We start from the raw sequence: 72,089 nt of genomic DNA on the forward strand, positions 1-72,089 counted from the left end.
ATTTCCAGGCCCAATGGCACATCTACGTCTACATTCCTATCTTCCGTTGTTGGTGAAAAGCTGTCAACAGAATCAGTAACCAAGCTTCATTTCATCTTAAAATAACTCTTGGGGATAGATATTATTTTTTCCATTTATAGGAGAAAACTGCTGCTGCTGCTGCTAAGTCGCTTCAGTCGTGTCCGACTCTGTGCGACCCCACAGACGGCAGTCCACCAGGCTCCCCCCTCCCTGGGATTCTCCAGGCAAGAACACTGGAGTGGGTTGCCATTTCCTTCTCCAACAGGAGAAAACTAAGACTCAGTAAAGTGTCCTCATTGAGTTCAGCTAGCTGGTAAGGTGGGCTTCCATCTATGGGGTCGCACAGCGTCGGACAAGACTGAAGCGACTTAGCAGCAGCAGCAGCTGGTAAGGAGCAAGCCTGGTAGCAGGACTCAGGCCTCCAGAATTCACCCACCTACCTTGGGCGAATTCATGGATGTCCAGGACTAAAAACCAGGATGTGCATGAGTGCATAGTTACTTCAGTCGTGTCCGACTTTATGCAACCCTATGAACCATTGCCCACCAGGCTCCTCTGTCCATGGGAATTTCCAGCGGAAATTATAAAGAATACTGGAGTGGGCTGCCATTTCGTCCTCCAAGGGATCTTCCCCCGACCCAGGGATGGAACCCACATCTCCTGCATTGGCAGGTGGATTCTTTACCACTAGCACCACTGGGAAGCCCCCAAACCAGGACAGTGTCGGGCAAACAGAGACGAATGCTGACCCTGGCAGAGACGGTGTTACCTTGTTCACTGTTGTATACCTGTGGTGCATTGTGGCTGCTCAACAAAGATTTGCTGAATGAATGAAGTGAAGTTAGAATGGATGATTTTATGACGGCTCCAGGACACCTTTAGGTGCTCCACTTCCTTTCTGAAAGGCCATTCAAGAAGTCTCTTAGCCCCCTTCCCCGCCTCATCAAATAGTAAGTGAGGATCATTGAGTCACCATGCAGAAGAATTTCAATGTGAAAAAGGAAGACGGCAGATATACCCCAACAAGCAACCGAAATTGTGTACTGCTTGTCTTTGTCGCCTTAGAGGAGGAAAAGAAATGAACAGCCAAGTTGATTCTTATTTTCAAATAAATTAAACATTCATCAATGTGTGTTTGTTGCCTACATTTAATAGCATGTTTCTTTCTTAAGCCAGACTCCAAGCCAGCCTCCTGTCCAAGTTTTCTGTCATGCCTTATTGTTGAGTCTGTTCAGCTATTTTAAAAGATGTTGAATATCCATAATGGCTTTCAGGCGAGCATTGTCAACTTTTGTATGAAGCAATCTTGGTTGAAAGAGAAGATCCCAGAGCTTATAGTCGCCATCTACTGTGCTGCCCGGGGCTGGGCTTGAATGTGTGTGACTGATAACAGGACACATTTCTACCCTCGTTATTAAATTCCTGCTCCATAATTCATTGGCCACTCTCTTTTTAGGAAAGATCTTTATGGCAAAGTGGGCAGGACAGCAGGTAAGTGCTCTTAGGAGGAAAGTGTGAAGTCCAGCTGCCAGGTTGGATGCTCATCTCCCGGGACCCCTGACTGGCCCTGGAGTGGCTCTCCAGGAGGGCTTTCCAACACCAAGCAGTGAAAGCCCATCCATCTACCTGCCTGCTGCGCTAAGAGTTCAGGCTCTATAATAAGGGCATATTTACAAGAGACTTGCCCCACCTTGGTTTGTTTTTCCTTTGGCTAGGCTAGAATGAAAAATGAATATGATGATTTGGAATGGCCTTTCTTCCCCATTGCTGGCTGGTGCTCCTCTGGAGGGTTCTCTAGGAGGTGCAGCATATAATTTCCTGCCTTTGCAGAGGGCTCCTAAGCTTCGAAAGAGCCTTTATTTTTTTTCTGTCCTCAGGTAAACAAGGGTCCCAGGAGGGGCCAGGCCACTGATCCCAGATAACTTTAAGATTTCTGTTTCTTCCAACAAAAGAAATGTATTGAGTTTGACAAACTGCTCTGTGTTCCCTATCAAGATAAATCACACTTTGAGATTGCATATCTTAGCACTGAAACCCTCAAAGGATAATTCCTGGGGAAAGCTTTGGGAGCCGTCATGGCTAACTCAGCCTGTGTGACAGGCTTGCTTCCTGGGTGACTGGCTTAGAAAAGATGACACCAAGTCTTTCCTGAATCTGAATGCACTGCATAAAGGCAAAGACACAGGCCCCAAGTCATTCTGGGCAAAAAACCAAAAAACACGTCGATAAGTAACTTGAGAAAAACAGAAAGGCAACAAGGGCCCCAGTAAGATGAGGTGGGTGGAAGAAGAAGAATGAGGGCGGGAAGACATGAGGGAAGACCTCTTCATACAAACTACTTATCTGTGAATAAAGCCACATCCTGAAATCTAGGGAATTCTAGCTGGGAAGGGGGAAAGGAGAGAGATATCCCATAGTGTGTTAACTTGGTGATGGAGCCATCCAGACTCCTGAGTCCATTCATGTATCTGCTGTGGTCCCCTCATGTCAAACCCAGAACCTTTGTCAAGGCCTCGCCGTGCACATGCTTCACGATGGACACAGGAAAAAGATGTGCAAAGCGCTTTACAATCACTTCCAGTTTCTGAGGAGCAGCACTCCAAAATGGTATTTTGGTTGGCATGTATTTGGCTTTCCAACAAATATATGAGATACATTAGACTTTGCAAACACACAAATTAGTGGATGACAGCCTGGCTGGCTTTCCCTTTTTTTTTTTTTTTTTTGCTTTCGCAGGTTTAGGTTTACCATCTTCCTGAGGTTTTCTTAGGTTTGCAGGTTTCATGGTGAGAAGTTCTTGGATTTTGCATTTAAGTATGCTACTAGTGAGAGTCAGAAAAGGCAAATATGCTAGAAACTTCCTTTTTTCCAAAAAGAATGCTATTTAAAAAAATACACGTGTGAAAGATTAGCTGGGGAATTAGTAGAAAGCCACACAAGTTAACATTGGCCAATAAATTGGCCAACGTTGGTCTTGAAAAATGGGAAAATAAAGATTGCATGCCTGCGTGCTCAGTTGTGTCCGACTCTTTGCGACCCCATGGACTGTAGCTGGCCAGGCTTCTCTGTCCATGGGATTTCCCAGGTAAGAATACTGGAGTGGGCTGCCATGCCCTCCTCCAGAGGAGCTTCCTAACCCAGGGATCAAACCCGAATGTCTTGCATCTCCTGCATTGGCCGGCATATTCTTTACCACTAGTGCCACCTAGGAAAGGCCAAAATAAAGATTGCTACTGGCTTCTCTGGTGGCTCAGATGCTAAAGAATCTGCCTGCAATGTGGGAGACCTGGGTTCGGTCCCTGGGCTGGGAAGATCCCCTGGAGGAGGGCAGGGCAACCCACTCCAGTATTCTTGCCTGGAGAATCCCATGGACAGAGGATCCTGGCCAGCTACAGTCCATGGGGTCACAAAGAGTCAGACATGACTGAACGTCTAAGCACAGCACTGTTCTGTTAGTAAATAATAGTCATATGTATAGTGAATTTAAAAGAATGCAGGCATTCACATTATTTTTCTAGTACATCAATGATTTTTTTTCTGGTTCAGCCTTATTTACTTTTATTTTTAATTAATATTTACTGGAGTGTGGTTGCTTTACAATGTGTATTAATTTCTACTGTACAGCAAAGTGAATCAGCTATACCTCTACATATATCCCCTCAAATGATACAGACGAACTTATTTGCAAAGCAGAAATAGAGATGTGGATGATTTTTAAACTTGACATCCTGGGTCAGGAAGATCCCCTGGAGGAGGGCAGGGCAACCCACTCCAGTATTCTTGCCTGGAGAATCCCACGGACAGAGCCTAGTGGGCCACAGTCCATAGGGTCACAGAGTCAGACATGACTGAAGCGACTTAGCATGCATGTGTATGAGGCAACAGATTTAGGAAGATATATTTCATCTGTTGATGAAAAGAAAAATATGTGAGGATTTTAGTCTTGCTCTGCCACCAACTATGTGCTGTGTGACCTTAGGCAAACAGCTTGCCTTTTCTGCGCTTCAGTTTCTGCCCTTATTTTGAGATAGTCATATCAGATGAGTTCCTTCTAGTGTTTACAGTCCACGATTCTCTTTTATTCAGTCTGGGAATAGGGAGCATGGTCAATGGGAAGGCCTGTAAGGGGACAAAAAACAGAATCAACTGAGAGATGTTTGGAGTAGGTGGGGATAGAGAGCCCGAAGAATAAAATAGCAGCAAAAAGTGAAATTTAACTCTTTTGAACTCACGCCAGCCATTCAGCTTAAAATAACAGGACTTATGGAGTAAAAGAAGGTTGCAACAGTGAGTCACCCCACACACAGCAAACCAAAGTAGGAGGATGAGTGGTAGGATGATAATCAGAGAAGTTCACTCTCTAAAGAGGAAGGACAGTAGTGCTTGGGTCCAGCCAAGAATACAACATTCATTGAACTATGAGCGACTGCTGAGTACCAGTGACCGTACTCAATGAGGATATGTCATAAATATTATGAATTATGAATATGTACTCATTATTGGGCTTCCCTGGGGCTCAGACGGTAAAGAATCTGCCTGCAATACGGGAGACCCAGGTTCGATCCCTGAGTCAGGAAGATCCCCTGGAGGAGGGCATGACTACCCACTCCAGTATTCTTGCCTGGAGAATTCCATGGACAGAGGAACCTGGAGGGCTACAGTCCATGGGATCGCAGAGTCAGACACAAATGAGCCACTAACACTTTGACTTTTTTCACTCATTATTAACAGGACATTATGCAAAACACAAATGAAATAAGGCATAGTCCTTTTGCTTAGCATCTAAATAAATCCAATAGATTAGATTCACAAAGGAGGGAGCTGGCCATCTTGTGGAAGGGGAAGACCCCCTATAAAAGCAGACTCCTGAGGCTTGACCCCGAGTTGTGTGCAAATGGACTAGACGACTGTACCTGAGCTGAGCAAAAGAAAATGGAGAAAGCTCCTGGCAGGGAAGAAAGTCAAGGGCCAGGAAAGAGGAATCAGAGGAGAGGCCAAAACAGGAGGCTGGAGAGCCGGGAGGTAGGACTACAAGTCTACAGCAGATATGAGAACCCAAGGTGATGGGAAAACAGGGTCTTTGCGAGACACACAGTGTGGAAGTGTATGTTGGCTCAGTCGTGTCTGGCTCCGCAACCCCATGGACTGTAGCCTCCCGGGTTCCTCTGTCCATGGGATTCTCCAGGCAAGAATACTAGAGTAGGTTGCCATTCTCTTCTCCAGGGGATCTTCCTGACCCAGGGATCGAACCAGGGTCTCTTGCATTTCCTGCATTGGCAGGTGGATTCTGTGCCACCTGGGAAGCCCCTGACATGGAAGTGGGACTCGCAAGTACAGAGACAGGAGGAAAGGGAACACGTGAGCCCAGATGGAGCAGTGTGGGTGGGCCTCAGCAAGGCACTCCTGGAGGCCAGCGACTAAATCCTGGGCTTCTCTGTCCCCACCACTGCCCCACCCCTCTCCAGGCATAGAAATGGAATAGACAGCAAAGGCAGTAAGCAGAAGCCATCACCATGGAGGAGGGAAAAGACCTAGGGCGCTTTAAAGGTGAATTGCTGAAAGTTCACAGGCTCTGAACACTGAAAAGAAGTGAAATTCCTTAGGATACAAATGACAAGTAGCCATAGCGCAGGCACCTACAAGGAGCGAGCAGGTGGAGGGGCGTGGAGCCGGTGTGAAGCACAGCCCTTACTATGCAAAGAGTGCTCCGAGGACCCGCCCGTGGGTATCACCTGGGAGCTGGTTAGACGCAGACTTTCAGGTCAGGCCCCAGACCCGGAGAATCAGAATCTGCATTTGAAAAAGCTCCCCAGGGGATTCATATGCACATTAAAGTTGAAGAAGCCCTGCACTAAACCGGGGTCAGCAAACTTTGTTAAGGGCCTGATATGCTAGGCTTTTCAGCCGCCTTCATTTTTGGCCCCTGCTTCCTCCTCCCCCCCTCTTCCTCTTCCTCCTCCTCCTCCTCCTCCTTTACAAGCCTTCAAGTTGAGCCCACAGGCCTGGGTCTCCACCCCGCCACAGGGCTGAGCTCTGGTAGGGTGGTGTCAGGGACCGAAACCAAAGTAAATAAGAGTTGAAATTCCCAGGGCGAAGTGTGAGCTTCCCATGTGTCTTAACCTCTCTGTGACCCAGTGTGCTCGTTTGTAACACGGGGCTGCTGGGGCTACTAGGAGTACAACATCTCACAGAGCCCTTGAGGGTAAACAGTAATGGGTGTTAATGGACTTTACAAACTATAAGACTATCATCTTGATCATTTTTGGTTCATTCAAAGTGAAAGAAGAGCTGGCTTTCCTGGCATGCGGTGGGTTGGACGACAGCTGTTCTCCTCGACCCAGATCACCGATAGGGGGAGCTGGCTTGTCAGCTTGAGATTCAAAAAGCTGAAGCAAAACCAAACAAATAAAACAATCAGACCTGAAGCTCACTTCAGCTACATTTTTTGCTTTGGCATTATCCTCTTTGTTCCCTTCTGGCACATTCTAAATTTCTTTTAAATTGGCATTTCCCTTGGATTCACCTACAACTAACTAATTCAACTTGGGCCTCAAATCCCCAACCTCCGGGATCTAACGCCTGATGATCTGAGATGAAGCTGATGTAATCATAACAGAAATAAAGTGCACAATAAATGTAATGTGCTTGAATCATCCTGAAACCATCCCCCACCCTGTCCGTGGGAAAACTGTCTTCCATGAAACCGGTCCCCAGTGCCAAAAACTTTGGGGACCCCTGCTGTAGACCACAGAATATCCTGCATCATGTTTAGGCTTCACCATATACTTTTCACTTGAGCTAAATTCTTTATATACATTAAAGTATTATCTTTATAACAACTCTGTTAAGTAGCTATTATCACACATAATATTTTACAGATGAGAAGATAAAGTCAAAGAACTAACTAGTCCAAGATGAGATTCAAACTCTGCTGTCTAAGTCCAAAGCCCATGATCTTAAGAGCAAAGACTTACAACTAAAGAAGAAAATGAATGTTAGGGTATAAAGATACTAAATAAACATGAGAACAGACTTTAGGGAAGTCTTTTTCAATACAACGATACCATCTGTGCAGATTGTGAGTGGTCATAAAGGTGTCTAGCATTTCTAACATACATGTGCAGAGGTGACAAAAGGCAGGAGTTTTTGGTTCTTTGGTTTTGGTTTTTTGTTGTTGTTGTTTGTTTTTTTGTTTTTTGCCATGCCATGAAGCTTGAGGGATCTTAGTTTCCCTGACCAGGGATTGAACCCAGCTGCCAAGCAGTGGAAGTACAGAGTCCTAACCACTAGATTGCCAGGGAATTCCCCACAATTTGTAAAAAGGAAAAGGCACATGTATAATGCATCTCACCTTCCTGCCTATGCGGCCTAAACTTTTCAAGCTCTAGGTGATACATTTGTTCTGTCTTGTATCCATCTCCCCTAGTCTAAGGCACTTAGGTTTTCTTGCCCAGAAGCTCAGAGGTGGCCAAGGCCCACACATCATGAGGTGTTCACGGCAGCAGGGCCACGATGGAGAACCAGCAATGCATACCAGGCCCAGAAAGCCACAGCACCCTCTCCCCGTAGTTGGTCAAGGTTACTATTTTGCCTTTTTGACATACTATCAATTATGCTGCTGATAGAGATACTGGACCTTTAGTTTTCTTATAAAATAGGAAACTGAGTTTAATTAAACCATCAGTAACTTGGACCTAATTATTTCAGACAGTATTTAATTAATGTTTCATGGGTACCTAATGTAATTAAGGTTCCTTTAATAAGACCTTCTGTGACATTAAAATATATGACCTTTATCTTCCTTATCTACCCCATTCTGACAACTGAGATTTGTCATTTTCACTAAAAGGTATAGTTTGATTAAATAGAACAGACCATAAAATTAATCTGGCAAATTATACTTGTTTGTTTCTTTTTTTCCTCCCCCCTCAAGGCCTAATAAGTTAAGTCTTTTAATTAGCTGTGCAGATACAAGTGTTCATGCTACCATTCTACTTTTAATTTGCCAAAGTGTTTCTTTTGTACCTGAATTTTTGTGACCAAAGCAGATAACAACTATCCTTTATTAATCATGGTGAAGGGTTCAATCTTTTAAGATATGAAAAATAATGAGCTGTTCTTTACTTTAACAATGACTGGTGATTGTTTTAAGATGTCCAGCTGTTAATAAAAGGGTTTAATTCCCGATACTAATAAGATACTCTAAATACGAAAACCCCTGCTGGCATTGCAAACAAACTGCATCCTAAAATCTAAGGTGATTCAAAAGGTGCTCATGACCTCAAAAGTCAAAAGATCTTCATGACCCTACGACCAAAATTAGAAAGGTCTCCATGGCCTTCGCCCCAAAAGATGCAAATATTCAAGACCCAATTGGGAAAGGGGAACAAGTTAGTCTCATATTGGCTAAGTATATAATTTGCTAAGAAATTATATTGTTGGACAAAAGCAGGGAAAGGTAGGCTAAGAGAATTATAATTCAGGCAGGGATCCTAATATTGCTTTCCCACTTTCAAGACCCCCAAAGACTAGACTCTCTTCTATTTTAGCAACAAAGAGAACAAATTTCTTTTGAAAGACAAGACCTGCCCCCACCTTCAAGGAGAAGAGCCAAAGTTAGGAAAGGAAAAAGAAACAATGAGGCACTAGCTGCTGCTGCTGCTAAGTTGCTTCAGTTGTGTCCGACTCTGTGCGACCCCATAGACGGCAGCCCATCAGGCTTCTCCTTCCCTGGGATTCTCCAGGCAACAACACTGGAGTGGATTGCCATTTCCTTCTCCAATGCAGGAAAGTGAAAAATGAAAGTGAAGTCACTCAGTTGTGTCTGACTCTTAGCGACTCCATGGACTGCAGCCCACCAGGCTCCTCTGTCCATGGGATTTTCCAGGCAAGAGTACTGGAGTGGGGTGCCATTGCCTTCTCCGGAGGCACTGGCTACAGGCTTGCAAAGTAGTAGACATAAGGAAGGAAGTGGGAGCCAAGCAGTAGCATCCTCAGAGGTCTGCAGAGTCTGGGGTGCACCTCAGTCTGCTGAGTGAGATTCTCAGCACATAGCATGTGCTGTCTAGACCAGCAGGATCCAGTAGAACTTTCTGCAATGACAGAAATGTTCTATATCTGCTTTGATCAATATGGTAGCCATGGGCTATTGAACACTTAATCTGGGGTTCCTGCAACTGAGCAGCTGATTTTTCAGTGTGACTTAATTTGAAGTAATTCACACTATAGTCACATGTGACTAGTGGCTACCTTATTGGACAGGGTGGCTCCAGATAACCTCCTTCCTGGCCCCGCCCACTCACAGAAGGGCAGCCTCCTTTGCTGAGCACTACAATATCTGCAAGTTCAGTTTATTTGCTCAGTTGTGTCCAACTCTTTGCAACCCCATGGACTATAGCACACGAGGCTTCCCGGTCCGTCACCAACTCCCGGAACTTGTTCAAACTCGTGTCCATCGAGTTGGGGATGCCATCCAACCATTTCATCCTCTGTCATCCCCTTCTCCTCCTGCCTTCAATCTTTCCCAGCATCAGGGTCTTTTTCAATGAGTCCGTTCTTCACATCAGGTGGCCAAAGTATTGGATCTTCAGCTTCAGCATCAGTCCTTCCAAAGAATATTCAGGACTGATTTCCTCTAGAATGGACTGATTGGTTCTCCTTGCTATCCAAGGGACTCTCAAGAGTCTTCTGCAACACCATGGTTCAAGAGCATCAATTCTTCAGCGCTCAACTTTCTTTATGGTCCATCTCTCACATCCATACACGACTACTGGAAAAACCATAGCTTTGACTAGACAGACCTTTGTAGGCAAAGTAATGGCTCTGCTTTTTAATATGTTGTCTAGGTTGGTCATAGTTTTTCTTGCAAGGAGCAAGCGTCTTTTAATTTCATGGCTGCAGTCACCATCTGCAGTGAGTTTGGAGCCCAAGAAAATAAAGCCTTTCCCTGTTTCCACTGTTTCCCCATCTATTTGGTATGAAATGCCAGGACCAGATGCCATGATCTTCATTTTTTGAATGTTGAGTTTTAAGCCAGCTTTTTCACTTACTTCTTTCACTTTCATCAAGAGGCTCTTTAGTTCCTGTTTGCTTTCTGCCATATGGGTGGTGTCATCTGGATATCTGAGGTTATTGATATTTCTCCCAGCAATATCTATGAATCAGCTCACAAATCCCCAGCTAGTCTTCTGAGCCTGACTATATTGCCTCACTTTGACACTGCTTCCAGTCCATAGTGGCTTCCACAGTGGCTCTGGGATAATGTCCCTATGGAAGGACTTGCCCTCATGCTGCCACTGCCATGTCTCACTGGTTCAACAGATGATCAAACTACTACGCCTTGTGAGGTAGAAAGGGGATGCAGAGAAATAGCAATGCCTAGAGGCCACTATCCTGCAGAAAACAAAATATAAAGGGAGAAAGGATAGCATTTTGGAACACGGGGACAAGATTCTGTAGGTTTTCCTGCTCTATTAAGTAGCTTGGAGGTCAGACGGATCTAAAGTAAAATTCAAATACCTCTACTTTCTGGCTGTGTGATCCTAAGCAAGTCATTTCACTCTCTGAGTTTTCGTACCCTCCTCAGTAAAAAAGGAGAATACCCCAGGCCTTTCAGAGTGACTATGAAGACTCAAGAAAGTAATGAGGGAGAAAATGCTCTAGAAAATGCTAAAGCATTAAATCAAAGCTACATATGGTTATACCTGCTTCCCTGGTGGCTCAGATGGTAAAGAATCTGGCTGCAATGCAAGAGACCCAGGTTTGATCCCTGGGTCAGGAAGATTCCCTGGAAAAGGAAATGGCAACCCACTCCAATATTTTGCCTGGGAAATCCCATGGATAGAGGCTACAGTCCGTGGGATGGCAAAGAGTCGGACATGACTGAGCGACTGACACTTTCATTTTGTTAACCAGTTTAACACTGTGCCCAGGATCAGGGGTGAAAGTGATTCTTTTTGCTCTTTTCCCAGATCCTGGATTGAAACCTAGAAGGCTGGGCTGAGACCTGGGAATCCTGGCCCTCAGGCTATTGCTCTGCTTACCAGCAGGTCCTCTGGACTTGGACTCTACAATAGAGAGAGTCAGAGAACAATAGGCTATTTAGGAGCTCCACTTGCTTAAGAAAAGAGACTGCAGAAAAGTCACAGTAAATCCCAAATATATATATATATATATATTTGTCCCCCATCCCCATCTGGGTGGTGGCTGCATGTCATTGTTCAGTGGCTCAGTTGTGTCTGATTCTGTGCAACCCCATGGACTATAGCCCACCAGGTTTTTCTGTCTATGGGATTCTCCAGCCAAGAATACTGGAGTGGGTTGCCACTTCCTCCTCCAAGGGAATCTTCCCAACTCAGGGATCAAACTGTAGCTCCTGCATTGGCCAGTGAGTCCTTTACCACTGAGCCCATCTTCAGGTGGCAGCTGTGCGGGGAGAGATTTGGGGTTTCCTGGGCATCAGATTATTGGAATCCCTGAGGCTTATGGCAAGAGAGTGGAGATGTTAAAGATGTGAAAGAGGAAAAGCTAGAACTTTAAGAAATAAATGGTAAAATTTCTTGCAACTCAGCTCCTGGCTCAAAAAAATAGCTGAAGCCAAAATGTTTTGAACTCCCTGTAGATTATCCTCGGAAAGTTGAATTACATACTTAGAAAAGGAACAAGAAATGTAAAATCATAACAGGAATTCTGGTAACGACTGATGACTTTTTTTTTAATTATAGCTGATTGAATTTCCATGAGAAATTGTGTTGATCAGAATGATTAATTTAACAAAATAGTTATGAGATGAAGCTTACATGTAATAAAGTAGTTCTAAGACTCTGATATTAAATACAGAGAAAATATTTCCAACATAGAGAACAACTACACTTGGACTTACAAAGTGATCCTTTTCCCATGAATTCCTGAAATCAGAGAATATGTGCCATCTCAGTGGATTGCCTCAAGAAACAAATAGCTATTTTTGCTTATAACTTCTTTCTTTAAAAGCTTCTTCATTTTAAGAATGTGGGAGCAGGGCCATGATGGAAAACTGATCGATCATCTTAAAAAATAAGGTAGGGATAGGAAACATAGACTCCCGTGTATGAATTTAAAAAAAAGTCTAATAGCTACAATGGAATATTTCATCACCAACACAAATCAGGCATCGTTTTAATCAAATTGAATTTAGATTATAGACTTTCATGTAAAACCTAATTTACTTTGAATTCCCCGGTCACGACTTGTGCGCGCCTTACAGGACAAGGTTAAAGAGATTACATCAGGGTTCATGTCAGCAGCATCTGCTGGTTAGTTCTCTGCATGCTGATTTAATGAGAGGTTATGCACAGTCTGTCAGAAGGACTTCTGTTCCAGGCAGGTGCTTGAGAGAAATCTTCACTTCCATTATGGTAACTAACGGGCTTTCAGAAATATGAACTGATGCACGCCTGTCCTCTGATGTATAATATCGTATGATATTTGTCACCACTTAGCTAAAACTTACAAGCAGAAATTATGACCAGACCCATTTTTCTTTTGCAGTTCCAAAAGGAAGTAGCATTGTCACTCTGAAATGTAGCTTTTCAGAAAACCGATTTATGCTTGTTTTCCTTAAAAGGACAGTCATCCTAAAGAGGTATATTTCTAGGCAACACAATGCTACACATAATTGTATAAATAGTTTGCAGATTCTAGAAGGAAACTGCGTTAAAGACTGCTTATGAGCAGGAAGGGAACAGACACATCATTCCTCCTGAAATTTCTAATACGAATTTGTAAATGTTTTAAATTCATTAAAACATTTTCTATTTCAATTCAGAAGTTCTTCAGAGAAGAGCTTAAAGATGTTTCTGTAATTATTGTAACAGGAAGGGGTTCTAGCCATTAAAATAATCTTTGGCAATTCAATGTGATTCTCCTTATTTATGCAGCACGCTTTTCTGAGTGTGTCTAAGTCCCCTTTTGCCTTTGCTGAAATGGTCACTTCTAAGCAGTGTATCACAAAGAGGTTCAAATTCCAAAATCAATCAAGTCATTTTGCCAAAGAAGAAGGATTTAGAATCGAGTAATCCGTAATCATATGGATGCCTTACAATAATTATCTTCCTTTGGAGCATATATTTCTGACCAGGGGTGTTAGAAAAAGGGAGGGTGAGGATGGAGGTGGTTCTTGGTATTATATAAGGATGAGACTGAAAAATCCCAAGCATTTTATCTTTATATTAAAACCGCTTTCTGCATATGCCCTACTCATCTACCATTGTGCCAGCCTAAGGACTGGACATAGCTCTTGACAAATCACAGTTGAATATTCATTTTAAGTATGCACAAAAATTATAATAAGAAGATGGGCAGTTTTCTCAACAGACTTATAATCATGAGGAGAACTGATTATTCGTGTTAGGGGATACAGAACAAACAGGTGTTTGGGCTCAAGAGAATGCATTAATTTCTCCAATTTCAACAACTGGGATCTCTTCTAAAGATGAGAGAAGTTTTTTTCTGGTGCCTGTGTACTGGAAGGAAGCAGGCATGAGCACCCTAGGGTAAACTGGAGTCGTCCTGAGGCAGCTCCACACGTGGGTTTGCATCTGCTTTGGAATGTATTGACTGGTGCTTGTTTCCCACTGACTCATTAGTGAATTGTAAACCTCTCATCAAGCTCCCCATCTCCGACACAGAGAATGTCACCAGAATCCTGGTGGCTAATACAAAGCTGGAGAGAAAATGGAAAGAAAATGGCCTCAGCCACAAGGAAAGTGAAGGATTAGGACGTTTAATGACTTAGAAGCTGAGTGATATTGACAATTCTCCCAGTGTTTAATCACACACTGAGGACAATTTGAAGAGTCAGACAGAGAGTAGTTTAATTTGAGGACAATAAAAGCAAACAAACTGTCTTGTCCAGACAAGTCAATTTCTGGTAGAGTGACAGCATGTCCGCGACAGAGTTTCTCCTACCCCACAGCTACAGTAGTGGATAGATTCAAACAGCCAGATGCTCAAATACATATTGGCCTGAGTTGATCCCTTGTCCAATTTGATAATATATGTAGTGAGAATGAATGACCTTAATGGAGATCTATGACTATCTTTTGGTCCTCACTGGTATGTACATTAACTATTAAGGCAGACTTATGATTATTTACATGTCTAAAATGTATCTTTTGTGATTTTCCTAGTACCTCTCTGGATGCTCACAGGATAAACATGGGTAATAAACTCAATTACAAACAATGTTATGGAAACAAGGGCAAATGACTTTTCCTGTATAAGCAAGGATTTCTCAGTTTGGCGGAAGTCTCAGCTCTTTAGTCAGCCTACAGATCCACTGCTTGTTGGAATTCTGACCATTAGGGAAATTACAGGACAAAAATTTTAGAAACAGTTTTTCAAAGGTTTCCTCAGAGGTCGTAGAGGTGAGTGGCTAGGTAAAACCTGGGGTGAGCAACTTAGAATTTGCATGCCAATAGATGAGTTTACCATACATTAACACATTGGCGGGTAATGAACCATTGTTTATGTGTTAATGAAGACATTTTCCTGATGATGGGTATGCATTTTTGCATAACTCTCACGTAGAAAGTTGGTGGAAAATTTGACTTTGCCTAAGCAGTGAGGGAAAGTAAAATAGTGATTCCCCAGTAAGGAATTGAAACATACCCAGAAGGTGGCCAAAGCAGAATAATCCAGCACGTTAATATCTAAATGGGCTTCTCTGGTAGCTCAGCTGGTAAAGAACCCGCCTGCAATGCAGGAGACCCCAGTTCGATTCCTGGGTCAGGAAGATCTGCTGGAGAAGGGATAGGCTACACACTCCAGTATTCTTGGGCTTCCCTGTTAGCTCAGCTGGTAAAGAATCCGCCTGCAAGGCAAGAGACCTGGGTTCAATCCCTGAGTTGGGATGGTCCCCTGGAGAAGGGAATGGCTACCCACTCCAGTATTCTTGCCTGGAGAATTCCATGGGCAGAGGACCCTGACGGGCTACAGTCCATGTGGTCCCAAAGAGTCGGACACGACTGAGAGACTAGTACTTTCACTTTCAATAACTAAAACGTCACTATCAATCAATCAACTAGAAGGATGGGGAAAAAATATTTTCTTCAGCTGTGGCATAAAACTGTGGTTTTCAAAGTTGAAGAGATTTATCCTTCTCAGCACGAGGTTGTAGATTCAAACATGAATCCAGGCTCTTAGTATGTTAGGAAGGCGACTGCCTGGAAGATACTGTCGCTTCCAGTGACATGCCTTCCTGGAATAAGATGGGGACGGGGGTGGGGGGTGGGGGGCGGGTGGTGGGGGTGTGGGCGGGGGTTGATAAGTAAACTAAGTACCTTGGACAGAGCTTTGAGCTTGTGCTCCAGAAACCCTAGTTCCCCCAAGTCCACATTCACCTAGACCTGAAGTAATGCCCTAAAAGCCTTTTGGGTGAAATGACAACTTCCTTATTACTTCTTCCCTCCCTTCCTCAAATCTAAATAAGCATCTGTTGTCTGCAGCGCCCACCGCCAGGTACTGAGGACACCTGCCATCAAGGGCTCACATTCTCAGGGAGGGGAGGAGAGGAGGGGAGGGAGCTGACAAATAGAAAAGGAACAGAAACCATGGCCACGAACCTGGTCTGAGATCAGGGAACTTGACACACCTCCTCTCCGGGTGACTTCATGCTTTGGGAGAGCTAAAATGTTATCCCCCTCAAAGCTGGAAGACATCTAAATTATATACAGGGGAGTTTTCACTCAGCAAGGGAGGTGGGAACAAGTAGGAAAGATGGGAACCAGGTGGAAGGGCATCCACCCACCTACCCCCAAACTCCCTTCAAAGCATAAACAGAGTGGCGGGGGGCTTAGCAAAGAAACCGACTTTTGCCAAACCAGAAGATAGGGTGTCTGTCTCTTTTGTTTAGACTGTTTTAATAGCACTTTACACAGTATTTCTTACTTTAAAACATGGTATCCATACATTTGCTTCTTTTTCCCCCAGTGGAATCCCTTTGCCTCCCACCCAAACAAAAGCTTCCGTAGAATCCCCAGAATAAAAGAGATGGGCAGGGCTGCTGCTGTGGAAGCCAGGAAAGGAGGAAAGGCATTCCCAGGGCCACTCCTAAGGGTCTGTGGGCTCCATAGCCTGCATGTGACAACTTTTGTCCCCAGCAGTTTCCCGACTAGATTGTGAGACCCTCAAAACAGCAACCGTATAAGATCTTGCTTACGTTCCTATTTCCAAAAACGACCACACTGCCCGGTAAATAGCATGAACTGAAGTGAACTGAAGTGAAAAGGAATGCAAGAGAAGGAGAAATAAATGGTGTGTGTCAGGAGACAAGGAGAGTAAGTTACTCATTGTCTGATGTGGTGAAAAGAGGAAGAAAAGAGTTGAGATACAAAAATGAATAATGCCTGTCTCAGGTAGCTCAAAACACAGCCCATGGAGAGAAAAGCAAGCAAACGATCAGAAGACTATAATTACAGCAATATTGTATACAGAATCCACCAAGGCAGGAACATAGAACACCACCAGGTATGCAGGGGATGGAGGAAGTAAAGCTTGAGCTAAAACGTAAATATCTGCTCACAGGACTGGGAGGGAAGGAAGAGAGAGGCAGGTAGGGACGAGATCAGGAAGACCCTGAAATGCCACATTCATGGGCCTAGCTTTACTCTACAGGAACTGGACAGCTGCTGAGTGATTCAAAACAGGTTAAGTGACAGGGTCACATCTGGATATTAAAAAGCTTAGAGCAAAGAAGGTGGTGAGGCAGTGGTTTGGGTATGGAAAGGAGACCGTGAATTTAAGAGCTATAAATCGAAAGAGCAGAAGGGCTAGAACTTGATAGCCCTCTCTGGTTATTTTTGGTTTCTGGAAAGCAGAGTGTCATTTCTAGCCTGATCTCCATCTCAGCAACAACTAGACACTCAGGGGCACTGGAGGACAGAGGGAGGAAGGACTGGGTCCAGAACATGTAATCTGCCTTTCTTCTCTGTGCCCAGTTCTACATTTTCCAAGTCCCTGCATCCTCCTCTCCTCCTTCTATGCAATCTGGAGGCTGGGGCTTTCCCTTCTTACTGCTTCCAACTTGGACCATGCGATACTTGTTATTAACTGAGTAGCTATAATGGGAAAAAGCTAAAAGGTCCAACCACTCTCATAATTTCCTTAATATTGTCCCTCTCTAATGAAGGGGCACATGACTTCATCTTTTAAAACTGAGGGTTTTTGGGGGGGCACCACCCCATGTAGCTTGCAGTTCCCTGGCCCAGGGGACCCACCAGACCACCAGGGAATTCCACAAAACTGAGGATTTTAATAGAGAGGCCCCTCCATTATATATGATAAAGCTTGACCACCAACCACATCACATCAACCTGCCTACTGCAGCAGCTAGTGAGAAAACTTCTTGAAAACAGTCGCATTTTGAGTCCACTGGGGACTGCTGATAAAACAACGTCACCAAAAGCAATGGAAGAGGAAACACTGCCAGCACATGATAAGGCACTGGCAATCGGAAAGACATCAGCAATCCCCAACAAGGCCATTTCCCTCCCACTTTTACTTTTCAGAAAGAAGGATTTCCTCAGTCAGACTAATTGCTTATGCTGAGAGCGTGTGTTGAGGACATATATTTTCATTACTCAACTCTTTCCACCACTGGCCCTAGGCTGAAACGCTTGGCAGGAATCTCTTGAAATCCACCTTTATTGAAATGTTCTGTTCTTAATGAAAAACAGTTCTTTACTTACAGATAGTATCTGAGAGTTTACAAACAGATCCTCTCTATTAAACCGCTTGATTAACTGAACAATCTGAGAAGGGCATGGTCATCCCCCTAACCAGGGAGGAGCACACAGGCACCCACAGAAGGGAAGTGACTTGTCTCCAGACTCAGACTCAGGTCTCAGGCTTTTGGGTGCAGTACCTCAAGCTTCTCCACACTGCTTCTCTTGTGCACTAAGGATTACCAAGACATTTTCTTTTTTGGACTGGGATCTCAGAAGAATTTTTTTAAAAGCCCCAATTTCTCCATTGCAAGGTTATAACTGATTTGGGGCATCATTATAATGATTACCGTTTTGTTTAAAAATCACTGTATGTAAATCCTACCTGAGGTGGGCAGAGGGATGGGCTGGGGTGGGGACCACTGGTGCTTCATTGTACAGAGAATGAACTCAGAGTCTTCTGCATGGCCTTCAATATCCTCCACAATTCAACCCTAACTCCTCTCCCCTACCTTTACACTGTGCTTCCTTCCAGCTCTAAGTCACATGGATCTTACCATTTCCCAAACACACCTTGCACTATCATATTTAATGAGCTTTTGTGCTCATTGCTTCCTCATCAATGATCTTTGCCCATCTGTGTCTTATAGTGCATAGCTCACAACACAGAGCCCACCTTCTCCAAGAATCCATCTAAAATACCCCAGACAAAATGGTACCCTCTCTCCCCTCTACTCCTACAGCACTGGACACCTCTGTAAATGCCCTGAGGATACCCTGGCTTTTGTTTCAGCGGCTGCTGCAAAGTCACTTCAGTCGTGTCCGACTCTGTGCAACCCCATAGACGGCAGCCCACCAGGCTCCCCCATCCCTGGGATTCTCTAGGCAAGAACACTGGAGTGGGTTCCCATTTCCTTCTCCAATGCATGAAAGTGAAAAGTGAAAGGGAAGTCGCTTAGTTGTGTCCGACTCTTATCGACCCCATGGACTGCAGCCCACCAGGCTCCTCCATCCATGGGATTTTCCAGGCAAGAGTACTGGAGTGGGGTGCCATTGCCTTCTCCATTGTTTCAGCTACTCTTCTGATAGACTGGGTTCCTGGAGGGCAGCATCTGTCTCTTCCACACTGTCCAAGATAGGGTAACTGATCTTTTAAAAATGGGCATTTATACTATGGAGAACAGTGCGGAGATTCCTTAAAAAACTGGAAATAGAACTGCCATATGACCCAGCAATTCCACTGCTGGGCATACACACTGAGGAAACCAGAATTGAGAGAGACACGTGTACCCCAGTGTTCATTGCAGCACTGTTTACAATAGCCAGGACATGGAAGCAACCTAGATGTTGATCAGCAGACGAATGGATAAGAAAGCTGTGGAACATATACACTGTGGAATATTACTCATCCATGAAAAAGAATGCATTTGAATCAGTTCTAATGAGGTGGATGAAACTGGAGCCTATTATACAGAGTGAAGTAAGTCAGAAAGAAAAACACCAATACAGTATATTAACACATATATATATATGGAATTTAGAAAGATGGCAATGATGACCCTATATGTGAGACAGCAAAAGAGACACAGATGTATAGAACAGTCTTTTGGACTCTATGGGAGAAGACAAGGGGGGTATGATTTGAGAGAATAGCATTGAAACATGTATATTATCATATGTGAAATAGATCACCAGTCTAGGTTCAATGCATGAGGCAGGGTGCTCAGGGCTGGTGCACTGGGATGACCCTGAGGGATGGGATGGGGAGGGAGGTGGGAGGAGGGTTCAGAATGGGGAACACATGTACACCCATGGCTGATTCATGTCAATGTATGGCAAAAACCACTACAATATTGTAAAGTAATTAGACTGCAATTAAAATAAAAAATAAAATTAAAAAAAAATAAAAATGGACTTTTAACAAGACTAAGCATCAGCCTAGCTTCTTGACTTAATACAAATGAAAATGGCTGAACAATCATTCATTTTCTTCCTGCCAAAATGAAAGTTTATTGATGTCAGATAATATGCCTAATCTCTACCTGAACTTTGCATACGCCCGCCTTTGTTCAATGCCCTGTAGGGCCTCAAAAGTCAGGAGTAACTTTCCAAAATGAGGACAAAAGGTAAGCGCAAAGCCTCTTAAAATGGTGTCTGCTTTCTCATGTACAGACTTCTTCCTGGAGCCCACTGCTATAAATGCCTCTTTTCAGAGAATAGCATCATGGATTTTAAAAAAACCCTAAATCAAATGAAAATTATGTCAGGTAGACAATATTAAAGTTCCAATGACATAGACTGGAAGACAAACCAGATTATCTGGTCATGGAGCAGAAAGAAAGAAGCAAAGAATAAATGAATGAACAACTAACAAATAAAACAAATAGATAACCTGCATTTTACAGCTGAGGAAACTGAGAACCAGGGGGAAGCAAGTGATACCTCTCAGGTCATAGGCACTTGAGCTGATCAGAAAGAATTGAACAACCAAAAGAATAAGCATTTATCAGGTACTATCCAGTATATCAGAGGTTTTCAGAGGTATTTAACACTCACAAATCTCCTTGGCAGATATAGTCAGTAGCCAAGATGACATTCCAAGGCACAAATCCAGATTGGCACTCCCCCGCTAAAAAGTCTTCAAAGAGATTCACAAACTTTGGGAAGTGGCTTGGAGAAGTCTCTCACCTAGAGAGACTTCTATTAAACGAGTCAAAATTAGCAAAGATAAGTATTCAGAAACTCCAGGAGATGATCAAAGGCTTATAGCAAACTGAGAAGCCTTTATTCAGCATGATCCCTTACCTTGGGAATCCAGAGCATTCAAGCAGAGGCTGCCCCCACCCCTGCTTTCCCCCTTCACACACAGGGCGACTTTACAGATGTGAAAGTCAGATTCATATCATTTAAATGACACCTGAAAGGCCATGTGAGCCCAGAATAACTTGATTCCAATTTTATCACTGCCTCCTCCTGACCCTGGGCATGAATGTTGGTCAGCTGAGAGGAGAGACTGCAGCCTTTATTTCTCTGTATTACTACAGGCACTCTGCCTGCTTTGCATCCCTAGTTTGGACATTCCTCATCTCATCAGCACAGAGAACACCTCTCTTCTATGGGTCCAAAGACTGCTCCCACCTCTTTTGGGCTGGAAATGTGCGGACAGACCCACGATGACAGTGCCAGGCCTGAGAGCACTAATGCACACGAGTATCCGCTCTTCTGCTCATCCTGGGGCCCAAAACATCAGGGCCACCAATTAGATCATAGGACTCTTCTGTGCCAATCAGAACAAGGCACCTTCTTGCGTGAAAGCAGCTTGTAGGTTCATGGCTTAGTGAGTGAAGAATGCTTTTGCAACAGAGGAAGAGAACCTCTCCATCCACATAGATGCAGGCCAGTGCCAGGGCACACAGGTCAGCAAGGGGAGCATGGAACATATAGCCATACGTGCTCCTGTCCCCTCTTACACCACCTCCATTGATAAAATTGGGAGGATGGCCAGAGTACCTGCCACATCAAGTAGGGGAAGAAAATCAATGTCACATTCCTAAAGGTGCCTCTTGCTCCATGCTTTCCCAGCAGTCTCCCACAAGCAATGCCAGAGCTGAACCCCAGAGGGCCAGCTACGCCCTACGGAGCTGACAGCTCGTTGGGGGCATGATCCAGATGTTCTTTGGCTCTATGAAATCCCATTTTGGTGTCCACTGTGGGTGGTCCTGATCATATGCTGTTATCACACACTTTGTGGCCCCATGGCCCTGGCTCTAGCTAGGTGCTGAAAAAACCAGAACGAAAGAAGAAAGTCCCTGCCCTCAAGGAGCTCACAGTTAAAAAGGATGAGGTGAACAGATAAACCAATGGTGGTTAAACAGTGTGGCAAGAGCTCTGAGAGAATAAACACATTGAGGGGGGCGGGGTTCTTGGGAGCATCATAGAAAGGCACCCAATCCAGCCTGAATTGTGGGGCTGGGGGAGAATCAGGAAAGATGTTCTAAAAAACAGGCAACCTGGGCTGAATCTTGAGGACTGAATAACATTTAATCATTTAACAGAAGGAGGAGGGGAGGGCAGTTAAGGAAGAAGCTCCAAGCAGATGAAGCAAATCTGTGAAGATGAAAGCCAAGAGTAGAAACTGATCAAGAACACTAAGGAAGTGATTCCTTGCAGTGCATTAGAGCCAAGGCGAGGTGAGTCAAGAAAGATGAGGCTAAAGAGATGAGAAAGGGGCAGGCATGTGATCCCTGGCTTCCTCTGTCTCCTGAAACCCACCCCAAGCTCCTGGAAGGTGTGGTAGGTAACTAGCAGTGGGTGACTGCTCCAGGTCATCTTATTATCCGTGTACTCTTCCAACCTGTCTTGGTCAGTTCAGGCAGGCATAACAAAATACCATAAGAGACTGGGTGACTTAAAAGACAGAAGAGTATTTCTCACAGTTCTGGAGGCTGAGAAGTCCAAGATCAGGGAGCCAGCATGGCTGAGTTCTGCTAAGAGCAGGCTTCCTAGTTGAAGACTGTCCACTTATCGTATCCATCCTCGGCAGAAAGAGAACAGGCTAGCTCTCTAGCCTCTTCTTATAAAGCACTTACTCCCATTCCCATGAGTGCTCCATGACCTTATCACCTCCCCAAAGCCCCACCTCCAAATGCCATCACTCAGGGGATTAGGCTTCAACATAGGAATTGGAGAGGGACACAAACATTCAGGAACACAACTACACAGGCTCTCCTCCAGCCCCAGCCCACAGCAGATGTGGGTGCTTTCTCTTGTGGATAAAGCTCTGGAACCTAGCTTCCTCAGCTTGGTTCTGCTTCTCCAAGAATTTGCTTGCTGTCAGAGGTGGTGGAGCTGATGGCTCTAACTAGCACATCTAAGAGAACTGCCATTTCAGAAGAAAATCCAAGACCACTTCCATTTACTTACTATTAAAAATGGCATCACATGGAAAGTTTTGGAATCTTCAAAATCTTCCAAGGGAAAGGGCCCTGGGAAAGCATCTAGTCCAATGCCCTCATTCCTCACATGGGGCAAATGAGATCCAGGGAGGATATTCTTTGTCTAAAATCACACAGTAAGGGAATCAGGCCCTCCTAGGGCAGTGTGGTAGAAAGAATCCATCATTTCAAGATAGAGATGAAATCTCAAAGCTTTGTCACTCTGTAAGGTAGCCTTAAACAGGTTGCTAGGATTAAACAAATACCATAACATCTGTAAAGACCATGTACAGTGTCAACCTATAGTGATCACCATCATTACAATTTTCTGGAACCTCTGGCAAACCTACCTTTGAATGCGTATGACATAAGCCAAGAGATAAACTTGAACCGTGGGCAAAGTGGGAGGTCACTGCTGGTGAGTTGCATGCTATATCATCAGACTGCTTTGGTATGGCTTTCAGTGTGAGGCCTACCTGACAGGGCTGACTAACAGAAAACAGAATTGTTTCGACTCCTAAGCATGAAGGGAGATAGGCTGCTTTATTGACTATGCCAAAGCCTTTGACTGTGTGGATCACAATAAACTGGAAAATTCTGAAAGAGATGGGAATACCAGACCACCTGACCTGCCTCTTGAGAAATCTGTATGCAGGTCAGGAAGCAACAGTTAGAACTGGACATGGAACAACAGACTGGTTCCAAACAGGAAAAGGAGTACATCAAAGCTGTATATTGTCCCCCTGCTTATTTAACGTATATGCAGAGTACATCATGAGAAACGCTGGACTGGAAGAAACACAAGCTGGAATCAAGGTTGCCAGGAGAAATATCAATAACCTCAGATATGCAGATGACACCACCCTTATGGCAGAAAGTGAAGAGGAACTAAAAAGCCTCTTGATGAAAGTGAAAGTGGAGAGTGAAAAAGTTGGCTTAAAGCTCAACATTCAGAAAATGAAGATCATGGCATCTGGTCCCATCACTTCATGGGAAATACATGGGGAAACAATGGAAACAGTGTCAGACTTTATTTTTTGGGCTCCAAAATCACTGCAGATGGTGACTGCAGCCAAGAAATTAAAAGACGCTTACTCCTTGGAAGGAAAGTTATGACCAACCTAGATAGCATATTCAAAAGCAGAGACATTACTTTGCCAACAAAGATCCGTCTAGTCAAGGCTATGGTTTTTCCAGTGGTCATGTATGGATGTGAGAGTTGGACTGTGAAGAAGGCTGAGCACTGAAGAATTGATGCTTTTGAACTTTGGTATTGGAGAAGACTCTTGAGAGTCCCTTGGACTGCAAGGAGATCCAACCAGTCCATTCTGAAGGAGATCAGCCCTGGGATTTCTTTGGAAGGAATGATGCTAAAGCTGAAACTGCAGTACTTTGGCCACCTCATGCGAAGAGTTGACTCATTGGAAAAGACTCTGATGCTGGGAGGGATTGGGGGCAGGAGGAGAAGGGGACGACAGAGGATGAGATGGCTGGATGGAATCACTGACTCGATGGACATGAGTCTGAGTGAACTCCGGGAGTTGGTGATGGACAGGGAGGCCTGGCGTGCTGCGATTCATGGGGTCGCAAAGAGTCAGACATGACTGAGCGACTGAACTGAACTGAACTGATGAGAGATTAGGGTGTACTCTTTGAGAAGCTCACACTAGCATATTGGTTTATCTATTTACTCCTGAATCTGACTCAGTGTCAGTTTTAATGTTTCTAATTTGTGTAGTTTGAGAACTGGTGGTGTCTCTCTGAAGCCCTCCTCTGCAGAAACAACCTAGGGCAGGTAGAGTCCCTCTTCATTCTTCCTCTGCCATTTGTCACTGTTCACTAAGACATCTGGACATCATGAGGGGCTTTACTTAAATACAGGAAGAAACGATATCCTTCTTAATATGGTTCAACAGCACTTTAGGCTTTGCATTTTAATGAAAATAACACTGACAAAGTGCAAGCAAACTATAATTTGGTGGATAAGTAACTAGACATGGAGTCAGGAAGGGTCCTTTCTATGGCTGCTTTTGGTCCCAATATGCTCTGCCATTTTGAACAAGACACTAATCCTTCTAAGCCTATTTCCTCATCTGTTAAAATATAAGTAAGTTTGTCCACATCTGTGTACATAGCTCACAAGATTGCTGTCATGATGATAAACTAACATTTACCGAGTCCTGTGACTATGTACCCAGGCACTGAGTTTGGTACTTTACTTACATAATATTGTTTATTTTCCCCAATCATCCTAAGGTGTATCAGTTCCCATTTTTATAGATGAAACTGAAGCTCAGAGAAGTTACTTAACTTCTAGTAAGGGCCAGGGGCAGGATTCAAACCAGGTCTGGGCTCTTGACCTTTCCTCTAGGCTGTACTTTTATCCAGCAGAGCCTTCCCTAGTCTTTCAGCAAAAGTTGTAACTAGGAGTCAATCAAGGTTTCACGCTAGATCTATTTCTTCAAATGCAATGAATGGCACAGACTAACTATAGAATTACTCTTAGTTTGAACTGAAGTCTCTCCAACTTATTTATTTTTAAAAAATGGTTTTTGTGATTCTCTAAGTCTTTTTAGAGGCTGCTGTAAGGAATGATAAGACTCTAATCTCTGCAGGTGATTAGAACTACTTTTCTTTCCTTGGCTTGGTCGACTGTGCCTATTTCTGAGACCTCAGAGAAAACATAAAAGCTATGAAATCAGAACAAGTCTCCTGCTTCAACACGACTCCTGATGCAATCTGTTGAAAGAATATCTTTTCTATTGAGCTCTGAAGGAAAAAAATTTAAACTTACATTTTAGGCAAAAATAAAGGATGTAAGACCCAAGTGACACTAATTGTACATTTTTAACAGGAGGCATGTCTCTACTATTAAGGATATTTTATGTTATCTCAGAATTAAACACAAGAGGCCCCTCTGTCACAAACCAAAGCTCCCCTCATGTCAGTGAGTGCTCTCTAGACGGCCCTGACGGAAACAATCTCAAGTGATGGGCTGAATGTGGGAGACTGAGATGCCGAATTGGAACCATGGAGTAATTAGTTCATTTTTTTCTCTCATTCAAAGAGGACTTCCTCAAGGACTATGATTCATTCCAGAAACATCTGTGCATAGCCATGTAAGGGGGAAGAAAAGTGACATGGGCCCCTCTCCCCCACACTAGAGGAATTTTCAATCCTGTTTCACAGGAATAAGAAAGCCCAGTTGAAAAACAAGATAACTCTTAATTGAGGGTGCTCTGTGCTAAACAGAATGCCAGATGCTTTCAGTTGTATTATCTCACTGAATCTCTACCCTAAGCCACTGAAGAAGGCCTGACTACCCACTTCTTTCAGATGAGAAAACTGAAGTTCAGGAAGAATAATAAACGTGCCCGCTACGGTTAATAATACTGTATTGTGTATTTGAAAGTTGCTGAGAATAGATCCTAAAAGTCCCCATCACAAGAAAAAAAATGTACCTATGTATGGGGATGGATATTAACTAAATTTACTGCAGTGATCATTTTGGAATACATACAAATATTTAATAAATCATGTACAGTGAAACTAATATAATATTATATGTCAATTATCTCTCAAAAAAAAAAAAAAAAAAACCAACTTGCCCAACTCATTCAGATAAGTATAAACACCCAGGCTCCACTTCATGTCAACATGCTGAGAAACATTTCTTTCTATATTCCCCTTCTGAATATATTGTCCCATTCCAAAGCTGCTGAAGTTAAACCTTCAGGCCTCTCTGCAGGCAGTTTTTGTACTCTCCCCCAAACTTCAGCTCAACTGCCCACAACATCACACACCTGAATCCTTCTTCAAAATGAAAGCCAAGTGCTATAATATAGAGTTGGACCCATCAAAATAATCATGCAGCTCTCGGTCTGGACAACTTTCAGTTACTGATCTGTGATCACACATTGCTGACCTCTGCCACGAAACCTCGCCTTGGCAAGCTAATGATTTCCAACCAGCTCCTGTGGAATTCTTTCTGAAAACAGACACCATCTCATGGTCTCATGGAATCAAGGGACTTCATGGCCAAGAAAGAGTCCCTTCTTCAGCAGGCATGTGTGCATGCTCAGTGGCTCACTTGTATCTAACTCTTCGTGATCCCATGGACTGTAGCCAGCCAGGCTCCTCTGTCCATGGGATTTCCCAGGCAAGAATACTGGAGTGGGCTGCCATTTCCTGCTCCAGGGGATCTTATCAATGACATGGCAACTCTGTGCTCCTTGGCAAAATGCTTTCGGTAACTGTATTCTGATATCCATTTGAACAAAGTAGCAAAGAAGTAAATGCTCAAGAGTCAAAGCAAACATAATAAATAATTTACTTGATACAAAAAATATGGTAGGAAACCATTGAATAGAAGCATACTCAACAAGTAATGCAAGTGGAAACAGGAGCATAAACCATTTGGGTACCATTTTTTGTAGTTGCTCTTTGGAAACACTTTGAATAATCATCCTAGTGGCTCTACTCTTGTCCATTCCTTCCGTCTAAATTGGCAGACTATCTCTAGGTTGTTTAAAGGATTAAAGGAATGACATCCTTCATGGACAAGTTAATGGTTATTGTGTTATTTTATTTAAATGATTTTATAGTTAGGTAAAAAAATATTTCTTTAGTTTTACAGTGAACAAATAAATCCTCTTTGAATTTTTAAAAATCATTTTAAGTCCTTTTATGAACACAACACAAATCTGCAAGTTCCCAGACTAACCCTATAGTATTGCCCTATTATTTAGTTTTCCAGAGAATTTACATAGTGATTCACAAAGATAAGATGATAAGTATTTTACTTTCAAGGGAAGCAAAGCCTTCCCATCCCATGACTCTGTTTTGATGTTTCTAGAACATGCAGCCAAAGGCTTATTAAGACTCTTTGGTATTAGTACTAAATATTTTTCTCATATTTTTGGTTTATGTATGTTGAAGATTTTATTTTGTAGCACACCCTACAAATGGGATTTTTTTCTTCCTGCCGGCTAGATAATTTCACCCAAATGGTGAAGACGTCATAATTTTTTAAAATGAAATTATATCTAATGACACCAAACCAATGGGGTTGGCAAATTTCAAAATGCATATTTTAAAAACACAAAGATGTATAAACCAAATTATGGTCTACAGGGCACAGAAAAATGATCTGGAGATGGATTTAGCTCTGTGAACAATTAGAAACAATACTGAAAGCTGCTCATTTATGTCCCTCCCCTGTCATCACCTCGTCTGGGTCTTTCAATAATGGGCTAAGAAATATAGGGAAAAAAACAAAGCAGGGTTTTCAATATGGTTTTTCTTTGAGGAACAATAAAAACATTAAACTTTATACATTTAAGTGTCTGTGCACCGAATGGTAGCCCTTTCATGGGAGTCCAGCTTGGGTTTTGTCTGTGTAGGGAAGGGAGAAGAGAGTCTGTGAATACCCTCAGAGTCATTTAAAATATATAGTATTAGCTAATTGATGAGAGGACTAAAAACAATAGTAAGTAGGTAGCCTGGCTGCATGCCAGGAGCAAGGCTTTATGGTGAAAGCGAGTTTACATTAGAGGCCTGTTTTTCCCCTTTCCTTATATGAAATGAACAGCTGTAATTGAAAAGCAAGGAGCTCTATGGTTTATAGAAATAGGTGTTGTGAAGAGCCTTGGCCGTCTAATTTTCTTCCTATTGCAGGGCAGGCTTCCATTGTCTGTTTTTTAGAGCTAATTTCTTTTCTGATCAAAAGGCCCACGTCGTTGAAAAGGTAGTAATGACTATTCATTTGGCTGAAGCCGCCATTCTCCAGACTGCAAGCTTTATTTAGAAATGGCTATTTCTTTCTAAAAGGAAAAGCTCATTTATGTCCTCTATAATGTCAATTAAAGTAGAATATATTTTAATTATTTATCCTGAGGAGAAACCTTTTAGGAACTTAATTTAGTATGCCTATGCTATGCAGACACTACAATATGTGAATGTGGAATGATATCTAGGCACATGGGTTTTATTTTATTTTACCACTAATGAATAGTTTATTTGCAACTAATTAACAAGTTAAATCGGCACAATTAGTGTCGGATTTCTTTAATAATATAACTCATAAAGGGATAGCCATTGGAACTAGAAAATAAGGTTGGTTGTTGGCTTTGTAAAGAAACCATTCCACAAAAGGGGCAGTTTTTTTCCCATTAGGAAGGGTTATCGCGACGTTCGGCCCGTTGCTTGTTCAAATGCGAGCCCGGCTGGGCTGGGGGAAGAAGGATGTTCGGAAACGAGGGGAGATGGTGTTAATGACACAAACATCACCTTTGCCCAGCCTCGGGGTTGTTACCCGGCGACGCTTTCCCGAGAAATGGAATCGGGGTGACTGCAACCGGGGCGCCAAAACGCCGGCGCTGCCGGGCCGCACCGCAGACCTCGCCCTGTCGCACCGTCTGACAGCCGACCCGCGCGTCAACGGGGCGGCCCGAGGCTCGGCGGCCTCCGTACCTGGCAGGCGGCGGCCCGCTCGCCGTTCCCGGGCCGCGCGTCCTCCGCCCGGCTCTCCGTCGCCAGCAGCCGCCCCGGAGCCTCGCTCGCCCGCCACTCGGACGGCGGCGCTGGAGCTCCCGGCCCACGGGCGCTTCTGCGTCTCAGCCGCTCGGGCCGCGCGGCTCCGCGCCGCGGAGGGGAAAGCGCGCGCGGGGTGGGACGAGCGTGGCCCCCGGCGGCCGGGGCGCGCCACGGTCCCCAGCCCTCCGGGCGCTCCCCCGGGCCGCCGCCGCTCTCAGCTGAAGGACGCGGAAGTAGGGGGGCGGTGGTCTGCTCCCGCGCCGGGCGGCATCGGCTAGCCCATAGTAGGTGTGCGGCCGAGGTTTAGTGCCAAGAAAAGCAATGACGGCCGGCAAGGCAGGGGAAGAGAACTGAGAGATTCCGCGCATCGAATTCCACGGCTCTCCCCTCTCTTGAAAGAAAGTGAAAAGGCGGCGGGGGTGAGGGAGGCGGGGGGAGGGAAAACAGCTTTCTGCTGCCTTGAGATTTAAAATTTGCTCCAGGGCGCGCTCTCCCCAGCCCCCAGCCCCATCCTGCGCCCCCTAGGGCTAGGGCCGACGGGCCGGCGGGGTCCCACGGGAGGTGCCGGGAGGTCCCGTGACCAGACGGGCATCCTTCCTCGGGAAGCACCGCCCGCCCGATGGAGCCGCGCCACAACCTCCTCCCCCCAGGTCTCGATAAGCGTGTAGATGAGATACGGGGACGTGGAATAACTCCAGCCACGTTCCGCAGAGATAACGATATTCTGATTGTTTCCCCAGGCCCGATTTCTGGCAGGCCACCTCGCTGCCGGAGAGGGCCGTGCCTTTGCAGCCACAGAAGGAAGGAAGGAAGGCGACGGGCCCAGCGGGAGGGCAGGGTAGGGTGCTGGGTGCCGCGAGGCTGCTCCGTGGGGGGCGGGTCCCCGCAGCTCAGAGGGCTGAGGGCGTGTAGGGGTGGGGGGCGAGGCCGGCAGATCGACGACAGTGACCCGGAAGACGCTCCGCCAGTGGGACCCAGTTCCCGGGCAGATCCTCCTTTCCCACGGGGGAGGTGGCTGTATTCGGGTGGCGTTTGGCAGTGCTCGCGTTGTGAGGTCGGCAGAGAGGGCGCTGAAGGTAGAGATTGCCAAATTCCTGGCAGTGGCTCGACACCTAGGGAAAACGCCTGGCATCCTTGTCGTCACACCCTGCGGGTGGACAGGACTCTGCAACTGAGCGCCAAGGTCTGGGCCAAGGGGATTCCCCGTACCCACCGACCGCAGCTCAGCTAACCCAGGGAAGCCAATTCGGAAACTCTTTTAAAAGTACACCCTCCTTCCTAAAAAGGGCTACATCAAAGTGCGATAGAATACAGTTGGCCCGCCCACAGGAGACTTTTTGGTACCCTGAGGACCGTGTCACCGCACACCTCGGTGGCTCCTAGTAAGCTTTCCTTGGAGAGTGTCAACTAGGCTATTACTGCAAACTGCACCGCCAGCCTAGGACCGTCAGCTCCTTCCCAAACTCTGAAGGACGAGAGCTTTATTGGAAGCTGCAGGGGGGTGGGTGGGGGATGAGAGGTGCTGCGGGTATCAGACTGAGACCTCGACAGCTGCGAGGTGCTCGGCTGTCTCTTCCAGCCTCGTTGGAGATCTGGTGACCTTTGCGACCTTTTGCGGGAGATGATTCTACAACAGACCTAAGCTCCTGATTTCTTGGTCAAGGCCCTCAATCTGGGGCCTAAATACACCCTCTTGGCCAGGAGCCAGAGTAAATAATCAAGGGTTGTTCTCAAGGAAGAAATAAGAAAAAAGACTGTCTCTAGATCAGCAAACTTCCTCCACCCCCTTGCTGGCAAGCAAAGCTTCTCTAAAGGTCTTCGGGATAAGTTTTTCGCACTTCCTCAAAGCTGGACCCCTCGCTGGGCTCGACTGCACTTGAAAAAAGGCGAACACTTGACTATTGTCAGGCCGCAGATCCCGGAGCGGACACTGATACACACCCATTCCATCCCACCCAGCACGCAAAGGGCACCTCTTATAAGAGGCGGGGTCCTAATCGAGCCGCGGACTCGGGAAAGAAGCCCCCCTTGAGCAGTGGCGGAGCAGGGTTCCACGGGGGCACCCCCGCGCGAGCCCTGGGACAGCCCCTCCCCTGCTCGACTAGTAGCTCTCAGGCCAAGTGCTAAGGAGTTCACTTTGCAGATACGGGGCTCCTGGGACACTGGATTTCCGCAAACCGCAGGAAGGCAGAGTTGGAAGCGCCCTAGGCACCCGGAGCCTGCAGGGCCACCCACACTAGAGCCTACCCCAACCCCCGAGTTTTGCCATCACCAGCCCTCTAAGGAGAGTCCCACTTCTGCCCGCAGCGATGCAGCTGCCTCTCCTTGGAGGGTTGGGGCGACCTCGAAGCCCCGTAGGGAGAGAAGGGGCGCCTATAGGTGAAGTTTCCAACCGAGGCCAACAAACGGCGCTGTTGCCGCGCCCTGGGTCCTGGAATCCCCAGGCCCAGCCCCAGTCCGAGGGAGCCAGAGCTCTCTCCAGAGGGCGGGGAGAATGGGGACGGCGTGTTTGGCCGAGTTCCCTACCCGCCGTCCGGGGGCTCTGTTTGCCGCCCAAGGGCTCCCGGAGGCCCCGAGGGAGAGAGAGCTACCGAACACGCTCTCCTCCCGCAAAGAGCGGAAAGGACTCTTCCCGAATCCCGCTGTGTCGCTCTGCTTTCCTCGCGGGGTGCAGGTGCGGGTCGGAGACACCTGTTGGGGCTCCACCGGACGTCTAGCTTCCCCGCGGGCCCCGCCTGGACCGAGCATCCTCGGGCGGTAGTACCTGCCGTGAAGCTTCTCCCGACCCGCGAGGAAAGTCGCGTCGCTCGGCCGGTGCCTGCGCTGGTACTGCTAAGAGAACCGTTTCCTTCTACCTTCCCTCCATCTCCCCACCCCTATGATGGTAATCTCGCTTGATTACTGAAATGGTAGTATGGGCTGAGAACGTGTCCTCTCAAATGTTCCGAAGGCGGACCACCCCAGAGCTACCAGGCACAGAGATCGGTTTAATCGTGACCTCCGAGGGAAGCCAGGAGTGTGGGAGAGGGTGTCTGATCCTAGCAAGACTGCCATAAATCTGGAAGAAGGACGTTGATGTGAGAAGGAGCTTATCTAAACCGCGGGATGGGTGTGAGCAAGTGACAAACAGCTGGGAGCAGTGACCAGTTCCCCCAGATAACCTGCTGCGGCGAGAAGCGCCGGCCGGGCACCGCACCTCTTGCCTAGGCAAGTAGGCAGCCCAGGCTCTGTCACCACAACGGCTTACTTGGGTCCTAAAACTTGGAAAGAATCCTGACATCTGTCAGGCTACTGGACGCCAGGCCGCGCGTCGGTTGGGTAGTTTCCTAAAACGCGCTTCACTTAGCAACAGCCTCAGAGGCCCAGAGAACCCGAGAGGGCATCTGGAAAGGCGGCCAAAAGGGCAGGGCTACTGCACACTGACTTCTTGGGGAGAAGGTGGGTTTGCCCAGGAAATTTTGTCTGTGTCACCCAGTCTGGCAAGAAAACAGTTGCAGGTGGAGACTGTCGAATCACTTCTGTTTTCTGAAACATGCCTTCCAGTCCATGTCAACTTAAGTACACATACCCGTGCGCGCGTGCGCGGGCGTGCACACACGCACACACACACGACTCATACACAGAACCATTCCCCATAGTTTACTTCAAAACCCTAAATGCGTAGAACCATTCAAATGATCGCAGCAGCCCTTGACTGTATACGTTCGCTTCCTTCCGCCCAGAAGAGCAACAGAACCAAGTGGAACCCAAACTTAAGAGGCGGGTTTCGAGACCCCAAACTTCCAGGAGACGTTGCTGCTGGGAGCCGGGATTCTGGTGCTAGCGGTCCGCGGGCCCCAGGGCGGGCTGGCCTGCTCTGCGTCCCCCAAGTCACAGCGGGTTACTTTATAATTTGTGCAAGAAACGGGGAAGCAAGCTCCTGGCACGCAGGCTTCCCAGGATCGCTGGGTCTTGCATTATAAGGAGCTAAAAACCTCGGTTTGGAGCTGTTTTTGTTTTTGTTTTTTTCCCCCACACTTAGGATATACGCCTTTCTTTGGGTTCCCCATCTTTCCACGAGGCTGGGGGGGTTGGTGGGCCACACCGTGGGGACACTTATTTCAGTCTTTGCCACCTCTGTCCGGGGTTGGCTTTTCCTTCCCACCGGTCGCCTCGGGCGTCTTCGGGAGTTGCAGACGCTGAGCCACTAGTTTGGGCTGGAGGCGGCGATAGTCAGGGTGCCAGCTACCCGCAGCCGGGCTTCCCCGCGCCGCTATTCTTCCGCAGACAACCCCGACAGGCGGTTGAATGTGGCGCTCAGAGTCTCGAGGCTCCGGTCGGGAAGGCTATAAAAAAATAAAAAAAGGAAGACGGCATCCGTTAGCAGCGCCTGCTCCCCGGGGAGGCGGCGCGGCTGCGCGGCGAGAGCAGCGCTCAGTGGTCCCGGCAGGTGCGCGGCCGGTGGAGGGGGCGCCCCAGGACGGCCTCGGCTCCTCTCGGGCCACCACCCCCCCCCCTTCAAGAAACTTTTCTTTCACTTGGAGAGGCTCTGTGTTGCCATGAAAACGGATTTTCCAAGGGGCCCGACCCTCCCCCTCAGGGGCATCGGACTGGAAAAACCGAAATGGCCAGAGAGCAGAGACAAAAAGGGGCCGCTAAACGGGGGCCCGGAGAAGAGAGCTGAGGCCGGTTCACCCCTCCGCGCCCCCCTCAACACTCCCCGCACCACCGCATGGGAGCGTTTCGGCCCGGCCGGGGCGCCGGGCAAACCACCGAAAGCTCGCAGCCCCACTGCGCCCTGCGGTCCCCAAGCCTGTCTCCCGAGCCCCGCTCCCTGACCCCCGCTCAGTGCTGGGAGCGCTGGCCCGGGGCTTCCCGGCGGAGGGTCCTACCGGAACGGGGCCGATTCCAGGGAGGGCTTCTCGGAGCCCAGCACCGGGGTACCTCCACTGTGCCCCGAGTCTCCAAGGCCGCCTGGGTAGCTGGCCGTGTCCTGTGTCCCTTAGCGCTGGCAGCAGAAGCGGTTGGAGTACCTCCGCGCAGACAGCGGGAAGCTGTGCAGGGTGGCCCCGGGACCGGACGCCCCCCGGCCTTGACAAAGTTGTTTTCGGAACCCTGTGGGCGCCCCCTGCCTCCTCCCCCCCCAAACCGGCTCGCGCCCCCCTCCCCCCTCCGTCACCTCCTCGAGTTTCGTTCTTTCAAACTTTTTGAGACCCTAATTGGTGGTCCCTGAGCGGCTGTCCGGGACTCCCGCCTCCTGAATAACTCTTATCACGTCACCAGGCCCCAGAGAGGCGTGGGGGTGAACGAAAGGACTCCCCGAACTTTTTTTTTTTCCAGCCTGGCCGAACAAGGGCTCCGTGATGATTGGCCAGGGCGCATCACTGCAAGCCTGTCAATCACCGGGCCTCCGGGTGGCTAGGGGCGGACCGAGCCCCAACCCCGGGGGATCCGAGCAGGTATATAAGAAGCCCGGCGAGCGCCCGACCAGACTGCGAATGCGACCTGCCCGAGACCACGCATCAGGTGCCAGCAGCCTGCGGGGTCCCGCTGACTTGGCGCGGACCACTGCGGCCAGCCTGCCCTTCCCGCCCGACCCGCGGGCCCAGCGGCCCCCAAGCGCCCCTCCGACGGAGTCCCCGGGCCTTTTCACCGTGGCCGCTCCAGCGCCGGGAGCGCCTTCTCCTCCCGCCACCCTGGCGCACCTTCTTCCCGCCCCGGCCATGTACAGCCTGCTGGAGACTGAACTCAAGAACCCCGTGGGGCCACCCACCCCAGCGGCAGGCGCGGGCGGCCCGGCAGCCCCGGGCGGCGCAGGCAAGAGTAGTGCGAACGCCGGCGGCGGCGCGAACGCAGGCGGAGGCAGCAGCGGGGGCGCGAGCGCCGGGGGCGGTGGCGGGGGCGGCGGCGGCGGCGGCGGGGGCAGCGATCAGGACCGCGTGAAGCGGCCCATGAATGCCTTCATGGTGTGGTCCCGCGGGCAGCGGCGCAAGATGGCCCTGGAGAACCCCAAGATGCACAACTCCGAGATCAGTAAACGCTTGGGCGCCGACTGGAAACTGCTGACGGACGCCGAGAAGCGGCCGTTCATCGACGAGGCCAAGCGGCTGCGCGCGGTGCACATGAAAGAGTACCCGGACTACAAGTACCGGCCGCGCCGCAAGACCAAGACGCTGCTCAAGAAGGACAAGTACTCCCTGCCTGGCGGCCTGCTGCCCCCCGGCGCCGCGGCCGCCGCCGCCGCCGCCGCGGCCGCCGCGGCCGCCAGCAGCCCGGTGGGCGTGGGCCAGCGCCTGGACACGTACACACACGTGAACGGCTGGGCCAACGGCGCGTACTCGCTGGTGCAGGAGCAGCTGGGCTACGCGCCGCCCGCGACCATGAGCAGCCCGCCGCCGCCGCCCGCGCTGCCTCAGATGCACCGCTACGACATGGCCGGCCTGCAGTACAGCCCCATGATGCCGCCAGGCGCCCAGAGCTACATGAACGCCGCGGCCGCCGCCGCAGCCGCTTCGGGCTACGGGAGCATGGCGCCCTCCGCCGCCGCCGCCGCCGCCGCAGCCTACGGGCAGCAGCCCGCGGCGGCCGCCGCCGCCGCTGCCGCCATGAGCCTGGGCCCCATGGGCACGGTGGTGAAGACGGAGCCCAGCTCGCCGCCGCCCGCCATCGCGTCGCACTCGCAGCGCGCGTGCCTCGGCGACCTGCGCGACATGATCAGCATGTACCTGCCGCCCGGCGGGGACGCGGCGGACGCCGCCTCGCCGCTGCCGGGCGGCCGCCTGCACAGCGTGCACCAGCACTACCAGGGCGCCGGGACTGCCGTCAACGGCACGGTGCCCCTGACCCACATCTGAGCGCCCGCCGGCGCTCGCAGCCCCTCCGCCCCACCCCGCCCCTGCACCCCCGAGTGGGGACGCCTTGTTGTTTAGCTTTGCTTGCCTGGGACTGTTGCCTTGTACCGATGATGGGGAGGATGGAAAGTTTGGCTGTAGCTGTCGGGGTTTGTACGAAAACTGAAAGGAGTCCGGAGCGGCGGAAATGGGACTTTCTCGAGCTCGCCGGCCCCTCGCCGCCTTCCCTCCCTTCCCCTTCTGTAGGCTGGGAATCCGCTGTGTTGTTTGCCAAGAAAAAGCCGCCCCCCCCCAACCTCCTCCTCCTCCTCCCGGGTTCCTGGGTTTTTCTGTTGCATTTGAAAATGTTGTCGCGTTAGTTTGCTGTTAGCCGAGGAGTGAGTGAATGGGGCAAACGGACTCGGGTGAGGCTGGCTTGAGAACTACAACGCCTCCTCCCCCAGTCGCGTTGCATCTGTTTTCCTCGTGGGCTCGGGGTGGTGGGGGGTGGGAACTGACCGCCGCGGCGCGGCAGCCAAGGCCGATGTTAATTTATAGCCAGGTGTGCGTGTGTCTCCCGCCTCGCCGCCCCTGGCCGCAGGACAGCTTTCTGTCCAGTCCGCATTTAAGCTGTTGAGTTGGTGATTTCTGCCGTGATCTGTTTGATATTTCGTCGCGCTAATGTATGTGGATTTCGTTTGGGTGGTAGGGCTAAGGGGCTATTTTGTTTCAGGGTTTTCAAGGTTTTATTCAGTTCCTAAATGAGAGATCAATAAATTTTATAACCAACATAATGGAGTCCTGGTAATTTTGCGGGCCTGAAACTTTAGGTGCGGGTTAGGGAGGGAACCAGTCCTCGGTACTGCGACCGTGGTCCGGTCCCGGGGCCGGGGGTGGGGGGCCTGGGGGGAGGCAAGCGTGATCTGGAACGGTTTCTTCTGTAACTACTGGTGATCGCAAACACGGCGTCTCTCGGTATTTTCAACTGAAACTCCAAGGAGAAAGCGATTTGTCTTTCCGGGAGCGAGCATACTCAGGCGGAGGCTAGCACCCCGCGGCCACGCACTTGTTGATCTCGGCGGCGGCAGCCGCCACGCGGGGCGGGGAGGGGCGGCCGCGGAAACTGGCCCCGAAAGGGGGCACATTTACCTTTGTGCACTGGGGCGGGAAGATACTCGAGTCAAGCCAAATGATTTACAAACGAAAACTCTTCGGAAATCTCAGCCTATTAAACAGAAATAGTTCAGGACTCCCTAGCAGGAAACCAATACATTACGACCGAGGTGGCTGAAGCGGCAGAGCCAGCATTCAACTCTGGAAGGTGTGGTTTTCAACAGTCCACCTTAGATTTTTGCAAAGATCTCTGAGACTCCTCCGATGGCTTTCTCTTTTTGACTTGTCACTCCAGCCCACTGACTGGTTTTCTAGAAGAGGCCCCCTCTCAACCCGAGCCTCTAGCTAGTTTTCGACTCCCTCTCTCCCCCTACTCTCCCTCCATCCCTGACCCTTGGGATTTCCACTGTGCCCCCCGAAAGGCCTTTGGTTTTGCGCCTGGCCACTCGGCCCCAGTGAATCTGTTTGAGGCCTAGGAAGAAAACAAATAGAACCAGTGTTTTTTTACCCCCTCCTCATCTGTTTGAGGTGATTTCCTTAATCCCTCTAATCCTGTTACCTCGCTATCCCAGAATAACTAAACTCGGGCTTTCCAGTAAGCGCGGCCTGGTGTACTGTGTTTTATCCTCTTCCACTCCTGACCACAGGTTTCTTTGCTTGAGGTCTGCTGGACTCGGGGCGACAGGAACTCCCGTTAAATTGGTCTGAATTCCACATTTCCAGCCGGCTTCCTTTGTGCGGGCTGACCATTCACCTGCGAGCCGGGGCGGGCTTCGCGGGGGGTGGGGGGTGGGGTGGAGGAGGGGCGGGGGTTTTCTGCGGCTTCGGGGGTCGTGCCCGCTTTTTACACCTCACTGCGGATCCCGGAGACTTAAGCTCACCACGCCTCTTGGAGAAAGGTCGGGTCTCCCTGGGAAGGCGGCACCACCCCTCCCCCGCAGGCGCTGGCACTGGCCTCCCCCGACGGTACCGCACGGGGTGGGAGGCATCCCGGTCGTGATGCACCGACCTCGGCGCATCGCCCTCCACCCGGTGCTCCTCCCGGGCGCCTGCTGCGTCCGGTGTGGCGAGGCCTCACTACCGCTCGCTCCCCTTCCCGTCCCACGGATCCCGGGCCCCGCCGAGCGGGTCGGCGCTGCCAGTCCTGCTGCCGTGACTGGAGAGCAGGGTCCCAGGCTACCAGGTTCCCCTCCACCCGCGGTCCGCGTCCAGAGGGGTGGGGGGGGGGGCGGGAGGCAACTCTCTGGTCATATCCACCCCCTATTCGTATCTTTCACAGTGTTTGGGCGTCCGTAAAAATACCTGTCCGTCGGTTACTCTGGGTTCAAATTGCTAGCAATTGTGGACCCAAGTTTGGTCTGAAAGACTCCGGGCAAGGGAGGGTTGAAAACAAGCAATTCCGCCCCACTGAGGGGGCGGTGCCAACGCGGGAATAAATTGATACCGCTTCTTTCCAAGAGTCCATTGTGCTGCTGCCTTCTTAGAAGTGCCAGGGTCACCCTTTCAACCGGTCTCACACACTACTGGCCCCCCCCCCCCTCTCTAAACATCCACGGCTTTGTGCTCTACTTTGTCCGATTTCCAAATTGCCTTTAAGAGAAAGGATTTCATCAATCAGCACATTTGGAGGATTTAAATATAGATGAAAGATAATTGTTTTTTAACTTCAGCCACAGGAAAGAGAACTGCACTGGAGTGCAACTTCCATCCCCTGGGCCAGAGTTTCCAGACTAGCGCAACACCCCCTCCTCCTCTTCCACTCCTCCCCCACGTCTATGGGGACAGTTGCCCCTCAATCTGTTTTCTAGCTTAGGGTTCTGGTCAAATTTGATTTGAAATAAGGGTTCTGAGGCTGAAATGGCAACAATAACAAAATCTGGTCAAGCCCCAACTCCTGCCTTTGGGGACTTGTTTTACACATAAGAAAACTGGCCCCTGCACGGGAAGTGACAGTGCTCAAGGTTGCTTAGCTGGTCTCTGGGTGCACAGGGGAACGGGACTCCCAGGCCTGGTGGACGCCTGACTCTGCCACAAGATGGAGAGCAACTGATGAAATTCCAGCTTCAGCTGCCTCTCAAGCCCTTAATCTAGTGGGGTCTCTGTAGAAAAGATGTAATTTCTGACATACAGACACCTAGTGGCCAATGCTTGGCAAATGGTGAAGTGATGGGCGCCTCAGGTCCTTACAGAGGGATAAACACAGTCCATCTTTAGTGTCTCCTGACAGGAGCAGAGTTATCTTTTGATGGGAATTATCCCAGGGACGGGGGAGCCTGGTGGGCTGCTGTCTCTGGGGTCGCACAGAGTCGGACACGACTAAAGCGATTTAGCAGTAGCAGCAGCAGCATCCTACATGGAGATGTTCTTTGCTGGCTTGTCTCTATATCTTCCCTCATTAATCTCCTGTCTAAAAATCTACAGGGGGAGAGGGCATCCAAAACACAGGTATAGATTTATAAACAAAGACGTTCATCACAGACCTGCTTGTGATAGTAAAAGTTATACCCAACCCAACTGTTCAACAGATAGGAAAAGGTTATGAAAATTCCTTTTCCCCCAAAAGACTACTTTGCAGATATTAAAAATTGTGCTGGGAGAGATTACAATGACACAATACAACACTTAAAACAGATCTAAAAGAGCAAGACGCGAAAAAATATATTCAGTACGTGTGACCTACTGAAGTATGTATGAGTCGGAGAACATACAAAAATGCAGGGTACTATCATGAATATTGGTTAGTCTTCCTTCTATTTATTCGTACTTCAATTTTCTCTGATAGGACTGTATCCCTACTATCATCAGAAAAGTCAGCTTTAAAATATATTCTCTCCCAGTCACAAATACAGAAGTGTGTCTCCTTGTGAAAGAAGAAAGTTCAAGCTTTCCCTTCGTTTGTTTGGGGTAAGGGGGGTCGGGAGCCCCAGCAGCAGTAATTCCCCAGCTCTCCTCCAGATCGGGGGCTGCAGTGAACACAGCAGAGCAACCCCCTGCCAAGCGCCCTCATCAGTCAGCGGGAGCAGGAGCAGATTAGTGACGGCTCTGTCATTCTTCGGACCCACTCAGTGGAGAAAAAGACCTCCTTGGGAGCCAAGCTGAACAGCTTGGACCGCGGGAAGCAGGGGCCATTGAGGAACCAGAAAGCGCATAAACCCAGGAGCCTGCAACTCACTGCCCTCTTGGGAGGGGGGTTCGGAGCAAGCCCACAGGGTGTGTCTGGGCCAGGAGGGGAGGGACTAGGTGAGCACCCAACTCGCACCCACACAGCCGAATGAACAAACATGGTCGGTTGTGCCCCTTCTCCCCGTCACTGCCATCTTCATCCACACCACCATCACTGCCTGCCGGACCACTGCCATGGCCTCCTACCTGTTTTCCCTGCATCCACTGTGCTCCTCACCAATCCACTCTCCCCAGAGTGTCCTGTCAACTTTTCAAACAGAAATCCTATCAGTGTCACTTCCTTTCTTCATAACCTTCTAGTGACTTCTTATTGTCTGATCAATGCTGTGTCCTTCTGTGCCTCTCTCCTCCAACCCCTACCTCCCCCACTCCCACCTCAGGATCCCCCTGAGAAATGTTTGTTAAGTAAATCATGGTTCCTGATGGTTTCATATCTAAATAAAATTTGAAGTCCAGTAGTTTTCTCAGATACAGATTATTATGCACTGTGCTGTGCTTAGTCACTCAGTCATGTCCGACTCTTTGCGACCCCATGGACTGTAGCCCGCCCAGTTCCTCTGTCCATGGGGATTCTCCAGGCAAGAATACTGGAGTGGGTTGCCATGCCCTCCTCCAGGGGATCTTCCCAACTCAGGGATCGAACCCAGGTCTCCCACACTGCAGGCAGATTCTTTACTCTATTAGCCACCAGGGAAGCCCTTACTATGCACAGTGCACTTTTCATCTTGCATTGGCAAGATTCCCCCAAATCTCCATATCAAGCACAGATTTCTTGATAATTAAAAAAGTCTACTAGCAAAAGTACATAAATTCTTCCCTGCCCCAGTGCTTTTGAATGTGCTGTTCCCTTTTCCTGGAATGTTCTGCCCCAAGCTCTTCCCTCAAATGGTCCAATGTTGTCTGCAAGGTCTCAGTTCAAACATCTCTTCTGGTGAAAGTGTCCATGAAGCTCTACTCAAGAACAAGATAGGTGTCCTGTTTTAAACTCTCACAACACTGGACCCTCTTCCCAGCCCTGATACCAGTGGTCATTTTACATTTGTGTGATCCTGCCAATCGCTGGTCTCACTCCTAGTCTGTAAGTTCCTTGAGGGCAAAGACGGTGCCTGGTTTGTTCACGAATACCGAGCACAATGCCTATTCCGTATTAGGCTCTCAAAAATACATGTGGAGTGTTTACTGTGTGTTTAAGGAATAGGGGCTCTGGGGACTTGAAACTAACAGAATGAGTGCAAGCCTGTGAAAATCATCAAGAATGAATCTGCCACTTTGGCTCCATCCCTTACCAGCTGTAGGCTCTTGAGGATACCATTTACACGGAGGTTCAAGTGGGAACAATAATGTCTCTGGTTTGTTCTGAGGGTTCAAAAAAAAAAAAAAAAGATGCTTTGAGCACTGAGCACAGTGTCTGGCACTCAGCCTTGTGCAGTATGTGTTAGTGATGATTATTACCTTCCTTAGGAGCCTCTGTTGACTCTTCAGGGAGGAGCTAGTGCTTTCTGGTCAAATTCTATATTTCCCACTATTACAAGGGATGTTTCTCATTGCTGAGGCCAGTTCTTGCTATAGAAAGAAGGCAAAATAAAAGATCACCATTAAAAATGAATGGATCCTATGACACCAAAAGCATAAACACAAAAGAAAATAAAAAGCTGGACTTCATCAAGATTAAACAGTTTTGCTTGCAAGGGCACCATCAGCAAAGTGAAGAGAAAACCCACAGAATAGGAAGAAATATGTATCAATCATATATCTGATAAAGGAATTATATCTAGACTGTATAAAGACTTAAAATTAATAATAAAAAACCAAATTACCCAATTAAAAATGGGCAAAGGAAGTGAATAGTTTTTTCCAAAGGGACTATACAAATAGGCAACAAGCACATAGAAAGATGCTCAACATCATTAGTCATTGAGGGCAGCAAATCAAAACCACGATGAGATACTACTTCATGTCAACTAGGATGGCTGTCATAATTCTTTAAAGATAGGCACTAACAAGTGTTGCCGAGGATGTGGAGAATTTGAATCCTTATATAATGCTGGAGGGAATGTAAAGTGGTAAAGCCACTTTAAAAAGCAGACTGACAGTTCTTCAAAAATTTAAACATCCAGTTACAATATGACCCAGAAATTCTACTCTTAAGGCTAACAAAAACATAGGTTCACACAAAAATGTGTTCCCTAATGTTCACAGAGGCATTATTCATAATAGCCCTAAAGTGGAAACAACCTAATTGCCTCTGAACTGATTAATGGATGAATAAAATGTAGTATATCTATGCAATGGAACATTATTCTGCAATAAAAAGGAATGGAGTACCGAGACTTCCGTGGTGGTTCAGTGGCTATGACTCCATGCTCCCAGTGCAGGGGGCCCGGGTTTGATCTTGGTTAAGGAACTAGATCCCATATACTGCAACCAAGATTTCGAGTTCCACAACTAAAGATCCCACATGCTGCAACAAAGACTGAGTGCAGCCAAATAAATAACTATTAGAATTTTTTTAAAAAAGAAAAAAAGTGAGTACTCATATCAATATATATACAAGGTTAGTATTCACACATTTATTACCTAGCTCTGCCAGCAGTGAGTAGGCCCAGAAGCAATGACATCTCAGTAACAACAAACACATCTAAGTATCCAGGTCTTGGTTTCTAATATCATTCTTCAATGAAAGGAACCAGGGATCTTTGGAAAAGTGGCTGATTCTAGAACTGGGGCCAGAAATATACAAAGTGAGTCTAGAGTATCCTGCAGTGCCAAAAGGTAAGGAAAGGTAAGAAAGAAGGCAAAGAAGGAGGAAAGAAAGGGAGAAAGAAAGGAAGGAAGGAAAGATGAAGCCCAATAATGGAAGTGAGTCAAAAGGACATATTATTTGTTTGTTAGCCGCTCAGTCATGTCTGACTCTATGTGACCCCATGGATGATAGCCCACCAGGCTCTTCTGTCCATGTGATTTCCCAGGCAAGAATACTGGAATGGGTAGCCATTCCCTGCTCCATGGGATCTTCCCAACCCAGGCATCGAAACTGGGTCTCCTGCATTGCAGGCAGATTCTTAATGGTGTGAGCCACCAGGGAAGCCTCAAAAGGACATAGGAGCCACCTAAAACAGTTTCCAATGACCAAATCTGGATAAGTTTGAGCAACAAAATGAATATAGTACTGGATTATAACCCAGAGAAGGCAATGGCAACTCACTCCAGTACTCTTGCCTGGAAAATCCCATGGATGGAGGAGCCTGGTAGGCTGCAGTCCATGGGGTCGCTAAAAGTCTGACACCACTGAGTGACTTCACTTTCACTTTTCACTTTTATGCATTGGAGAAGGAAATGGCAACCCACTCTAATGTTCTTGCCTGGAGAATCCCAGGGACAAGGGAGCCTGGTGGGCTGCCGCCTATGGGGTTGCACAGAGTTGGACACGATTGAAGTGAGACTTAGCAGCAGCAGCAGCAGGATTATAACCCAAAGTATACAACAAATAGGCACCATCCACACTGATATAAATAAATAAGCAGGGACTTCCCTGGTTGTCCAGTGGCTAAGATTCCATGCTCCCAATGCAGGGGCCCAGGTTCAGCCCCTGGTCAGGGAACTAGATCCCTCATGCTGCAACTAAGACCCAGCACAGCCAAATAAATTAATATTTTTAAAATAAATAAATAAGTAAATACACGAATGAGGGAAGGGGAAGAGACAAATCTGTGCGTAACTCCCCACGCCTTAAGTGTGGGCTAGTCATAGTGACTACCTTCCAAAGAGAACAGTATGGAAAGGGGGAAAAGAGTTAACATTGCAGCTGAGAAATCGAACAAACACTATCTTAGCCAGAAGATTAAAGTCAACATTGGCAATTACAAGTCATGTTGACAGTATGTACCTTGACATGATGTGACAAAAATGGTATTTTTCTGCTGTGGCCCCAAACCCATAATCAATCTAATGATTAGGAAAACATCTGACAAATCCTGACTGACGATGTTATTATTGTTTAGTCACTCAGTTGTGTCCAACTCTTTCACAACCCTGTGTAGGGTAGCCTGCCAGGCTCCTCTGTCCTTGGGATTTCCCAGGCAAGAATACTGGAGCGGGTTGCCATTTCCTTCTCCAGGGGACCTTCCTGACTCAGGAATTGAACCTGTGTCACCTGCATTGGCAAGCAGATGCTTTACCACTGTGCCACCAGGAAAGTCCCAACTGAGGATACTGTACCATATATCTGACCAGCAATCCTCAAAACTGTCAAGGTCATAAAAAGCAAGGAAAGTCTGAGAACCTGTCATAGCCAAGAGTAGCCTAAGGTAACATGACGATTCAACATAATATATGATGATTCAAAGTAATATAAATGTAATATGGTATTCTGGATAGGATCCTGAAACACTCAAATGACTTTAGGGAAAAACTGAAGAAATCTTAATAAAGCATGGGTTTATTTAGTAATAATGTATCATTGTTGGTTCATCAATGTCAAGCGTGTACCATACTATTGCAAGGTGGTAATAACTGAGGAAACTGGGTACGGCAGTATATGGAGAGTCTCTACTACAGCCTCAATTTTTCTGTAAATCTAAAACTTCTAAAAAGTGAAGTTCATTTTTAAAAAAGAAATGAAGTATTGATACATACTACCACATGGATGAACCCTGAAAGCATTATGCTAACTGAAAAAGGCCAGTCAAGAAAAACTACACATTATATGACTTAATTTATGTGAATATCCAGAATAGACACAACCATAGAGAAAGAAAAAAGATTATGGACTGCCTAGGGCGAACTGTGGTGTTGGAGAAGACTCTTGAGAGTCCCTTGAACAGCAAGGAGATCAAACCAGTCAACCCTAAAGGAAATCAACCCTGAATATTCATTGGAAGGGCTAAAGCTAAAGCTCCAATACTTTTTGGCTACCTGATGTGAAGAGCTGACTCATTGGAAAAGACCCTGATGCTGGGAAAGATTGAGGACAGGAGGAGAAGGGGACGACAGAGGATGAGATGGTTGGATGACATCACTGACTCGATGGACATGAGTTTGAGCAAACTCTGGGAGATGGTGAAGGACAGGAAAGCCTGGCATGCTGAGTCCAGGGGGTTGCAAAGAGTCACACATGATTGAGCAACTGAACAACAACAAGGTCAGGAGGGATTGAGAAGAATTGGGGAGTGACTGTTAATGGGCACAGGGCTTCATTTTGGCGTGATGAAGAAATTCTAAAATCAATTGTGATGATGGGTGCACAACTCTGATTATACTAAAAACCACTGAATTGTACATTTTGCCCAGATGAATTTTATAGTATTGAATTATATCTCAACAAAGTAACTGTTTAAAACAACAAAAACAAAATGTTCTGGTGGATGACAGTAGGAGAGGTGTTTGGTAGGCAGCATGTCCAGTCCTAGCGGCTGCCATAAACACCAGGTGCGATCTCAAAGTCAAATGTACTCTCCTAACCAAAGCTGTTAGAGCAGGAAGAGTCCTCAGTCTGGCGTTCTCATTTTATTGCTCCATCAAATTTAATTTGGGTTTGTATGGTAATAAAAGCCAATTCCATCTACTAATATTGCTAAAAGAATTCTCTCTGTTCGCTGCTTTATTAATTGCTCAATTGAAATACCATGGATTATTTCCAAGCACACAGTTTGAAACACTCAGAATTAGCCTGTGCACTCTATTGTAAAGCGACCTCCAAGGTGCCTTCTACCTTTAAGAATCTTGTACGAGCCTCTCAGTGCAGGAACGGGATATCTGTAATGTCAAAAGCCCCAAGCAGCTCAGCAAAATTGGAATGGTAACAAGCTTCTGTGCTCACACCCTGGGTAGGATAGTAGTGTCAACACCTCCAGCAGAGCTGATAGAGCTGTCTTTCAGTCTGTCTGCAGGCTCTGTTTACATTCTGCAGGTTAGCTGGAAACACTCTCACCACCTCCACCCCCTGAAAAAGATCTCTGGGTCAACTTGACATCTCCTAGATGCTCCATGTACTATATTTCTTCCTGTAACAAGCTCTCCTGCTATGTTGCTTTATATGATTTCTTTGCAAAGAATAAATTAGGCTGAGTGTGTAAACAACATATAAACTCTAGAGATGTTGACAATAATTACAAGCAATGGAAATCAACAGCAGATGTGCATAGCAGTCTCTCAACTGGAGCTTATCCCATTTGGAGAGGCTCAGGTACACCTGAAAGGTGGAAGGAGTCATGAACATTTGGAATCTTTAGTGAGGTGAAACTGGGTTGCAAATATGGCTGCAAAGTGAAGGGAAAGTATTTTATTTTATTTTTCTGCATCTTGGTGATCACGTTTATTGGAAGGGGTAGAGAAAAAGTAAAAATGCCATTTAGCCTAAGAATTTGTGAGTTATCTGCAAATCAATTTATTTCAGGAGTGGAAGAATTCTTGATTATTCCTTAACATAAAAATGTAGATAGTTTCTCTCTCTCTCTCTCTCTCTTTTTTTTTTTTGACAGTTTCTCTTTTGAATATCTTCTAGGTTTAAAGCGGCAGTCATACAAAATCTCCTGCTTTCCACCCTGGATAAATTCTTCGTTTCAGTCAACTGTAAATGGTGGGACCACTAGCACAACACCATCTCCCCAGACAAAGAGCATCAGAATATTCCATTTTGTTGATTTATATATCTCTTGAAATGCTTCTCCTTCACTTTCTATAGTTGCACAGTTTCTTCCATATTTCCCAATATTGTGCTTAAATATTGATTGTAAGCATGTAACCTGCCTCAAAGTTCTCTGTTGTTTCTCATTTTCACATAGATTTTCTCATCCAGGCTGAGCCTGAGATGATCCAGGGGCTCTTCTATGGTGTTGGTAGTTTGTTGCCGGTCCATGTGGTCTGCCATGTTTGAAACCTGGAAAAGTATTTTAGAATGAGAGGCAACTGCTTGGGAGAAGATATACATAGACAAACACATACACAATCACCAATAGTTTTCTGATGATACAGGACAGTCTTTTAACTGCTGAACGTGTCTAGGGTCCTGGCCTTGGTCTCTGCACGTTTAAGAGTCACCTCTCCATTGGTCTTCCCAAAAGTTCAGTCTGTATGGTTTTACTGAGCCTCAGATCTTTGGTCCCAACTGCCTCTTGACTGTAGTACTGTCCTGCTGCTGTTGCTGCTGCTAAGTCGCTTCAGTCGTGTCTGACTCTGTGCTACCCCATAGACGGCAGCCCACCAGGCTCCCCCGTCCCTGGGATTCTCCAGGCAAGAACACTGTAGTGGGTTGCCATTTCCTTCTCCAATGCATAAAAGTGAAAAGTGAAAGTGAAGTAGCTCAGTCGTGTCCGACTCTTAGCGACCCCATGGACTGCAGCCTACCAGGCTCCTCCATCCATGGGATTTTCCAGGCAAGAGTACTGGAGTGGGGTGCCATTGCCTTCTCCAAGTACTGTCCTACAGTCCATCAAATTTTGACTGGACCAAACTAACTCATCATTATCCTCCCGAAACCAGCACTTCTCTATTTTCCATCTCGATTAAACAGCACCCCTGTCTGCCTAGACATTTCTTTCCCCCTCACACTCTAATTTCCAACCAGTTCCGGAATCCATCTGTTCTTTTTTCTCATTGCCTTAGTTGGGGCTTGGTGTTACTTATCCGTTGCTGTGTAAGAAATAACCCCAAATGTTAGCAGTATAAAACAACATATAGTAACTACTCACCATTTCTGTGGCCAGGAATCCAGGCCTGGCTTAGTGGGTTCCAGGTTTCTCACAAGCTGCAGTCAAGGTAGTGGTTGGGAGGAGAGCTGGCTCCAGGCTCCAGTGGGGAAGGATGTGCTTCCAGTGTCACTGACATGGCTGTTGTTGGCCTGCCTCAGAAACTCCACTTCCCAGTTCACTCAAGTGGCTGTACACCAGCCTCGGTCCCCACTGGCTTTGACCACAGACATTGGTGATTTGCCATCTGGGCCCCTCCATAGTACAGTTCACCACATGGCAACTGGCTTCAGAAGTCACAGTCTTTCTGTAATCTGATCTTGGAAGCAATATCCATCATCTTTGCTGTACTGTCGTAATTTGTCTTACTAGGGCCAGCCTGCAACCGAGGGGAGGGATTCCACAGGGCCTGAGTATCAGGAGGTGGACAGCTTCATCCACCAGAGAGCCATTGTCCTTTGTCTGGACTCTCCCTTGTGAACGAGCATCCTAACTCCTCTCCAGGCCTGTAGGGTCTCCTGTGCTAGATCATCCTCCCCACTGAGTCTTGGGTGACAGTTCCACAAAAGCTATCTGATTCTGTAATTTCACTTCGAAAGAACCCCTGTTGGCAACCTGTGCTGCCATAGGACAAAGTCTAAACTCCTTGAGCAGCCATTTGAGGCCCTCCATGATCTGTTCTTGGCTTCCTCATTCCTTACCACCACGCACATCCCAGCAGAAATACTCAACTTCCCATGGCTCCCAGGTTCCCTGAAATGAGCCAGGTTCCTTTTGACTCTTTCACAATTTCAGGTGATTCAGAAGAGCGTGTGGGCCTCTCACTGCCCGCTCTTGTTTTCTGTCACTCATCCTCCTCAGCGCAGCTTCAGAGGCACCTCTTCTGACATGTCTGCCCTGACTCTCCCTGTCTTTGTGGTCCCCAAGCCCTTTGGCTGTAGCTTTACTTGAGGAACTTGCACAGTGACAGGCACATACGATGGGCACTTGATGAAGGCTTGTCATTTTCTTCAATGAAATCAAATAACGCTAGAGCTGTAAGCACTTTTAAAAAGAAAAAAAGGAAAGGAAAGAGCATATAGCACTGAAGTTCAAATGAGGAAGGACTCAAAGGGTCTGAGAAGGGAAAGGAGAGGCCTTGTCCAAGGCCAAGAAGAGCTGGAATAACCAACTTGCTTAGCCAGACATGCTCACTTCGACTCGAGGGCATTTCTACTTCTCCCAAGTACCTTCACTGTTTCAGGCTCCCTGCTGCCACTCAAAAACTCCAATTCTCTGAAGATGTTTAATAGTAACTGTAGGTAATGTTTCTCCATCTGTCTTTGGGTCCACATATGTCTTAGGGCCTTCTCAAGCTTCTGTGAATATGAACTTTCTTTATAGGAAGAGAGTTAGAATCAAATCCTAATCTTGAGTAAATAAATTTGAGGCAGTTGCATGCTTTCAGTTTTTTAGTGGCAGGGCTGACTTGGTGGCAGTTTATGGGTCCCTAGGACCACACTGGGGCTTCCCTGGTGGCTCAGGAGGTGAAGAATCCTCCTGCAATGTGGGAGAGCTGGGTTTGATCCCTGGGTTGAGAAGATCCCTTGGAGGGAGGCATGGCAACCTACTCCAGCATTCTTGACTGAAGAATCCCGATGGACAGAGGAGTCTGGCAGGCTACAGTCCACAGGGTCGAAAAGAGTCAGACATGACTGAGTGACTAAATACAGCACAGCACAGGACCACGCTGGCCTTCCCTGGTGGCTCAGATGGTAAAGACTCTGCCTGAAATGAGGGAGACCTGGGTTCCATCCCTGGGTCGGGAAGATCCCCTGGAGAAGGGAATGGCAACCCACTCCAGTATTCTTGCTTAGAGAATCCCATGGACAGAGGAGTCTGGTGGGCTACAGTCCATATGGTTGCAAAGAGTTGGACATGATTTAGTGACTAAACAACAACAAAGGATCATGCCTGGGCCTCTCCCAGTGTTGCATACTTCTCCATTTTCTGTGGGTTCACTCAACACTCCCCTGGCTGGGTATGTGGATTTCCATGTCCAGAGATACCAATGCCAGGATATGCACAAGGAGAAATACACATACTGGCCACAGAAGGTTCTCGGTTCCTTCTTCCTTTTCGACTGAATAAATCCTTAACATACCAGAAAGAGCAGTCCCAGAGATAACAGGGACTTCCAGCATGTGCTGCCTGAGTAGCCACAGCAGCCAGGGCCAGTCCAGTGACAGTCCAGTCCCCGACATCAGCAAGAACGAGGCATCTGACAGGAGGTGCTGAACAGGAATACGCTGCAACAGCTCAAGAGGTGCTGATGGGGGGGAGGGCCGGGGCAGGGCAGCTGGTTCTGTTTTAAAATCCTAAAGATATGGCTGGGTCCTTGCTGGAGATTGTGTACTTTCAGTCGGCAGAGGAGAGAACTGAGACTCAAACTACAAATCCAACCAGTTAAGTCTTCCAGAGCTTGGTTGTTCTAATCAGACTTCAGAGTTCAGCTCCTCTCCAGGTCCCTACATTAGTAAAACTTTCCTCAAAAATGTGCTAACTTCTCTGAGACTCAAGCGACTCATCTGTAAAATGGAGATAAAGCAGTACTTATGTTATAGTATTAAGTTTAACTAGGATAATGCATATAAAGGGCTTATCATTCAATACATAGAAAATCTGACCTTTATTATTATAGACCTAAGAACCAAAATATCCACATTCTAAATGAATATTAGACCATACAGCTTCTAACATATCAACTCATGGAGCTTCTCAAGCCAGCTACTCCACTTATTAGCTGTGTGGCCTCGGGCATGTTTCTTAACCTCTCAGAGCTTCCAATTTCCTTATCTGTAAAATGGGAATAATAATTGCATTGACTTTACAGAGTTGTAAAAAGATTCAGTAAAGAACTTAGCACAGTGTCTGGTATATAGCATGAGGATTATTCTATACATAGCCTTTCCACAAGCTTCATCAAACCTGGGTTTATTCTACTGCTGCACAGGCTTTATTATCAGGCAGATGTTAAATTTATTTATTTTGTTGTTGTTGTTGCTTGGGTTTTTTTGGCCATGTGACATGTGGGATCTTAGTTCCCCGACCAGGGATCAAACTTGTCCTCTGCAGTGGAAGCATGGAGTCTTAACTTCTGGACCATCTAGGAAGTCCCTTTCTGAGATCTTTAGAATGTAGATTCCAGAGCCCCAGAGCCTGGGATTCGATCCCAGCTCCATCACTTACTAGCTGTATAATCTTGGGTAGGAACTTTAACCAGAAGTCAAAGATTCATCTCAGAACCTTTGCTTATTAATACATTTCAACTGCACACTCTGGACATAGAACATTCTTAGGCAGGTCGGAATGAAAATCTCAGCAGTGTGTTTATTTTCAGGAGTGCTTTCTGTAATTATGTAAGCTTTTTACAGTCCCTGTGCATGACTTTGACCTCCCTGTTCCTCAGTTTCCTCATCAGTAACATGCTGATTATAACAACAGACACCTCAGAGTTGTGCTGTGGTCATCTACCCAAAGTTTAGTCCTAATGTCAAGACTGATGCTGCTGAACACACACACAGAGGGTGTGAAAAGTGTTATTAATTACATAATGGGGTTTTTCTAGGGAAAGCAGGGTAGGGTTCCCAAGCTGGTCCAAACATGGCTTGGGAAAGCAGGGAAAGAAGCGGTTTTACCTCTGATTAGGTGGTTGGCAGAGGTGAAGGTTCCCACAGGTGTACAGAGCCTTGTGTGATTTGAATCTCCTGCTGGGCACTAAAGGTCAGGACACCCAAGCTTTCTCATCAGCTTGCCCAGATGTGGGGAACAATGGCAAGGGGAGGCTGAAAAGCTGTCAGGAAAGTGAGGGGTCGGACTAGCTGTTCTTACAAGCTCCTCACGGGTCTAACAGTGTCTGAGAGCCATGGTGGTTGGCCCACTCATAATGTGATACTGCTACAGAATGAAGAATCATCTTTTTCAGCCCACTTTCTACCATATTCCAGATGTTGTTATACCCCTTGCTATTTGTGCCTTTAAGACAGAGTTAAACTGACAGGGTGAAAAAATAAACCAAAAATAGAGATTGATAAGACTAATTCCAGCTTAAGTCCCAAAAGATCTACTATTGTTTCTCAACTATCAGAAAAAAATGCTACGTGTCACCCTTGTCTGAAAGCACCATTTTACAAAGCATTCTGTCTTTACTCTAAAGACATGTTCACTGAAAAAAATAATTTATTTGTAATGAAAAAGGATGGAAGAGATGGGAAAAGAAAAGTCCTAGAGTAATAGAAAAATTTAAAAAGCCATCCCCAGAAATTAAACATCACCTGTCACCAATATAAATGACTATTTCTGTCCAAAGAATGTTTCTACTGGTTAGAGAGCTAGCACTACCATGTATGGAGCAGGTACCAGTTTGCAGGACAAGACACAGAATGGCAGCAAGTCTTCGATGGCCATTTCTCAGGGACAAATGAGGTTCAAAGATGACTTCCCAGGAGGAACTTGTTCACTCACCCTACTTCCTGATGTTTCAACTCTCAGATGCCCGACCCCCAACTCAGCCACGCAGAAGAACATTCTTGTCAGCAGTAAGTTTCAATCAACTTTTGGTCACTTTCTTCAACTGCAGTTCATCTGGGGAGGATGAAAGGGCCTAGACTATGGAAGGATACAGTTGACAAGGAGGTAAGCCACTCTCAAGAAGGCATCATTTGGGATCATGCTTGCTAAAGAAATGCTGACCATGTGGATTTCACTCAGGATCACTCTGTCTTCTTTGGATCTGAGATTGTCACAGGATGTCTCTGTGTCCTTTGGAGAAAAAGATGTACACTGTACAAGTTTTCCACATTTTTTACTGAACCTCTCACTGGAGATATATGACTATATATCTACACATCTACAGAGCTGTGTACGGTGCCCTGGACCAGACACTCTACTCTTTCCACATGTTGAAGAGTGTCATGTGTCATGTGCCATGTGCCATGGATCTTAGGGCCCCGTGCATGTGATATTTGAATCTCCTCTTCAGCATCCCAGCCAAATGGATGGCCAGCTTGAATACCTCCAGGGATGAACGGATTGCTATCATGTGGGGCAACCTGTCTTCTCTTTGGAAAGCTCTTACTGTTCTATACTGCACCTTTCATCCACTCCTCCTGGTTGGGCCTTACCGAGGTCACTCCCTATGTGTTCTGGGGCAGCCCTGTGCACCAAGGCTGTTTATCTCCAGACCACTCATTCTCCTCTCAACTTTTTCTCATTTGGAAGGCTCTAAGGAACACCTTAGAACTCTCGTCAGAAAATTTTGCAATATGTATTTCTCTATCCGACAGCCCAGGGTAGCAGCACTCACTTCCCCACTAAGAGAGCAAGTTTCACCAGACCAGAAGTCCACGGATGTGCTTATTGCACTGTTGACTCACCTTCAACTTCACGTTCATTAATTTAGCTACTCAGTCCAGCTTTCATTGTCAGGTCCTGCTTCTGCCACGCAACATAGCCTTCCCAGCTGTTATTCTGTGGAGGTAGCTTTGCCCAACTATATATATATCATATGTAAAGGATACATATTTATCATAACATGTGTCCATTTGTGGGCTTCCCTGGTAATTCAGCAGTAAAGAATCTGCCTGCCAATGCAGGAGACATAGGAGACTTCGGTTGATCCTTGGTTTGGGAAAATCCCTTGGAGCAGGGCATGGCAACCCACTCCAATATTCTTGCCTGGAGAATCCCATGGACAGAGGAGCCAGCAGACTACAGTCCATAGGGTCTCAGAGTCAGACTTGACTGAAGCGACTGAGCACACATGCATGCACGTATACGTTTATACATATACATGCATACACGCGTATACATATTACACTGAGATTGCCACTTAGAATCAAAAAATTAAAGAAAGCTAATTCTGGAACTTCCCTGGTGGTCCAAACTCTGTTTTTCAATGCAGAGGGTGTGGGAATCCCTGGTTGGGGAGCGAAAATCCCAAGTGATTCACAACCAAAAAAAAACAAAAATAGGGGGGAAAAAGCTATTTCTGGCCCCTGGTAAGAAGTATCTATTTATATCTTGATTTATCTTATTTTGACAATGGAGTGAAGGAGACACTGACTTCTAATCAGATTCACCTTTTAAGTTTGTGTATGTGTGTAAGCTGCCTCTGGACCCATTCAATTCCTGGCTTGTCACCAGGACGCCATCCTTCCCACACTGTGCTGTGCTGTGCTTAGTCACTCAGTCTGACAGTTTGTGACCCCATGGACTGTAGCCTTCCAAGCTGCTCTGTCCATGGGATTCTCCAGGCAAGAATACTGGAGTGGGTTGTCATGCTCTCCTCCAGGGGATCTTCCCAACCCAGGGATCAAACTTAGGTCTCCCTCATTGCAGATGGATTCTATACAATCTGAGCCATTAGGGAAGCCCAATAATACTGGAGTGGGTAGCCGATCCCTTCTCCCGGGGATCTTCCCCACCTAGAAATTGAACAGGGATTTCCTGCATTGCAGGCAGATTCTTTACCAGCTGAGCTACCAGGGAAACCCCATCCTTCCCATATCCATACCAAACTCTCCACCTGCACTGAAGTCAAGGGACCACCACACTGGACTCTTAGGCCCCAGGCCCAAGGATTTCAGTTGGAATGCTCACCCAGAGGAATCGTGTTGGAGAAGTGACAGGGAGAGTGAGGGCTGCACAGATTCTCATGGAAGTTCTCTTCAGGAAGGATTCTAGAAGGAAGGAAAGAATCAAATTCTTACACAGACCTAGACCCTAGAGAGCTACTAGAAAATAAGAGAAGAATAAGAATAATCCCGCCAGCTGTGTTGCCTCTAAGCCGCGACTCCCCACCTAGTTCAGAGCCACTGGCCTGTTTAATAACTCAGGGCCAGATTGAAATCATAACAGGCATGGCCGCATGTCATAGATTATGATTTTAAAATCTGGCAAGTCCATGAAAGCCCAGAATCTGATCTTCAGAGGGGCTGTTAAATGGAACAATCTACAATATTCTTGGTCCCAAATATTAGCAACAGCCTCCAGGCTCGAGTAAATAGGGAAACTACTTGCTAAAACCGTTGCTTCTCAGCACATCTTTTGAATCTAACAGTAGCTGCCAAATTCCGAGAGCCTCTACTCTTGTGATTCACTGACCATGTAATTGACCATGGAATTTATTCAGTCTTTTCTTTTACTTGTATCTCAACATATAGGAAAGAACGCTTCTTTAACCGTGCTGAGATTATATGTAACTGTTTGGCTTATATACTCTGAGCAATAAAGCATTTTATTTCCCAAAGTAGATAAATAACACACACACACACATTCACAGGATTCTATAGAAGGGCCAGAGATGTCATATTCTAGTCGAAACCCCTCCTCTTACACGGGAAATACAGTCCCAGCAAGGAAAGGGATTTCATCAAGGCCACACCAGGAGTTGGTGGTGGAATGTGCACGACAATTTAGGATTTTTAACTGCCAGCTCAGAGTTCTTGCCTTCATACAGTGCTAAAAATTAATTTAAAAATAAACATATATCTTTGTTGATGACTGAAGCGAACTCTGCTAAGGAATACTGATACTTCATCCAGAGTAAGAAGCACCACTTTCTTTTTCATTCCTTTCTTTGGGAAAACACTAAACATTCTTCAGAATTCATTTTGAGATATATTTACTCACTTATGAAAATTAACTCCTAAAAATTTTTTAATGTATTTTAAACTTAAGTATGTATGCATAGCTGGTACTCAAGAAACACCACAATATGTATAGAAATATAATAGCATATATAACTTTGATCCTGAGTTCAAACGCTCACTATGCCCATAAGTACATTTGCATTTGACAGACAGTGAATTATAACTTTTGCTTCAAATCTGTGGTTATCATTTACATACCTTTATATTATGATTGGAGAAGGCAATGGCACCCCACTCCAGTACTCTTGTCTGGCAAATCCCATGGATGGAGGAGCCTGGTAGGCTGCAGTCCATGGGGTCGCTAGGAGTCGGACACAACTGAGCGACTTCACTTTCATGCATTGGAGAAGGAAATGGCAACCCACTCCAGTGTTCTTGCCTGGAGAATCCCAGGGACGGGGGAGCCTGGTCTATGGGGTCACACACAGTCGGACACGATTGAAGTGACTTAGCAGCAAATTACTTCCTAATTTTACTTTGGAATTTTCTTTTTTTTTGTTTTTGTTTTTTTTTAAAATTTTTTTTTTAAATTTTCTTTAACCCACAGCTCATTAAAAATATTATTTGGTGTTTAAATATTTAGAGAATTTCTGGAGATCTTTCCATCATTGATGTTTATTTTAATTTTTTAAAGTTTTAAAAGTTTATTTATTTATGGCTGTGCTGGGTCTTCGTTGCTGTGCACAGGTTTTCTCCAGTTGTAGCAAGCAGGGGCCGCTCTCTAGTTGTGGCGCACGGGCTTCTCATTGCAGTGGCTTCTCTTGTTGCTCACAGGCTCCAGAGCACGCAGGCTCAGTAGCTGTGGCTCTTGCACTTAGTTGCCCTGAAGCATGTGGGCTTTTCCCAGGCCAGGGATCAAACCTGCGACCCCTGCATTGGCAGGCAGATTCTTAACTACTGGACCACCAGGGAAGTCACTCCATCATTGATTTTTTATTTAATTCTCTGTGGTCACAGAGCAGACTTTGTATGACTTGAATCTTTCTAAATGTATTGAGATTTATTTTATGGTCCCAAATTTGTCCACCCTGGTTCATGTTTCATGTGTACCTGAAAAAAAAAATGTGTAGTTAATGGTTGTTGGGTGACGTGCTCTATAAAGATCAATAGGTCAAGTTCATTAATAGAAATGTTCAGATGCAGTTTTTCTGTTTACTTATCCTATCAAGATTGAAATTCACATCTAAGTCTTACCCATTCTTAGAGCTGAGCCAAAATGATCACACATATGAGGACTGTACAGACTTAAGTTCAAATTATGGTTCTACCACTCATTCTTTGTGTGCCCTTCAGTTCAGTTCAGTCGCTCAGTTATGTCCAACTCCTTGCGACCCCATGGACTGTATATAGCACACCAGGCTTCCCTGTCCATCACCAACTCCCAGAGCTTACTCAAACTCATGTCCATTGAGTCGGTGCTGCCATCCAACCATCTCCTCCTCTGTCGTTCCCTTCTCCTGCCTTCAATTTTTCCAGCATCAGGGTCTTTTCCAATGAGTCAGTTCTTCACATCAGGTGACCAAAGTATCGGAGCTTCAGCTTTAGCATCAGTCCTTCCAATGAATATTCAGAACTGATTTCCTTTAGGATTGACTAGTTTGATCTCCTCGAAGGCCAAGGGATTCTCAGGAGTCTTCTGTAACACCACAGATCAAAAGCAATAATTCTTCGGCACTCAGCTTTCTTTATGGTCCAACTCTCACATCCATAGATGACTACTGGAAAAACTAGAGCTTTGATTAGACGGACCTGTGTTGGCAAAGTAATGTCTCTGCTTTTTTAATATGCTGTCTGGGTTTGTCATAGCTTTTCTTCCAAGGAGCAAGCATCTTTTAATTTCATGGCTGCTGTCACCATCTTCAGTGATTTTGGAGCCCAAGAAAATAAAGTTTCTCACTGTTTCCCCATCTATTTGCCATGAAGTGATGGGACTGGATGCCATGATCTTCATTTTTTGACTGTTGAGTTTTAAGTCAGCTTTTTCACTCTCCTCTTTCTCTTTCATCAAGAGACTCTAGTTCCTCTTCAATTTCTGCCATAAGGGTGGTGTCATCTGCGTATCTGAGGTTATTGATATTTCTCCTGGCAATCTTGGTCTCAGCTTGTGCTTCATCCAGCCTGGCATTTTGCATGATGTACTCTGCATATAAGTTAAATAAGCAAGGTGACAATATACAGCCTTCATGTACTCTTTTCCCAATTTGGAATCAGTCCATTGTTCCATGTCGGTTCTAACTGTTGCTTCTTGACCTGTATACAGATTTCTCAGGAGGCAGGTAAGGTGGTCTGGTATTCCCATCTCCACACAGTCAAAGGCTTTGGTGTTGTCAATAAAGCAGAAGTAGATGTTTTTCTGGAATTCTTTTGCTTTTTCTATGAGCCAATGGATGTTGGCAATTTGATCTCTGGTTCCTCTGCCTTTTCTACATCCAGCTTGAACATGTGGCAGTTCTCGGTTCATGTACTATTAAAGCCTAGCTTGGAGAATTTTGAGCATTACTTTGCTAGCGTGTGAGATGAGTACAATTATGTGATAGTTTGCACATTCTTCGGCATTGCCTTTCTTTGGGATTGGAATGAAAACTGACCTTTTCCCATCTTGTAGCCACTGCTGAGTTTTCCAAATTTGCTGGCATATTCACAGCATAGTCTTTTAGGATTTGAAACAGCTCAACTGGAATTCCATTACCTCCACTAGCAGTGTTCATAGTGATGCTTCCTAAGGCCCGCTTGACTTCACACTCCAGGTTGTCTGGCTCTAGGTGAGTGATCACACCATTGTGGTTATCTGGGTCATTCAGATCCTTTTTGTACAGTTCTTCTGTGTATACTTGCCACCTCTTCTTAATATCTTCTGCTTCTGTTAGGTCCATACCATTTCTGTCCTTATTGTGCCCATCTTTGCATGAAATGTAAAGATATCTGATATCCCTGATATCTCATATTTTCTTAAAGAGATCTCTAGTCTTTCCCATTCTATCGTTTTCCTCTATTTCTTTGCACTGATCACTTAAGAAGACTTTCTTATCTCTCCTTGCTATTCTTTCGAACTCTGCATTCAGATGGATATATCTTTCCTTTTCTCCTTTGCCTTTCTCTTCTCTTCTTTACTCAATTATTTGTAAGGCCTCCTCAGACAAGTCATTTCACCCCCTGAGCTTCAATTTCTTTATCTGTAGAATGGGCTTAATTACTGTGGGATTGTGTGAGAAAGTATCAGAGAGCTAGCTACATTTCACGTGGAGTGTCAAGGGTTAGAAATTGCTTCCCACAAATTTTCTTATTATTTGAAATGTTAGTGGGGTCATGAAAGTACTTGTCAGTTTTCAATTTATTCTGCCCATCTTTGTTTAAGATTGTTATTTATCTGGCCATGTAGTCATCAACAATTTAACCAAAAAGGCTGTAGTTTGGGTGTTAAATGTCTGTAGAGCAATAATTAACTATAATATGAATAGATTTGAAATAAAGAATAGTTGGCCGTTAATAGCTCTCCTCCATCTCTAGCCCTACCCAAAAAGATTCAGAAATAATGGGTTTAATAAAAAGAAATGCAGGCATCACAAAGAACTCGATGATTGTGCTGTTTTGTTATTGCTTACTTTCCATTCTGGCTATTGCAGTCATATCCTGGCAACAAGTTATCCGTTGCAACTTAGGTCAGGGTGCATTCGAATGAAAAAAACCAACAAACAAGCAGAGACCGTTCAAGTGGGCTTTCAAAAACCAAACTAATGAGAAATTGCAGATAAAAGATAGTCACTCTCTCTCTCTACTGAAAAATAGCCTCTCAAACAGATCATCATTTTCTGGCATCCAGGGAAAGTCTGTTCAATGCAGTGTAGTGAGGGTGCCTTTGAGCATGAACTTTAAAATCAGAAATAAATGGGACTGAATTCCATACTTCACAGTGCACCATCGATATGACCTGACTTAGGCAGATCTCATATGTAAAAAATGGAGCTAGTGATACTCAGCTCCCTGGGTTGTGGTGGGGGTTGCCTCAACTGATATTATCTAGAGCCCAGCTCTCTGCTTTAGAAAGGAGGTCCTTTAGCTTTCTAAGCCTTCTTTTTATTAACATCCATTACTAATGTAATACTCTTGCTTGGGTTCTTAGGCCTTCTACGTCTATGCAACATACATCCTTTCAACTTTTTTTTTTTTGTCATTTCTATATATAGTTTCTTCCAGAGAAAGATCATACAATTGTATAGACTTGTGAATTACAAGATCATCTGGGCCCACAATCCCAGCCTGAAATCCCCTGGTTTTGATCAACTTTCTATCCTGCTTAACTTTTCAAAACCTCACCACACAAACACAAGCCCCTGTCCCTACTGCCATGTCTGTGATTCAGGACAGTAGCATGAATACACTCTTCTTTCTGGGACCTGATGGAGACTGTGACCAGTAGGTCCTCCCTTTCTTGTAGGTAGTGGCATTTCCTGGCAGTAGATTACAGTTCTCTCAGACAGGGCATACATACAAATGCCAAGAGAGATTTGCTATAAGCTGAAGTGGAGCTGCCAGGGCAGTTCTCTAAGTTCAAATCTGATCCTTCCTGAGTGGATTCTTAGAACTATGGCCTTATAGTGTGGGCTTTCCCACACAAGGCTTAAGCCAAGAGCTCCAATTTGGAGACTGATGGACAGATCTATTCTCCAGGTGGAAGTGGCCATATCCTACTTTAATAAGGGCTTTACCTATTCCTTCTGTGCAAACCAGGAATCCTGCATTATTTTCTTGGCAAACATTTTCAGGCCTGAGTGAAAAATTTCCCAGCATTTCAGGGCTGCCCAAAAAATCTCTTGGGAAGAATTATAATGGCACCACAGGGCAGAAGGGCCTGCTTCCTTAGTTCCTGCCAGTTCCCTGAGTGAATCTTACTGGAAGCAGATCATTTGGGCTGGGGACCAAAGCAGTCTTCCCCAGTCATTGTGTGCTCTCACTTTAGAAGTAATGAAAACTAAATATTAATTCCTCCAGCTTTCCCTGAAGTTAGGGCAGCCACATACAATTCTAGCCAATGAGTTATAAGCTTCAATCTACTGAAGGATTCTGGGGAAATTTTTGCTTTCCTGAGAGCAATCTCATTTTGCCTTCTAACTTCCCTGAACATGGACCTGATACCGGAGCCATGTGGCCATGTTGAGACTACGAAGCAATAAGCATAGAGATGAAAGTGAACACAATCAGGATGATGACTATAAAAGATAGAGCCTGAGCTCCAAGAGCACTTTTGACCTGAACCAAAGCCAGAAACTGCCTTCCTTCAGACTTCTTGTTATATTGAGAAAAAAATATTAGCAAATTGTCTGCTACTTATAGCTGATGTATTCCTAACCAGTACTCCTTACATGGTTCCTTGTACCCTCAGAAAAGATCCACTCCTTAACAAGATAAATAAGACCCCACTTGATTTAGCCCCCTGCCTATGTGCCACGCCTTGTCCCTCCCACATTTGCCCTTTGCTTATAGGATCTGATAATACAGAGCTACTTCTGTTGCCCTAACCATGCCTTGCTGTCTCAGCCTCCTAGCTTTATCTTTGCTGACAGGATACAAGCAAGAACTGTCTTCCTCATCTGGGGATCCCTAAAGTGTAGCACAGTGACATATAATAAAGAACTGCGCAAATCACTACTACCTGACTCTCTTTTGATAATAAAATAATAACTTAATGGCACTTGTGCATTTTATGCATCATTTAATATTTCCACATCTCTTCATGTATGCAAAGGAGAGTGCCAGGATGATGTACTGACATCAACAGATCTTACAGCATAGTGTTAATTTAATAAAAGAAACCTCAGAAGAACACACCTAGTATGAGCCATCAATGTAAAAAAACAACCCAATGGAACTATGTTTATCTATCTGTGTGGATGTGTGTATATAATATAGCTAGCTAGCTATATGTGTATAGTCCAAGCACAGAATGAGCCTTGGAAATACAGATAACAAAACGTTAACAGTGATATGCCTCAGGAGCGCCAAAGCCAGGGGAATTACACTTAAACAAATTATTTATTTATGTATTTATTTATTTTTGGCTACCCTGGGTCTTCATTGCTTTGCATAGGCATTCTCTAGTTGTGGAGAGCAGTACCTATTCCTCTTTGCAATACATGGGCTTCTTCTTGCAGTGAATTCTCTTGTTGTGAAGCACAGGATCTAGGCATGAGGGCTTCAGTAGTTGCAGCTCGCCAGCCCTATCACACAGGCCCAGTAGATGTGGTGCACAGGCTTACTTGCTCCATAACATGTGGGATCTTCCCAGACCAGGGATCTAACCCGTGTCCCCTGCATTGGCAGGTGGATTCTCATCTACTGTGCCACCAGGGAAGTCCCCTACACTTTTTACTGTATAGAAATCTTTATGGTTTGAGTTTTTACAGCATGGATATGCTCACACATAATTAGTGAGGTTTAAAAAGTAAACTTAGAAAGGCAGGAAGAGGCATACCAAAGAATATGGCAGACGAAATCGAACAAATTTAGACTCAAATCCCTGCTCTACCACCAAGTAGCTGTGTTGCCTTGAGTGATACACTTTACCTCTGTGAGCCTCAGTTTCTCATCTGTGAAACGGTGATTCACTCACTCATTCTTTCATTCACTCAATAAACATTTGTTGAGCACTTACTTACATATCAAGCACTGTTGTGGGCACTGGGGATCCAATGATGAATATATGAATCTCTGTCCTCATGGAGGTACTATTTAGTGGGACAGGTAGAGAGAAATCAAACACGCAGACAAATCAATGCAAAATTATATGTGTGAAAGGGAAAATCTAGAAAATCCAAATAAGAATTTGATCTAATACAGATCAGAGAAGGGGGTGGTAAATTTTAATAAATGACACAGATTGGCTTGAGGTAAGTGAAGAAGGAGATTGCAGGAAAGGGGAAATGCATGTAAAAAGGCCTTATCATGGCAAGAACACGACTGGCTTAAGATTCTAAAATAAAGCTAGTGTGACTGGTGTGTGTGTGTGTGTGTGTGTGTGTGTGTGTGTGTGTTGGGGTGGTAGGGGAGGCAATACCAGTATGAAACAAGACTAGAGAGGGAGGTTGGCATCAGACCATATGGACCATGAGTTTGGCCTCTAACCTACCAGTAAGAACTTAAGAGTTATGTGATGCCATGGGAAGCTTTAAGCAAGATAAGAGCATTCTGAAATTTGAGTTCGAAAAAGGTAACTCTAGGTACTGTGTGGAGAACAGATTAGATGGGGGCCAGAGCAGAAGCAGGGACACCAGTTAGGAGGCCATTGCATTGGTCCAGGTAACAGATGATGTAGGCAGTGGCAGTAATGGAGATGGAGAAGCACATGGCCTCATGAGTAGGAAATAGGAGACAGATGCAACAGAACTTGGTAATGGATTAGACCTGATGATAAGGGTGTGGGGAAGGGAGAGAGAGTTCAGAGTCAGGGATGTTTGTGACTTGCATCCAGTCAATAGATGGTGGGGTCATTTCTTCAGCTTGAGATCACTGGACAAGGATTAGGTTTTCAGGAGGCAGTCATAGGTTGGATTTTGAACTTGTTGATCTGGAGGTATTTTAGAGGCCCACCTCTCCTCCTCCACCTCCTTCACCTCCCCAATTCAAACACCATCATCAACAAGGCCTTCTCTCTCCCCCCTGACCTAAAAGTTCAGCATCCCTCCAATATTTGATATCAGACTTCCCTGGTGACTCAGATGGTAAAGCGTCTTCCTACAATGTGGGAGACCCAGGTTCAATCCCTGGGATGGGAAGATCCTCTGGAGAAGCAAATGGCAACCCACTCCAGTACTTTTGCCTGGAAAATCCCATGGACAGAGGAAGTGTGGTAGGCTACAATCCATGGGGTGGCAGAGTCGGACACGACTGAGCGATTTCACTTTCACTTTCTGTTTTATTTATTTATTTTTTTTACCTTACCTCTTCTCACTATCTAGATATCTTTCTTTTCTTTCTTACCCACCAGAATGTAAGCTCCAGGAAAAAGGGATTTTTGTCTTTTTTTTTTTTTTGCTGTGCTGCAAGGTATGGGTGAACTTAGTTCCCCAACCATGGATCAAACTTGTGGCCCCTACAGGGGAAGCACAGAGTCTTAACTACTGAACTGCTAGGAAAGTCCCTACTTTCTTAAATCCCTAGCATCTAGAACAGTGCTTAATATATAATAGGTGCTCAACAAATATTTACCAAGTGAACACACGAATAAATTCAAGAAGTCAAGTAGGCAAGCAGAAATCCTAGTCTGGAGTGCCCAGAGAAGTCTGGGCTATGAAAAGATGCTTGTCACCCCCTGGAAGAGAGGTCCTACCTGCAGCTATGGGTGTGGCTGAGATTACACAGCACAGGGAATGAAGTAAGGGAGCAGAAGAGTACCTGCCTCAGAGGATTATTGTGAGGATAAAATGAAATAATGAAAGTAAAGTATTTAACATGGTACCTGGCATCTGGAGGGCTTGCCTGGTGACTCAGATGGTAAAGAATCTGGCTGCAATGTAGGAGACCTGGGTTCGATCCCAGGGGTGGAAAGATCCTCTGGAGAAGCCAATAGCAACCCACTCCAGTTCTCTTGCCTGGAGAATTCCATGGACAGAGGAGCCTGACAGGCTACAGTCCATACAGTGGCAAAGAGTCAGACATGACTGAGTGACTAACACACACACATTGGCCCCTGGAAGGTGGGCAACCATTGCTAGCTCTTCTTAGTTTTGTTATTACAGAACCATGGACTTGAAGGGGGCAGACTGAGTGGGTGGCAGGATGTGGCCTCTAACACTCTCACTGGTGAGCTCTCTATTTTGCTAAGTGGGAGTCAAACGAGTCCCATCTGGGGCAGAATTCAGGTTCTGTTTCTTGCTCTGCTGTATGAGTCCATCAAATTACCTAAGCTTTGTGAGCCTCACATTCCTCATGGTTAGATGACTCCTCACAGGCCTGAGAGAATGTGTGTGGCACCAGGTCAATTCCCAGTCCCCAGTGTGTTGCCTAGTGTCACTAGCACACAGTCCAGGCTCAACAGGTCACCACTGGTGGAAAGTACACTGGGCTTGGAGTCAGAAGATACTTAAAAGCTCTTTGATTTTGCCCAAGCCACATACTCTCTGAAGGACATCATATCTAAGGAATGTTGTGAGCATCAAATGAGGTTGGTGTATTTTTTAAAATATTATTTATTTATACTGTACATCATTCAGAAAAAAAAGATTTGTGGTGGCTCACAGAGGTATAGCAACTTCAACAGGAGGGGAAAAAATGGATGAGAAAGCCAAGACAGAGATAAAACAAGTGTGAGAAAGTAAGAAGGAATCAGAGCTAAGAACAATATATAAAGTCTATTCCAGGGGAGTTCAAGTCTAATAAAATCATGTGATGAGTCACAGCCCATGGCAGTGGCTGTCCCTCTCCTGTTTACCTCCCCCCACTCAATACAGACCCGCTGGAGAGACTCAGGTGGTGTTTAAAATAAACCCGCCCTAGCCCCACCCCGTTTCTTGCCAAGATCCCTGAGGGTTCTCAGCAGAAGGCTAGGGTTGACCTTCTATGTCCGCCGTCTCCCTAGTGGCTCCTTAGGCTGTTCCCAGCAGATCTCAGTGGCCTACTTCCTCTCTCACATCTGCTTGATGTCTGGAGTGTACCTTTAACCAGCTCCTGCACATGTCACGTGTCTGCTCTCATACCCCAGCTATTCCACTACTTCCACTAGTTGTAACACCGAGGATTCCACCCCTGAAAAAAAGCCCCTTTCAAATATACACCCACCACAGCTCAGCCCTCGAGGGGGACCCCCAACTAAAGGGGCTGTTTGGTAAGAGTAGACCTTGCTGTTGGGGCATTGTTGCAACTGAGATTGGCACCCTGAACTCTGGAGCACCCAGAATGGCCCCAGGATCTTCAAGGCGAGGATTCAAGACAGTCTGATCCAACTTCATTGAGCGCTTGCCATGTGCTCATCACTAAAGTGAAAAGACGAAATACCAAGATTAACTACACTCCCTGGCCTGCCTTGGCTCACAACCTAGGGTGTTACAAAAAGAGTTATAATGTATTGAGTGCTTACAATGTGTCAGGCACTATGCTTTCCATGGATTGTCTCATATCATCCTAAAAATAACTCTGCTAAGCAGATGCTATTATTATTTCCAGTATAGAGATGATGAACCTAAGGCTCAAAGGGCGAGTAGCTTTGCCTAAGCTCACAGAGGTGGTACGCTTTTCTCAGTCTGGTCTCCTAACTCCCCCAAAGTGTCCTGGGCATAAAGGGAAACGAGAGATCTAGTCTCTCTGGTGGCATGGAGATAGCGACAGTGGACATGCCCCAGGGCTCAGGTTTATTGCAGGAGCGCTTTGACCCTCACCAGTTCATTGGACTAGGTCAAAGGCAGACCTGAGGAAGGTCCCTGTGGGGGGTGGTACTGCTCCTGGAAAGGCACAGAGGCAGGAAAATATGGGGCGTGTGTAGTGAAGCGGGTAGAGAGCAAGACAGAAGCTAGGGAAAGCAAGCAGATAATGGCAGTGACATTGGAAAGGGACACTGGGGCCAGATGTGAGAGAGGGTGTCCTTTTCTTGAATGCCCAAAGTAAAAAATGATGAACACTAACTGCCCTAGGCCTCAAAGAAGACACTTACCTGGCTGACTGCCTCGCACAGACAAGGCCCCTCCTGGCATCTATACAGGTCCGAGTTGCCACAACCAAGTGCTTTCTCCTGGGCCACCTGTTTCAGGGTCTGTGCCCTGGGCAAGCTCCTTGACTTCCTTCAGAAGCCATATGGCGCCTCCAGTGGTGAGGAAAGCTGCTCACACCCGATGGGTACCACTGCTGTTCCTTTTGGACCATCCTCTGAGCTACTCACTCCAGTATTCTTGGTTTTCCCTTGTGGCTCAGCAAATAAAGAATCCGCCTGCAATGCACGAGACCTAGGTTCGATCCTGGGTTAGGAAGATCCTGTGGAGAAAGGAAAGGCTACCCTACATCCAAGGAGCGGTGGCTGCGTGGGCGCAGGAGGGCCGAGAGGAGCTACTCCATGTTCAAGGTCAGGAGGGGCGGCTGTGAGGAGATATCCCTTGTCCAAGGTAAGGAGCAGTGGCTGCGCTTTGCTGGAGCAGCCGTGAAGAGATACCCCACGTCCAAGGTAAGAGAAACCCAAGTAAGACGGTAGGTGTTGCGAGAGGGCATCAGAGGGCAGACACACTGAAACCATAATCACAGAAAACTAGTCATTCTAATCACATGGACCACAGCCTTGATTAACTCAATGAAACTAAGCCATGCTGTGTGGGGCCACTCAAGACAGGAGGGTCATGGTGGAGAGGTCTGACAGAACATGGTCCACTGGAGAAGGGAATGGCAAACCACTTTAGTATTCTTGCCTTGAGAACCCCATAAACAGTATGAAAAGGCAAAATGATAGGATACTGAAAGAGGAACTCCCCAGGTCGATAGGTGTCCAATATGCTACTGGAGATCAATGGAGAAATAACTCCAGAAAGAATGAACGGATGGAGCCAAAGCAAAAACAATACCTAGTTGTGGATGTGACTGGTGACAGAAGCAAGGTCCGATGCTGTAAAGAGCAATATTGCATAGGAATCTGGAATGTCAGGTCCATGAATCAAGGCAAATTGGAAGTGGTCAAACAGGAGATGGCAAGAGTGAACGTCGACATTCTAGGAATCAGTGAACTAAAATGGACTAGAATGGGTGAATTTAACTCAGATGACCATTATATCTACTACTGCGGGCAGGAATGCCTCAGAAGAAATGGAGTGGCCATCATGGTCAACAAAAGAGTCCGAAATGCAGTACTTGGATGCAATCTCAAAAATGACAGAGTGAGCTCTGTTCGTTTCCAAGGCAAACCATTCAATACCGCAGTAATCCAAGTCTATGCCCCAACCAGTAACGCTGAAGAAGCTGAAGTTGAATGGTTCTATGAAGACCTACAACACCTTTTAGAACTAACATCCCAAAAAGATGTCCTTTTCATTATAGGGGACTGGAATGCAAAAGTAGGAAGTCAAGAAACACCTGGAGTAACAGGCAAATTTGGCCTTGGAATACAGAATGAAGCAGGGCAAAGGCTAATACAGTTTTGCCAAGAGAACACACTGGTCGTAGCAAACACCCTCTTCCAACAACACAAGAGAAGACTCTACACATGGACATCACCAGATGGTCAACACTGAAATCAGACTGATTATATTCTTTGCAGCCAAAGATGGAGAAGCTCTATACAGTCAGCAAAAACAAGACCGGGAGCTGACTGTGGCTCAGATCATGAACTCCTTATTGCCAAATTCAGACTTAAATTGAAGAAAGTAGGGAAAACCACTAGATCATTCAGGTATGACCTAAATCAAATCTCTTATGATTATGTGGAAGTGAGAAATAGATTTAAGGTACTCGATCTGATATAGAGTGCCTGATGAACTATGGACGGAAGTTCATGACATTGTACAGGAGACAGGGGTCAAGACCATCCCCATGGAAAAGAAATGCAAAAAAGCAAAATGGCTGTCTGGGGAGGCCTTACAAATAGCTGTGAAAAGAAGAGAAGCGAAAAGCAGAGGAGAAAAGGAAAGATATAAGCATCTGAATGCAGAGTTCCAAGGAATAGCAAGGAGAGATAAGAAAGCCTTCCTCAGCGATCAATGCAAAGAAATAGAAGAAAACAACAGAATGGGAAAGACTAGAGATCTCTTCAAGAAAATTAGAGATACCAAGGGAACACTTCATGCAAAGATGGGCTCGATAAAAGACAGAAATGGTAGGGACCTAACAGAAGCAGAAGATATTAAGAAGAGGTGGCAAGAATACGCAGAAGAACTGTACAAAAAAGATCTTCACGACCAAGATAATCACGATGGTGTGATCACTGACCTAGGGCCAGGCATCCTGGAATGGGAAGTCAAGTGGGCCTTAGAAAGCATCATTACAAACAAAGCTAGTGGAGGTGATGGAATTCCAGTTGAGCTATTTCAAATCCTGAAAGATGATGCTGTGAAAGTGCTGCACTCAATATGCCAGCAAATTTGGAAAACTCAGCGGTGGGCACAGGACTGGAAAAGGTCAGTTTTCGTTCCAATCCCAAAGAAAGGCAATGCCAAAGAATGCTCCAACTACTGCACAATTGCACTCATCTCACACGCTAGTAAAGTAATGCTCAAAATTCTCCAAGCCAGGCTTCAGCAATACGTGAACCGTGAACTCCCAGATGTTCAAGCTGGTTTTAGGAAAGACAGAGGAACCAGAGATCAAATTGCACACATCTGCTGGATCATGGAAAAAGCAAGAGAGTTCCAGAAAAATATCCATTTCTGTTTTATTGACTATGCCAAAGCCTTTGACTGTGTGGATCACAATAAACTGTGGAAAATTCTTCAAGAGATGGGAATACCAGATGACCTGACCTGTCTCTTGAGAAACCTATATGCATGTCAGGAAGCAACAGTTAGAACTGGACATGGAACAAAAGACTGGTTCCAAATAGGAAAAGGAGTACGTCAAGGCTGTATACTGTCACGCTGCTTATTTAACTTCTATGCAGAGTACATCGTGAGAAATGCTGGACTGGAAGAAGCACAAGCTGGAATCAAGATTGCCAGGAGAAATATCAAAACCTCAGATATGCAGATGACACTACCCTTATGGCAGAAAGTGAAGAGGAACTAAAAAGCCTGTTGATGAAAGTGAAAGAGGAGAGTGTAAAAGTGGGCTTAAAGCTCAACATTCAGAAAACTAAGATCATGGCATCTGGTCCCATCACTTCATGGGAAATAGATGGGGAAACAGTGGAAACAGTGTCAGACTTTAATTTTTGGGCTCCAAAATCACTGCAGATGGTGACTGCAGCCATGAAATTAAAAGACGCTTACTCCTTGGAAGGAAAGTTATAACCAACCTAGATAGCATATTAAAAAGCAGAGACATTACTTTGCCAACAAAGGTCTGTCTAGTCAAGGCTATCGTTTTTCCAGTGGTCATGTATGGATGTGAGAGTTGGACTGTGAAGAAAGCTGAGCGCCAGAGAATTGATGCTTTTGAACTGTGGTGTTGGAGAAGGCTCTTGAGCATCCTTGGACTGCAAGGAGATCCAACCAGTCCATTCTGAAGGAGATCAGTCCTGGGTGTTCTTTGGAAGGACTGATGCTAAAGCTGAAACTCCAGTACTTTGGCCACCTGAAGTGAAGAGTTCACTCATTGGAAAAGACTCTGATGCTGGGAGGGATTGGGGGCAGGAGGAGAATGGGATGACAGAGGATGAGATGGCTGGATGGCATTACTGACTCAATGGACATGAGTTTGAGTGATCTCCGGGAGTTGGCGATGGACAGGGAGGGCTAGCGTGCTGCAGTTCATGGGGTTGTAAAGAGTTGGACAGGACTCAGGGACTGAACTGACTGACTGACCCACTCCAGTATTCTGGCTTGGAGAATTCCATGGACTTACAGTAAGTCCATGGGGTCGCAAAGAGTCAGACACCCTGAGGGACTTTCTCTTTCACTTTCTGAGCACTGGGCATTCTGACTGCCTGGCACGCCCGGTGCCACCCCTCACTGTTCCTCCAGGGCAGGGTCCCGGGTGCATTCATCTCTGTGTCCCAAGAGCCCAGCACACTTGCAGGTTCAACACCCTGCTCTGGAAGGAAGGAACACATGGGAAATTCGCTCACCCTGATAACCTCTTTACCACGACTCAAAACAGTGAAGACCACAGGGGCACGTGGCCATCCTCCCAACTCTGCGCCTGCTGTGTTTCATAGTTAGCAACATCCCCAACAATCAAACCTGCTTCGATTCAATGAGCAGTTCCAGACTGCTATAGGGCTGGACAGATGCAATTTGGGCTGGAGGCGGGGGTCGGTGGTAGAGGGACACAGCACTCACCCCAGTAGACTCTGGAGATCAGATACGTGCAAGGTTGAGAAAAACTGGGCTCTCCAGCTGCTAGTGCCCAGCTGGCTCACCCTGGACAGCTCAGCCTTGCCCTCCTCTTTGTTCCCCACTCTCTGTGGGCAGCCACGCACACTTGTGGGGCACAGTGGCTGTTCTAGTGGCAGTGGGCAGGCAGGGTGTGCCTTCCCTCCCACACGTGTTCCAGCAACACAAAGAGAATTGGTGATGACTCACTCCCTGCTTCCCTTGACCCTCCTTCCCAGCGTTTCACGGTTCAGAAACAAGGCCCAGGAAAGTTGGCTGCAGCAGAGGAGTGCCACTCCCCCCTCCTCCATCATGACTGTCCCCCCCAAGGGGGAGGGGCTCAGGGCTAAGGTTGAAGTAGGACACATGAGTCCCTGGAATTCTCACAGAACATTTGCCTGTGCTAAAGCATTCTCCCTGCTTCAGAGGGGGAGGAAACAGAGCTTCCGAAAGAGGGAAGTCATCCCTTACGTGAGGTAAGATCTGAACCTCCCAGGCTCCCGGCTCCAGCAGTGCGGCCCCGAGCCTCTGTCTATACCCCTGGCCATAACTGCAGGCTCAGCGGATGCTCTCCACTGTACTCCGAGGTCCGGTACCCACACTGGTGAGGAAGCCAAGGGCCAGCCCACCGATTAACCTGCCCTAAGAAGGGAGAATGGCCTATAGAAGATGAGGAACTTGGTTCTGCTCCCATTCTGTTCTCACAGTCATTGCCTGAACCCCACTCTCCCCTGCCAGCCCACTCAGGACCCTGTCCCCCACCCGGGAGTACTGAGAATGACAGGCGGCAGAATGAATGCAGTCAGAAGGGCACGGCCTTATTTTCATCTTGATTTTTTCAAAGTTAAAATGGCTTTTTTCCTTGGATGATTCAAGACACACACAGTTGTAAAAACACACGAACAAAAAACTACAGAAGATGACAGAACAACAACAACAAAAATCCCTCCTAAGCTCACCATTCATGGCCACTGTCAACATTTTGGGCTATACTTTCACAGGCATTTTTCTAGACACAATAACATGTTTGCAAAAATGGGATTATACCACTCATAACATTTTGTAGCCTGCCTCATCAAAAATTTCACAATACACGTATTATTTCATCTATTCCTTACAACAACCCTGTGTGGTGGGTATCACTATCCTCCTTATTAACTCGAAGGGACTTAAGGCCTGGAGAAGTCATGCAACTGCTACCTGGTACAGCTAGAATTTAAACTCTCTGCCTACTCCTAAAACCCATTTTCTCATTCATTAAAAAGTACAGTTTAGCACACATTACGACCCTGAAATGATTAAAACAAGGTGGCGCAGGTGTCAGAGTCACCAGACTTCTTCCAGTCATTTATATCCTAGGAATGGTATTGGGCACCTCCTAGATGCCAGTCTGTATCCCAAACCCTGGAGAGAGAGCAGCAAGCAAGACAGGGACCCTCTTCTCTGAGGCAGGCAGGGAAAAAAACCCTGAAGTAGATGTGCCATGT

General features: G+C 46.3%; 1 protein-coding gene and 1 pseudogene across 1 annotated transcript; one reads left to right on the plus strand and one right to left on the minus strand.

The window, feature by feature from the left end:
- The first annotated feature begins 34,668 nt into the window (after positions 1-34,668).
- SOX3 (SRY-box 3) lies at positions 34,669-36,789 on the plus strand. The gene has a single exon (XM_027534915.1). The coding sequence runs from the start codon at positions 34,669-34,671 to the stop codon at positions 36,022-36,024; it is 1,356 nt and encodes a 451-aa protein (XP_027390716.1). The 3' UTR covers positions 36,025-36,789.
- Positions 36,790-46,856: 10,067 nt separating this feature from the next.
- On the minus strand, positions 46,857-47,164 carry LOC113888177 (annotated as a pseudogene).
- Between the last annotated feature and the right edge of the window lie 24,925 nt (positions 47,165-72,089).

The sequence above is a fragment of the Bos indicus x Bos taurus genome, chromosome X (genome assembly GCF_003369695.1).
Source record: "Bos indicus x Bos taurus breed Angus x Brahman F1 hybrid chromosome X, Bos_hybrid_MaternalHap_v2.0, whole genome shotgun sequence".
Taxonomy (NCBI): domain Eukaryota; kingdom Metazoa; phylum Chordata; class Mammalia; order Artiodactyla; family Bovidae; genus Bos; species Bos indicus x Bos taurus.

What these genes read in the sequence shown, in the direction of transcription:
- SOX3 (XM_027534915.1), top strand. Translation starts at nt 34,669, where the DNA reads ATGCGACCTGCCCGAGACCACGCATCAGGTGCCAGCAGCCTGCGGGGT.